A 72,089-nucleotide genomic window follows, 5' to 3' on the forward strand; every position below is an offset into this window, starting at 1 on the left:
GAGGGCTGAGATTGTGGCTCAGTGGTTGAGCGCTTGCCTAGCACATGGGTTTGGTCCTCAGCACCACATAAAAATAAATAAATAAAGGTATTGTGTCTATCTACAACTTAAAACAGTCTATTAGTTTTAAAAGAAGAATATTGACAATATGGTATATTAGCATTTTCTAATATATATGCCAATTTGGCAGACAAAATTTTATATCATCATCATCATTATTATTCTCATCATCATCATCATTGGTACTAGGGATGTAATCCAGGGTTGTTTTTACCACTGTGTTATATTCCCAGTCCTCCCCTTTTTATCATCTGTAAATTTTTAAATTTTGAGACAGGGGCTTGCTAAGTTGCTGAGCCTGGCCTCGAACTTGTGATCCTCCTGTTTCAGCCTTCAAATTTGCCGGGATTATAAACTATTCCTGGCAAATGGTATATTATTTTAATTTGCATTTCTTTGGTTACTGCTGAGACTAGGCTTCTTTTTTCTTCATGTTTATTGACTACTTTGAGTTGGAATTACTAGTTCCTAAAGTTTCTTTATGATAAGAAAAAAACATGAATGGGTGAAGAGATTGAGCTGGTAGAAGGGAGCAGGCCTGTAATCCAGCTACTGAGAAGTTGAGGCAGAAGAATCTCATGTTGGAGAGACCTGTCTCAGAATTTAAAATAAAAAGTGTTGGGGATGTAGCTCAGTAGAAGAGGGATTTCTTAGCATATATGAGGCCCTGGGATTCAACTTAGTGGCCCCAGACCTTTCTTTCTTAAATATTTATTTTTTTAGTGGTAGTTGGACACAATACCTTTATTTTATTTTTAGATGGTGTTAGGATCAAACCCAGGACCTTGCATGTGCTAAGTGATCTCTCTACCACTGAGCCACAACCACAGCCCCCTTTTTTTCTTTCTTGTACTGGGGGAATTGAACCCAGGGCCTTGTACATGCTAGACGAGCCCTCAACCACTGATCTACATCCCCAGCCCTTATTACATTTTATTTTGAGTTATGGTTTCCCTAAGTTGCTGAAGCTGGCCTCAAACATGCTATCCCTCTGCCTCAGCCTTAGGAGTAGCTGGGATTACATATGTGTGCCCGTATGTTTAGCCTGAGGCTTGCTTGTTTTTTTAATTAAAAACATTTTAATGACCTTTTCTTATTGATGTAATATGGTTTTTTAAAAATTCTAAGTGAATATTTTTGACTATCCATAGTCCATGCAGAGTTACAACCCTATCCTTCAATAATACACCGACAATTCCTAAAGGAAAGCACTTTAAAAAAAGGCGTAACCTAGATACTTCCTTATTTGTCCAACTCCATCTAAGTTTAGATGTGTAGAAAGGCCTAGATATATCCAGAGTAACCCCATACAACATATTGCTTGATCATCCCCCCCCCTTTTTTGGTGTTAGAGATTGAACCCAGGGCATTGCACATGCTAAGTATGTCCTCTGCCACTGAGTATAATACCAGCCTGATCCGCTTTCTAAAATAAGGTTTTAGAACAATGCCATTAAGATAAGGGAATAAAGTATGGAGGGATGAAGTTTTAATTACTATACATGCACATATTTTTCACAAGGACTAGGGGGAAACATTTAACAGATGAATTAGAAAGAAAAGGTGGATAAAAATGTTTGTATGAGAATTTTAATACATTCTGGACAGTGTCATCCCGTTGCTGTCATCATTGGTACAAACTCGGTAGCGTACTTGACCATCATCATCAGTATCTGCTTCATTAATGATTTTATCAACCACTTTATCTAATTTCCCTCCAAGATTCATATCACATGGCAAAACTCTGCTGCAGTAATGTAGCCATTGCCATCCTTATCAAACACCTGGAATTCTTCTCCAATTTCTTCTTTATTGTGTCGTTCATTTTTCTTGCCATTATTGTCAGAAATTTAGGAAAGTCAGTTGCGCCATCTCAATCAGCATTTATTTCATTAATCATGTCCTAAAACTGCTTCCGTGGGATTTTGCTCAAGAGATCGGATTACAGGTTACTAATTCTGTTGTTAGAATTCCATTGATATCCTTATCAAATAGTGAAAAAGTGCCTTTGAAGTTTGTGATCTGCTCTGGTCAGTTGGTCAGCCATGTTGCAAGCTCTACCAATTTCTAAGATTCAACCACACAACCACTCAGCTGGCTTGCTCCATTTGGATTCTAAAAATGTATTTTAACCAGGAAAGTCTGCCATTTGCAACAGCATGGATGAACCTAGAGGACATTATACAAAACAAAATAAGGCAGGTACAGGGAAACAAAGACTGTCATGGGGCTGGGTGTGACTCAGTGTTGTAAAGCACTTGTATAGCAAGAGCTGGGTTCAATTCCTAGCACTACCAAAACCAAAACAAAACAACCCCCCACCCCACCCCCATCCCCACAACTCAAACCTGTAGATCTCACTTCTTTATGGACTTTAAAAAAAGAACTCTGAGGTACAAAGTAGAAAATGTTGTTATCAGAAGCTGGGGGAGAGAGAGAGAGAGTGGACAAGAGATAGAATTAATTAGAAGGAATCAGTTCTGGTGTCCCATTGCATGGCGAGGTGATTATAGTTCCTGGCCTGTGTGAGGCACTGGGTTCGATTCTTAGCACCACATGTAAATAAATAAAATATCCATGAACAGGGTATATTTTTCCATACACTGTTCATGGATAGGAAGAACTAACATCATCAAAATGGCGATATTACCCAAAGTTCTCTATAGGTTTAATGCAATGCCAATCAAAATCCCAATGGCATTTCTTGTAGAAATAGATAAAGCAATCATGAAAATCATATGGAAAAACAAAAGACCCAGAATAGCAAAAGCAATTCTAAGCAGGAAGTGTGAATCAGGCAGTATAGCGATACCAGATTTCAAACTATACTACAGAGCAATAGTAACAAAAACAGCATGGTACTGGTACCAAAACAGGCGGGTGGACAAATGGTACAGAATAGAGGACACAGAGACCAATCCACAAAATTACAACTTTCTTATATTTGATAAAGGGGCTAAAAGCATGCAATGGAGGAAGGATAGCATCTTCAACAAATGGTGCTGGGAAAACTGGAAATCCATATGAAACTGAATCCCTTTCTCTCGCCATGCACAAAAGTTAACTCAAAATGGATCAAAGAGCTTGATATCAAATCAGAGACGCTGCGCCTGATAGAAGAAAAAGTTGGCTCCGATCTACATATTGTGGGGTCGGGCTCCAAATTCCTTAATAGGACGCCCATAGCACAAGAGTTAATAACTAGAATCAACAAATGGGACTTACTCAAACTAAAAAGTTTTTTCTCAGCAAGAGAAACAATAAGAGAGGTAAATAGGAAGCCTACATCCTGGGAACAAATTTTTACTCCTCACATTTCAGATAGAGCCCTAATATCCAGAGTATACAAAGAACTCAAAAAAAAAAAAAAAGATAACAAATAACCCAATCAACAAATGGGCCAAAGACCTGAACAGACACTTCTCAGAGGAGGACATACAATCAATCAGCAAGTACATGAAAAAATGCTCACCATCTCTAGCAGTCAGAGAAATGCAAATCAAAACCACCCTAAGATAACATCTCACTCCAGTAAGATTAGCAGCCTTTATGAAGTCAAACAACAACAAGTGCTGGCGAGGATGTGGGGAAAAGGGTACTCTTGTACATTGCTGGTGGGACTGCAAATTGGTGCGGCCAATTTGGAAAGCAGTATTGAGATTCCTGGGAAAGCTGGGAAGGGAATGAAACCACCATTTGACCCAGCTATTGCCCTTCTAGGACTATTCCCTGAAGACCTTAAAAGAGCGTACTACAGGGATACCGCCACATTGATGTTCATAGCAGCACAATTCACAATAGCTAGACTGTGGAACCAACCCAAGAGATGAATGGATAAAAAAAATGTGGCATTTATACACAATGGAGTATTACGCAGCACTAAAAAAATGACAAAATCATGGAATTTGCAGGGAAATGGATGGCATTAGAGCAGATTATGCTAAGTGAAGCTAGCCAATCCCTAAAAAACAAATGCCAAATGTCTTCTTTGATATAATGAGAGCAACTAAGAACAGAGCAGGGAGGAAGAGCAGGAGGAAAAGATTAACATTAAACAGAGACATGAGGTGGGAGGGAAAGGGAGAGAAAAGGGAAATTGCATGGAAATGGAAGGAGATCCTCATTGCTACACAAAATTACATATAAGAGGTTGTGAGGGGAAAGGGAAAAAAAAACAAGGGAGAGAATTAAATTACAGCAGATGGGGTAGAGAGAGAAGATGGGAGGGGAGGGGAGGGGGGATAGTAGAGGATAGGAAAGGTAGCAGAATACAACAGTTACTAATATGGCATTATGTAAAAATGTGGATGTGTAACCGATGTGATTCTGCAATCTGTATTTGGGGTAAAAATGGGAGTTCATAACCCATTTGAATCTAATGTATGAAATATGATATGTCAAGAGCTTTGTAATGTTTTGAATAACCAATAAAAAAAATTTAAAAATAAATAAATAAATAAATAAATAAATAAATTAAGGGTCTATTGACAACTAAAAAATAAAAAAAGAATTTGAGACCAGCCTGGGTAATGTAGTGATACCCTTACTCAAATAAAGTAACAGACAAACAACATGAAGAATGTAAAGAAATGATAAGTACTAAAATTGATAGATAGGCTAATATCCTGATTTGGTCATTCCATAATGTGGACATGTACTGAAAAACACATTGTGCCCCACCAGTATATATAATTATTATTTATCAATTAAAAATCAAAGAAAACTTGCAAATATGTGGCTTTTCATCTTTCTGGTTTTCAGTTTCTTTCCTAATTGCATTGTTATCTGATAATAAAAATCTGCTTTCAAGTTGTCCTTTTGATCTTTTATCTGTGAATAGTTTACCCTGACAAAGTCGTCTTTTTAATTTTTGCTTTGTTTTTGGTCTTCAAATCCATTTTTTGTCTAATCTAGATCTTTTTTCCCCTTTGGCATATGAATAAATGCTCAATATCATTAATTATCAGGGAAATGCAAATCAAAACACAAAGAGGGCTGGGGATGTATCCCCATTCAAGGCCCTTGGATCCATCCCCAGAATAGCAAAAAAAAAAAATAAATAAATAAAAAAATAAAAAAAAAACAAAAAACAACTAACCACAATGAGATGTTGCAATGGCTATTATCAAAAAGATGAAAGAAGACCAGCACTATAGCACATGCCTATACCCAAGGTACTCAGCAGGCTGAAGCAGGAGGATTCCCAAGTTTGAGGCCGGACTGGGCAATGTAGTGAGACTCAAAAGAATTGAAAGCAGGGGCTCAAACAAATCTTTCTACACTCACGTTCATTAGCAGCATTACTTACAACTGCCAAAAGGTGGAGAAGCACCCAAGTTTCCATCAAAAAAAGAAAGGACAAACAAAATGCAATAAATATATACAATAGAATGTTTTTCAGTCTTAAAAGGGAAGGAAGTTCTGGTGTATGCCATGACATGGATGAACCTTGAGGACATTGTGCTAAGTAAAATAAATCTTTAAAAAGGGACTAATACTGTATGATTCTGGAATAGTCAGATTCATGAATAGAAAGAAGAATGCAACAGCCAGGGGCTGGTGGCAAGAGGAAATGGGGAATTATTATTTAATGGGTATAAAGTTTCAGTTTGGAAAAATGTAAGAATTCTGGAGATGGAAGTTGGTGATGGTGACGCAAAAATGATAATATATTTAATACCACTGAACTGTACAATTAAAAACGGTTCCAATAGTAAATTCTATGTTATTGGCATTTTATCACAGTATAAAAAGAGTAAAACTAGAAAAGCAAAGAGGGGGGAAGGGAAGAAGACCCTACCCCACAATGTCCTTTGCATTACTGCCATAGGCCCAATGTGTCACCCAGAGCCCACCACCATAGTGAATTGTCAATAAGTACTTGTGAATGGGTAAGGAAAAGACCAATGGATTAAAGTCACTGTATTTGTTGTGGTTTGGATTTTAAATGTATCCTACAAAGCTCATATGTGGGAGACTTGCTTCCCAGCCATTAAGAGGTGGTGGAAGCTTTAGGAAGTGGTCCTACTTGGAGAAAGTTAGGTCATTGGCAGCATGCCTTGATCCTGCTCCTTCCTCTCTCTATTTCCTGGCCACCTTAAGTGACCAGGCTTTCTCTATCACATGCTCTGCCACCCCCATGAAATTATGCCTTGCTACAAGCCCAAAGGCAACATGGCCAAATGGACGGCAATCTCTGAAAAACATAAGCTGAAATCAATCTTTCCTTCTCATAAGTTGATATCCTCAGAAAGCTAACTAACACAGTTTTAGCATCCCATAGCCTTTCCTAAAGCCTAAAATTACTTAAAAGGAAAAACGTTCATCTTCTTAAAACCTAAACCTAAATTCTACAGTTTGGGACCAAAAAGATAACTTGAAAGACAAAAGGCACTTGTCATTTGTAATTGATATGATGACAGATGTTTGAGAATACTGATTCACTTGTACATGTCCACGCTCAGCATCCCACTGAAAATAGCCAGAAGAGATGTGGCATGGTGGCACGTACCTGTAATCCCAGTGTCTAGGGAGGCTGAGATAGGAGGGTTGCGAGTTCAAAGCCAGTCTCAGCAACATAGTGAGGCCCTAAGCAACTCAGCAAGACCCTGTCTATAAATAAAATATAAAAAAAGGGCTGGGAATGTGGCTCAGCGAATAAGTACCCCAGGTTCAATCCATGGTATCAAAAAAAAAAAAAAAAAAAAAAAAAAAAAGAGGAACATGGGATTTTTTCCCCCTGCCCATTTTATTCCTTTACCCAAGACCTCCTGGATAGGCAAATAGAGATTTTGAAAGCCCCTCCCTCTGGCCTTGGCCCTGCTTGGCATGTCTCCCCCTGAGTCTGGGCACCACCTCCTCTGGCTGTTCTGTATTTAGTTCTGTTCCTGCCTCCCCAGGAAGGTCTCTTTCATTGTTTCACTGGTCACTGGTCCTCTCCGTTCCTCAAATCTGGCTCTGCTTTTATCCTCTGCCAGCCCCATGGCCAGTGTTAGGTGTGTGGGCCGTGATTCTCTTCCTGTGTGCTTTGAGGATCATTTTTATTTATGTTTGAAGGACTTTGTTCTGAGGCAATCTTGAAGCGTTTTGGTCTTGGTTCAGATACACTTTTTCTTTTTCTCTCCTTCCCTTCCAGGAAAAATCCTAACAATTATTTATTCCCTCATGTCTTTAACATTCTTCTTTCTGATTGGCTGACAGAGACTCAGTGTCTTTCTCCAGCAGGACAGGGCAAGCAGCAAGCGTCCTGGGGATGGGGCGGCACCCTTCAGGCTGACTTGTGGGAAAGCCTGGAAACACCTAAAGTGTGGGGAGCAGCTCTGACCCCAGGAGGCCTGCATTCAGCTTCACTTGGGTCCCTGGGTGCTCTTGTGGCAAATGCCATGCTTCCCCTGGGGGAAGGCCAGGAGGCTCAGGATGGCTCAGGATGGCTCAGGCCAGGAGGAGAATCACTTCAAAGGCATCTGTTTGAGGAGAGAAAAATGCTCCCTTTCTGCAGGTACCAGGTTGATCTTGGTGTTCTGAGGTAATGATCCAGCCCCATCTGAGACCACAAGTCATCTTGGAAGTCTGACCTGGCATTCTGTGATCACAGAACTCGTTCATAATCCACTTATGGACGTATGTATGTAACACACGTAAAGCGCTTCTGCTGGGAGAAGCTTGATTACTCATGAAGGGTGCTGACAGAGTTAGCACTTTCCACACCACCAATGGCTCAGTCTTCAAAGGGATTCTGTGCAGCTTTGTTACTACCTCATCTAAAGGCCTCTTCTTGTTAAAGGTTGTAATGAGGGGTTATTTCTGCTCGTGATTACAGGGTGAAAGAACACTCTCCCTCTCTCTCCTTTCTCACATATTTTGTTTTCTTTTTTCTTTCTTCCTTTTTCTTTCTTTCTTGTTGCAGTACCAGGGATTGAACCCAGAGACACTCTACTACTGAACTACATCCTCAGATCTTTTTTTTTTTTTTATTTGAGAGAGGACCCTGCTAAGTTGCTGAGGCTAGCTTCAAACTCGTGATCCTTCTGACTCGGTCTCCTGAGTCCCCAAGAGTATAGGCAATGTGCCACCAAGCCTGGTTTCTCTCACACATCTTCTGCAGTACATTTGCCAAATCTCCAAGTTTAAATGCTTGGAGCTGCTCCCCGTTTCTTCTTCAGAGCATCATTCAAATGCATTTCCCAGCATTGGGCTGCTTTCTCTGAGATTATTTATCCCTAAATACTGATGGCCCTGATGTACCAGGGGCTGTTGTATGTTCCACAGATTGATGAGGCTTTAAGTTTTGTCAGAAACTGGTCTGGGAGAGGCATCGCCACTGCCGCTGCCCTCCCTGCCTGAGGGCTGTCCAGATTCCCAGCTGCCCAGAGTCAAGTGCAGAATCCCAGGCTGCCTCCTACAACCTTGGTCATTCAACCCAAAACACCCCTTCACTTACCCTGCTCCTCATCCTTCACTTATTTTCCTCTTCCTTTGTTTCTGTGTCCCTTCTTTGGGGCCCAGTTGCCATCCCTACTCCAGGAAGCCTTCTCTGATCCTTCCAAAGTTCAGTCCCTTGATTTCTCTGGAATCCCCCAGGACACTGAGCTCTTGTTAACTGCAATTACCCAGATTCATGTGTTTCCCCATCCAGAGCTGTGAGCTCCAAGGGGGCCAGACTTCATCCAGCTCTTTCAGTGCCTTTTGTACAGGAGAATAATACCTACTGAAAAAATGCATGCTAACGAATGAATAATTATTAGCTCATTTGAATAAAATAAATTTAACAAGCTCAATGATAATACATATTATTTTCAAGGCAATTTCTTTTTCTTTCTGGGCATATTTGGGGGTAGAAACTCAGAGATGACTTTCTATCTTTCATTCTGAAATTAGGTATTGACAGAATAGAGAGTTAGGTGGGATAGTCAGGACCACCAGCTACACATTGCTGCTTACTGCACAGAATACCAGAAGCTGAAGGCATCTGGGCAGTCAGCTCATCCACCCTCCCCTAACCCAGATGAAGAAACTGAGGCACCAGGTCCCACAACTCTGTTAAAACATTGGAGCTGGAACTTGGAGCTCTCTAGGTTCAAGCCTATCACATTTGTACCATTCTACTGATTCTAGGAGTCTCTTCATTTTATGTCCTATACTTGTTTGATGGGAGAAAGGCACCAGACCTTAGTGACAATCATCTCACCTTAATAACAGCTTATTGGCTGGGGTTGTGGCTCAGTGGTAGAGCACTTGCCTAGTATGTGTGAGGCCCTGGGTTTGATTCTCAGTACCACATAAAAATAAATAAAGACTTGTAACAGACATCAGGTATTTTGGTAGATGATCTAGATGAGTGATTCTCATATTGGAGTCCGCATTAGAATCTCGGGACTTAGTGAAACATGGATCGCTGGACCTCATGCCCAGAGTTTCTGATTCAGGAGGTCCAAGGTAGCCCATGCATTTGTTAGATGATGCTGATGCTTTAGGGGCAGGTACTGTACTTGAGAATGAATTATCTAGGTCATATAAACCAATTGACGGGAGTCAAATAAAGGAGATGAAGACGTGTCTTTTGTTCTGAAATTTATTTTCTGTTTGTTTTTACCTTAAGCTGCAAAATCGGCTCTATATACCCATGAGTTCTGCATCTGTGGATTCAGCCAACCATGGTAAAATAAAATTGCATTTGTTTTGAATAAATAAATAAATAAATAAATAAATGTCCAATAACAACTAAAAAAATTTAGAAAATCCCAGCATATTGATGGTACCTGTTATGTGTTGGTATTAGGGATTGAAATCAGGGGCACTTTACCACTGAACTATATCCTTAGCCCTTTTTATTTTTTGAGACAGGTCTCTCTCTAAGTTGCTTAGGGTCTCACTAAATTGCTGAGGCTGGCTTTGAATTTGTGATTAGCCTGCCTCAACCTCTTGAGTGGCTGAGATTACAGGTGTGCACCACCATACCTGGAGAGAGATGTGTGTGTGTGTGTGTGTGTGTGTGTGTGTATTTTGTACCAAGGGATTGAACTCAGGAGCACTCAACCACTGAGCCACATCTCCAGACCTATTTTATATTTTATTTAGAGACAGCATCTCACTTGCTCAGGGCCTCACTGTTGTTGAGGCTGGCTTTGAGCTTGTGGTCCTCCTGCCTCAGCCTCCCAATCTGCTGGAATCACAGGTGTGCACCACCATGCCTGCCCTGGATACATATTTTTTAAATAAAGAAAACAATTTTATTTTGGCTCAGGGGGTCATGATACATTTAAATAAATTTAGAAAGGTGGTCTAGTAGTGACACCAAGCTTGCTGCTTCTAGATGTACTCTGGATGGGGGCAGGTTCTGTTTTTACAGCTGGTCCTGGAAGCCCTGTCTATGCCTTCTACTGATTACATTGTGGGGACAGTGGTGGGAGGAGGAAGCAGGGTCTGGGTATGGTCAGTGTCATGGTCAGTGTCAACATGCACAATTTTGGAATGTCAAGACATACTCAGTTAGAATATCAGCTTTGACTAATTTCCTGAGACCCTGTGGATAAGGTCTTCCAGTCATCTGTTTCATCCACTATAAACTGGAGACAATTATAGCAAGCTCCTGTAAATACGTCCATCTGTCACGAACAGCAATTACATTCCAGCTGTTGGAAATGGGGAGGGCCAGAGGGCTGCACTTCTTACTTTATGTATTTCTCAGTTTGTTAATTTTGGTGATGAACCCATGTGACTTCCATAATCAAGATCTTTATGAAATGAAACCATAAAGATTTCGTTTTGAAAGCCAGATCCAAGGGCCCGGGTTAGAACGTGCTGCCTATAAAGCTGTGACTCGTGCTGGGGGTGGCAATGCTCCTCTGCTCGCTGTCCTGGGTCAAAGGGTTAAAGGCCAGCATGTGACAGATTTCTCCTTGGCTGTGTGACAGGCTTCTCCTCAGTCCCTGACTTCTCAATTGAGATTCTTTCTTTTGATGAAACAGGAGCTCCTTTTACAGCCTGTCATGATGTTAGCAAAATTTGGCTTCTCTGACTGCCAATATTTGTCTTCCGAGCCTGTCAAATTTTTCTCGCTGTGGGTCACTACCTGCCCTCAATCACAGAGCCCAAACACAGATAACTTTTCTCCTTTTTAATTTTCAGAGACTTCCAGGCCGCCTCTTCAGCTTTAGGGAGCACTAACACTTAATTGGAATTGCGGTCTTTTTGACACAGAGGGCAGTCTCCCAGCCTTGTAGTCCATCTGGGCCCTTCACACAGCTGTCTCAGGAACACACATCAAACCTTCACTGTTAATACCCCAGGTTGGCCGCCTGCCTGTCAACCCAAGAAAATAAATAAACAGAACCAAACCCACAGCACTTTAAAAACACTAACAGACACAGCATATCCCTAAGTTGCTGAGGCTGGCCTCAAACTTGAGATCTGATTGCCTCAGCCTCCTGAGGTGCTGGGATTACTGAGTGCTACCATGCCTGGCTTAGCATGTTTGACCAAGGGCCAGTGGCTTTGGAAAATTCCCTTCTGTACCACACCTTGTGCTTACTTGCTCATAGCCCCAATTGCACATCAGCTTTCTTTCCCTCCAGGGTAAGAAGATGTCAAATCTTCTTCCTTCACTAATCACTTATTTATTTGCTTTCTTTTCTTTAATCCTGGTAGAGCCTAGAAATTTTAGCCACAGCTTTAATTCTGATAAATTAAAAGGTCTATGCTGATTTTGATACTCAACACAAAAACAGACTAACTTCCCACTAGGAGTTCCTTTCAGATGCATCAGCTTGTACCTCCCATCATCCACAGTGAAGCTGCCTTCTACTCAGCTCTGTTAAAGATTTGGGCACTACATCCTGGGAACAAATCTTTACTCCTCACACTTCAGATAGAGCCCTAATATCCAGAGTATACAAAGAACTCAAAAAATTAGACAATAAGAGAACAAACAACCCAATCAACAAATGGGCCAAGGACCTGAACAGACACTTCTCAGAGGAGGACATACAATCAATCAACAAGTACATGAAAAAATGCTCACCATCTCTAGCAGTCAGAGAAATGCAAATCAAAACCACCCTAAGATACCATCTCACTCCAGTTAGATTGGCAGCCATTATGAAGTCAAACAACAACAAGTGCTGGCGAGGATGTGGGGAAAAGGGTACACTTGTACACTGCTGGTGGGACTGCAAATTGGTGCAGCCAATTTGGAAAGCAGTATGGAGATTTCTTGGAAAGCTGGGAATGGAGCCACCATTTGACCCAGCTATTCCCCTTCTCGGTCTATTCCCTAAAGACCTAAAAAGAGCATGCTACAGGGACACTGCTACATCGATGTTCATAGCAGCACAATTCACAATAGCAAGACTGTGGAACCAACCTAGATGCCCTTCAATAGATGAATGGATAAAAAAAATGTGGCATTTATACACAATGGAGTATTACTCTGCATTAAAAAATGACAAAATCATAGAATTTACAGGGAAATGGATGGCACTAGAGCAGATTATGCTAAGTGAAGCTAGCCAATCCCTAAAAAACAAATGCCAAATGTCTTCTTTGATATAAGGAGAGTAACTAAGAACAGAGTAGGATCGAAGAGCATGAGAAGAAGATTAACATTAAACAGGGATGAGAGGTGGGAGGGAAAGGGAGAGAGAAGGGAAATTGCATGGAAATGGAAGGTCCCTCAGAGTTATACAAAAGTACATACAAGAGGAAGTGAGGGGAAAGGGAAAAATAATACAAGGGGGACAAATGAATGTCAGTAGAGGGGGCAGAGAGAGAAGAGGGGAGGGGAGGGGAGGGGAGGGGGGATAGTAGAGGATAGGAAAGGCAGCAGAACACAACAGACACTAGTATGGCAATATGTAAATCAATGGATGTGTAACTGATGTAATTCTGCAATCTGTATATGGGGTAAAAATGGGAGCTCATAACCCATTTGAATCAAAGTGTGAAATATGATATATCAAGAACTATGTAATGTTTTGAACAGCCAACAATAAAAAAAAAATAAAAAAAAAAGATTTGGGCACATCCAGACTCTCTAGTACACTAGATATAGAATTCTTCTATCTCAGTTCCCCAATCCTGCAATACATATAGATAAATATCTAATTCTTTCTTCCTTCCTTTTTTTTGGCGGGGGGGGGGGTAACCAGGGATTGAACTCAGGGGCATTTAACCACTGAGCCACGTCCTCAGTCCTTTTTTGTATTTTATTTAGAGATGGGGTCTTGATGAGTTGCTTAGGGCCTTGCTAAGTTGCTGAAGCTGGCTTTGAACCTCACAATCCTCCTGCCTCAGCCTCCTGAGCCGTTGGGATTACAGGCATGTGCCACCATGCCTGACTATACACCTTTCTTGAAAGTGCCTATCATGAAATTCTGGAAAAACAAAACATCACAAACTTCTTTGGACTATGTCCAATGGAATTAAAATATTCTAAGTCTACCTTGTAAGTATTTGCTAATTTGGTCAGCTTTTTTATGGGTTTTAGGTTATTTGTACAGAAGGCAGAAATAAGACTTTAAAAAATATCTCTGTGTGCCTGGCGCTACTGCACATACCTGTAATACCAGTGGCTTGGGAGGCTGAGGCAGGAGGAGCACAAGTTCAATTGAGCCTCAGTAATTTAGCGAAAACATAAGCAACTTGGAGAGACTCTGTAAATAAAAAATAGAGCATCTGGGAATGTGGCTTAGTGCTTAAGTGCTCCTGGGTTCAAACCCTAGTACCAAAAACAAAACAAAACAAAAAGTTCTCTGAATTAAGTTGTTAAAAGCTGACTCAATGATCTGCCTTATGTCATCTGAAATATAAGATGTTGCTGTGATTTGTACAGGATTTTGTGTTAGTCAGCTTTCTGTCACTGGGTTAAAATGCCTGAGAAAATCAATTTAAAGGGATATAGACTTGGTTTTTTTTTTTTTTTTGGTTCTGGGGATTGAACTCAGGGACACTCAACTACTGAGCCACATTCCCCAGCACTATTTTGTATTTTATTTGGAGACTGGGTTTCACTGAGATGCTTAGTGCTTCACTCTTGCTGAGGCTGGCTTTGAACCTGGGATTCTCCTGCTTCAGCCTCCCCAGCTGCTGGGATTACTGGAGTGCACCACCACTCCCAGCTTTGTCTCACAGTCTTAAAGTTTCCAGGACATAGTCACTTGGCCTTATCGCTGTGGGTTTGTGGTGAGGCAGGGACATCATGGCAGGGAGTGCATGGTGGAGCACCTCACCAGCCCATTTCATGGCAACCAGCAAGGAGAGAGGGAGCTGCCAGGGGAAGGAAGGGAGAAGGGGCGCTGGAGACAAAATAAACTTTTCAAAGACATGACCATGACCCCTCCATGGCCTTCTGCCTCCAGCTAGGCTCTACCTCCCAATATTTCTTACACCTACCAAAACACCATCAGTTGGGGACCACACCTGTAGCACATGTCCTTTGGGGGACATTTACAATTCAAACCATGCAAGTTTGAATGTGTCCTCCAAAGGTTTATGTGTTAAAAAGTTTGGTTTCCAGTGAGGTGGTATTTAGAGGTTATAGAACCTTTAAGAGGTGAGTCCTGGGGTTGGCGATATAGCTCAGTTGGTAGAGTGCTTGCTGTGCATGCACAAGGTCCTGGGCTCAATCTCAGAACCACCAAAAAAAAAAAAATTAAAAAGTAAATGTACAGGAAAGGATATTAACACAGTTATAAAATAAATTACCAAAAAATGATAAGTGATGTAATAGGAATTGAATACATAGCACTAAGGAGAAATAAAGATGTGGGAGGCATTTGGGGGGTGATTAGGAAAGCCTCTTGTAAAAAGAATATTTAAATCTTTATTTTTTAACAAGGTTGGTTTTATCTTTCTTACCTTAATGTGAATGAAGGGAAAGAATATTTCACCTTATTAATTTTCTGTTGCTGCTAAAACAAATTACCATTACCTTCATGGCTTAAAGCACAAATTTAGCTTTTAGTTCTGAAAGTCAAAAGCCTGAAGTGGGTCTCTCTGGACTGAAATCCAGGTGTCAGCAGGGCTGTGCTCCTTCCAGAATCTCCAGGGGAGTATTCACTACCTGGCTCTCTCCAGCATCAGGAGGCTGCCTACACTGCTTGACCTGTGTCCTCCTCCCTCCATCTTCAAAGCCAGCAGTGGACGATTGGGTCCTTCTAGAACATTCCTCTAGTTTTGCTTCCATCTTCATATCTCCTCCTGTGACCTCTTCTGTTTTCCTCTTCCCTCAGGACTCTTGTGATGGCTCACTTGGATAGTCCAGCCTACTCTTAGTATTTGGAGATCACCTGTTTAGCAATTTTCCTTCCATGTGCAGTCTGAATTCTCCTTTGCCATGTAACCTAATACATTCACAGGTGCTGGGAAATAGGACCTAGAGATCTTTGGGTGGGGAGCATTATTCTTTCTACCACAATATCTACTGTCACTATGGACTTCATGAAAAACACGGAGTAGTTTATAATCTCGCTAGAGAGAAGAGCAAATACGTACAAAAACCCTAAAGAAAATCAAATAACGATTGAAGGCAACAGTGGCAGAGGTGTTATAAGCTGTACTTGATTCATTGCCAGATCTTTCCATCAAGTCAGATAGAGTTGCTATGACATTAGGGGGAGTCTTAACTCCCACAGGTTGGCTGCTGAGGAGAGGGAGACTTGCTCTGCACCTGGGAGAGTTGCTGAGGGGGAAGAGGCCAATGCAGGAAGTAGCAGCTGAGTAAAGGGGCAGGTGTGTGTGTAAGCCTGTTGAGGGAAGAGGGAAGGCATGAAAGAGGAAGTGGGAAAGACAGGTTAGGATTGTGCCAGGCTCAGGAGATTAGTTTTGATCCTGAATTCTCCCACTGTGTTTACATTTTTAAAAAATGTATCACCCCAAGTTCAAGACCTTTTCTTCTACTCCTGCAAATGTTCCATCTTTTACATTTGACTCTTTAAGACATGTATCTTAGCTGGGGGTAGTGGTGCAGGCCTGTAATCCCACTGGCTCTGGAGGCTGAGACAGGAGGATCCTGAGTTCAAAGACAGCCTCAGCCACTCAGTGAGAGGCGCTAGGCAACTCAGTGAGAACCTGTCTCTAATAAAATACAAAATAGGGCTAGGAATGTGGCTCAGTGGTTGAGTGCCCCTGAGTTCAATCTCCTGTAATTAAAAAAAAATATCTAGAGACTGGGAATGTAGCTCCATAGTAGAGTGCTTGCCTAGCATGTTGGAGACTCCTATCTTCAGCACCGCACACACACACACACACACACACACACACACACATACACGTGTCTCAGAACTAGGAATGGTAGCTCATAACTATAATGCCAGGAGAATCACAAGTTTGAGGCTAGCCTTGGTAATTTAACTGAGATGCTGTCTCAAAAATAAAAAATAAAAGAGTCTGGAAATGTAGCTTAGTGGTAAAGTACCCCTGGGTTCAATCCTCAGTACTCCCCCCAACACACACACACACACACACACACACACACACACACATCTCAGGTTGGATAGAATGATTATAAAGAGTGTTTACAGTTTTAAAATAGTAATAGAAATTGGAGATTTGTAATAATATCATGTTTCCCTCTCCATGAACAAAGTATGTCTCCATTGATTAAATCTTCTCTAATGACTGTTTCCTACAAAGTGATAAAATTTTCAAAGGAAATTTTTATTCTATTTATTTGGTACCCGGGATTGAACCCAGGGGCACTTTACCACTGAGCTACATCCCCAGTCCTTTTCATTTTTTATTTTGAGACAGGGTCTCCCTAAGTTGCCAGACATGAACTTGTGATCCTCCTGTCTTAGTCTCCTGAGTAGCTGGGATTACAGGCATGTGCCACCATGCCTGGAAATTTTCAAACTTGATAAATTTGTTCTCTAGTACCTGATTGTTGCTGTTGAAAATGTAAATTGTTCTTTTCTATTTTTGAATTATTGAATTATTTGTATATAAGCGTGCAGTTAAGTTTTGGATATGCAGTTAGCATTTCATTTTATGTCTAATTCATGACATCATTAAACCTCATTAGTAAGTCTATTTATTGGGTTTGTATGTCTACAAGAAAATTATCTGTGAATTAAGACAATTTGTTTCTTCCTTTCCATTTCTATACCTTCTTATTGTGCTCTTCCTATTCAGTATTGAATAAAAGTGGTGATATCAGGTGTCATGGTTTTAATCTTAATCTTGGAGAGCTTTTAAAGTTATCTATCTATCTATATGTATATACATATAGATAGATAGATATTGATGGACCATTATTTTATTCATTTATTTATATGCGGTGCTGATAATTGAGCCCAGTACCTTACACATGCTAGGCAAGTGCTCTACCACTGAACCACAGCCCCAGCCTCTTTTAAAGTTTTACCGTGAAAGCTTTGATGCTTTAATGATCTGTTTGTTGTAGTTCTTTTGTTTTGTTTTTGTACTGGGATTTAATATGGGGCTTTCTAAGCAAGTACTCTATCACCGAGCTCCACCCCCAGCCCTTTAAAAAAAATCTTTTAAAGACAGAGTCTCACAGTGTTGTCCAGGTTGGTCTTAAATTTCTGGGCTCAGTGATCCTTCTGCCTCAGCCTCTCCAGTATGTATGATTGCCCACCACCCAGCTGGCTGTTGTAGAATTTTTAAAAATACTCTTTATCAAAGTAAGAAAATTTCCTCCTTTCTTACTTGTCAAATCTTTTATTGGAAAGATCCTTAATATCTGAACTATTTTAGTTCCAGCAGAAGAAAAATCTATTAATTTCACAATGAGTTATGTAGGGGCTGGAGTTTCAACAATTCTTGTTTTATTTTTTTGACATTTGTAAGGACTCCACAATCTTGTGTGTGTGTGTGCGCGTGCGCACGCGCGTGTATGTATTGCTGGGGTAAGCATACATTAGGTTAGTGGTGTGGAGTTATATTCCCAGATTCCTACTTCTCTTTCTTATAAATATTATTTGGGGACAGGGTCTAGCTAGGTTGCCAAGGGTGGCACAGAACTGGAAATCCTCAGTTTTCTGAGTCTCTGGGATTACAGGTGAGCACCCAAATGCCTGATTCACAAACTCGTTTTGCATCTGGGGCTGTGGGACTCAGAATCCTTTAAGATTCCTGCCCTCATGAAAAATCAGACTTATCTCTCATTGAGCCAATCAAATGTTAGTTGAAGCACTGCCTAAAAGGGATTTGGCAGATGTAATCAAAGCCCAAAATGTGTAAGTCACTCAACAGGAGCAAGTCCTGGGTGGGCCTGACTTGCCTCATCAGGTTGTTAAGATGCCAGTTCTTCCTTGGGGAGGCAGTGAGGAGATACTAAGATATGCTCCTGTAGGAAAAGCAGGAGGCTGCTGTGACCGAGCAGAACTACCTGCTGGACTTTGACTGAACCAAGACCTAGATCCTCAAATGCAAACTCCCCAGAGATGAGTAGTCCAGCTGTCTTGGTGTGGGGGATGGCCCTTTTCAATATAAAGTGCAAGAGATGTGGAGGCCGCATCAACAAGAGCAAAAAGTTCAATGTACTCAGAAAGTGCATATGAGATCTTTGTGGGCCCACCTTGAGGGAGATATCAAAGGGCCTAGGCAACTAGGGCAAGATGGCGAGGGAGGAAGTCAGGGGCAGGGCCAGAACAAAGGAGCATGGAGGGGTCTTCTAATGAGGACAACTTCCTGCTTGGAAAGTGCTCAGAGACACAAGTGGGGGACTCAATCAGACAGGTACTTCCATACTTTTGTTCCTAAGCCGGGAATCCAACAGAAAAACAGGGGGGACCAATCATTGATAGTGAAGATAACGTGGACAGGGGAGGAGATAAGGAAAGGAGGAAATTCCAGAAAACCACAAAAAGAACAAGCCAAAACTTCCCCACCAGATTTCTAGTTCTGGGGCTCCTTCTCTTCGGAGAAGTCTATCTCTGTCACTTTTGGGATTAACTTGCTGTTTGCTTGCTATCTCTGCATCCTGTTCTTCAAGTCTTTGCTGAACAGAGACAATGAGCTCAGCATCCCTAGATGGTAACAGCCTACCTTCTGCTTCTATATCAAGTGCTCCTGCTGCCTAGGAGGGTCACCAACAAGACCAACCCCCATGACACATTCTATACCCTGGGAAAACCTGTAACTGCTGGGCCCAGAAGCTGCAAGAGGAGAAGGAGAAAGAGGAAAGGATGGTGAAGAAGCAGGAGACAGAGGAGTAGAACAACAGGAAAGGTGAGGGAGAACCAAGTCAGAGACTCCAGGTTACAGATAGAAGTTCTGGCGCCCCTGCAGGTACTCCAGGACAGGAGCCATTGGCACCTCTCCTGGATGCTGAGCAGCCTCGAAGCTGCTGCTGGATGCTGTTGGAGGAGGTCAGGTGGAGGGAACAGGAGGAGGACAAGAGCTGGTGGCCTGGCTAGAGGAAACCAGGAAACTGTGCTGCTCCCACCCAGCCCAGCCCTACCACCACCCTGTACCAGGGCCTAAGGGTTAAGAGGAAGGTCCAGCACTGGGAGGGGTTGTGGGTTCCCTTGGCAGCAGGTCCTGGCTGTGGGGCCTGGTTAGGGTGAAGAAGAACCCAGATGACAGTATCCTGCAAGTCCAGGCAGCCATTGACCCAGGTGCCCAAAGACCAGAAAAGTGGTGACCCTGCACTTCTGTACACTAGGGTCTCTTCTCTCATGAATCTGGTTCCATTTTTGGACAGCAGTGACAACAAGAAAGTAGACAGAGTGAGATTCCTGTGCTTGTCAGAGAAAGCTATTTCCAGAAAGCCTTTGCCTCAACAGGCTGTGAGTCTCAGAAAAGGGATTCACATCCTTGTCCACCCAAATTCCATTGCCTATATAAAAATATTTGCTCTTCAGTGACCCCGCTAATCTTTCCCAACTCCTATTTTTTTATAGCTATGTACAAGAAAAAGTAATATACATATTATTTTAGGTCCTTTGTAGCTTTGTGATAAAACCAAAGTATCACAAGTTTTCAAAAAACCATGAGATTGGGGAACAGTGCTCATCTGATGGTTCTCAACTTATTTGATAGTTCTCAGACTTTCGTGTACATCAGAATCATCTGGAGGGCTTAACAAAACTCAGGTTGATGCGCCTCTGTGCAGAGTTTCTCAGTCACTAGGTGTGAGGTGGAGTTCAAGAATGTGCATTTTGGGATCTGGGTGCAGTGACAACACACCTGTAATCCCAGCAGCTCAGAGGCTGAGACTGGAGGATCAAGAGTTCAAAGCCAGCCTCAGCAATGGAGAGGTGCTAAGCAACTCAGTGAGACCCTGTCTCTAAATAAAATACAAAATAGGGCTGAGGATGTGGCTCAGTGGTTGAGTTTAATCCCTGGTACCCCCCAAAATGTGCATTTTGAATCGATTCCCCAGCAATGCTGCTGCTGCTGTCCAGGATCACACTCTTGAGAAAACCACTGCTACAGACCAACTTTCTTTACCAGTCTGTCTACTGTGGCCCTTCAGCTGCTTCTGTTCTGGATGTTGTTGGCAAATGCGCAGAATGGCCTCAGGAGGCTGAGTGACTCATCTGTGACTGTGACCTGCGTTATCTGCAGCTGGTGGCCAATTGCAAAGTGGAGCAATTCAGAATTAAGGCATTAAATCACAGGAAATTAACATGAGGCACCACTGGGTATAAAACCCATAAAATGGTTAGCATTCCTCTGTTTTTGTTATACATGTGCATCCTGCTTTGCTCTGTTATTCTATCCAACATAAGACCACACCCAGAGCAAACAAAAGACTGCCACCAGAGAGTACTCAGGGTCACAGGCAGGCAGGAGAATGGACATAAATTCAATGAAAAAAGGTTCAGATGCTAACGATAAAGAAAAATGACATTATATTAATTTCATAAATATCTGCACTGTTTGTAACCATGGAAGAGTAGGAATCTGAATTTCTTCTTGTTTTTGAGGTACATGATTAATTTTTAAAATTTTTTTTAAAATTTGAGCTTTATACTTATACATAATAGTTGAGCTCATTCTGACAAACTCATGAATGCATGGGATTTGATTTCATTTCACAAAGGAATCTAAATTTCTGTTTCCTCTGAAGAGTGGTAGCTCCTTTATACCAATATAATTTCTCTCTGAATGTTTTCTGAGTTAACTCTTCACGTGACTTTCATATGGATTCATTTATGACTCGGATGATGTGGCTTCTTAGAATAAAAAGCTGAAGCATACTGTGAGGTAAATTTGAATTTGAAAAGGCTGATGAGGGAAAATAGATGAATCTTGGCATTTTTTCTTATATATACCCCTTTCTAAGTTGATTAGCACCAAGTAAAATGAACTGATACACAAAGTCTAGGAATTCTGGTTGAATTGATTTGACAAATATTAGTTTGAAGTCTTTCTTCCTATTATGTCCCTTCTGTAAAGTGACGAAGTTCTTTCTCATATCTTAGACTTCCTCAGATGATTTCATTTTCCCCTGGTGATTCCTCTAATTAGAACAAGATGACAGTTCCTTTTTTATTCATCTTTCTTATCTCTGAGTATTTTTCTGAATAGGCTCCATCGACTATTCAATATGATTGCATTGATGCACATAATTTAAAATGGAATTGATTTAAATAAAATTTATTTAAATTTAAATTTAGATTACTACTTAGGAAGATGGAAGGTAATAAGTTTGACTGCAGCTACCTATCTCTTATTTGATCTAACCATAATGTGGTTCTCCACTCATAAATGTAGATTCATTTTCAGAAGGCTTATAGGATACATTTCTAATGGTGATTTGTTTTGATAATTTCTCAAATTATTTTTGCTGTTGAATCAGGAAACAAAGCACTTGAAACAAATTGTGAATTCATGAAGAGATTTAATGACCTCTGAATCAACAGCTTTGTCATGATTTTATTTGGCATATCCTACAATTATGTAAATAATAATATCAACCAAAAACCAAAAATACATAAAATGTTTTATTTGATACACATAAAAAAACAAAGTACATAAAATATTTTATTTGATTAAAAGAAAACATTCTAAAAATTTTTTTTAAGAACACACAAAAATGTTGCCATTGATTTACCTTGGAGAACAGATTATTGCCTCCATCCAGACTCTTTGCCAGCTAGACACAGAACAGGAAGTTAGTAGGTCCTCATGTTAGCAATCAATCCTTTGCAGAAATTAAGACAGGAGATGAGAGATGTCTTGCTTCAGAATCTAACCTTACTTAAAGAAAAGAGAAAAAAAAAATTAAAAGGACTATAACTTCAAATTTTCTGGCTTGATGTGTGAACAGACAACAAGCTGGGTAAGTTTAGAAGCTTGCAAATAGCTCAACAAACAGAGGTCAGTGACAGTAATGTGACATACCATCTCCACAGTGGAGTGGAATCTCTGTTGATCCTCTTATATTTGGAGGGCTATTGTGTTCACCTAACATGTCTTCTTCAAGCATACTACCTTTTGAGATTATTGTTTATCTTTAGAAGGTATCTCTGTCTGTGTGTATCATTTATTACACATCACAAGACGCCCTAGAAGAGTTAGAAGACAGCTTCAATTATTCTGAAATGAAGAGAAACCCAGGTTTTGGATCACTGAAGCTCAGAATAGACTGTCCTGGGTTATCTCAGACAGATTCCCACACAATGAGTGAAGTGATTGGACTTGAGAGACTTTCCTCAGCAAGACATTTCTCAGGGTGGATTAATTTTGCAGAGTGAATGTTACCTATTATTTAATAACTAATATTAAATGCTTGGTATGTTTTAACTCACACAGGTTCTTACAATGACTCCATGAGGCTTAGAATCTTGATTTTTCAGAGGCAGAAACTGAGATACAGAAAAAGTAAGAAGCTTTCCTAGAGTCCACCATAGATAAGTGGTGAAGCTGGATGAGATCCTTCTCAGACTGTTTCAAAATCCTGTACTCTATGGGGAGTGTATGTGTATGTGTTAGTCAGCTTTTGATTCACTGTGACCAAAATATCTGACAAGAACAATGTAGAGAAGAAGAAAAAGTTTATTTTGGCTCATGGTTTCATAGATCCGACTCCATAGACAGCCAACTACATTGCTCTGGACCCAAGTGAGGCAGAACATCAAGGTAAAGGTCTTGGCCGAGGAAAGCAGCTCAGTGCATAACAGAAAACAGAGAGCTCCTCTCACCAGAGACAGAATATATACCCCAAAGGCACACTTCCAGTGGCCTATCTCTTCTAGTCCTACCTGCCTACAGTTACCACCCAGTTAATCCTTATCAGAATTAATTAATCTACTGATTGTTATAACTCTTATGATTGAATTATTTCACCTCTGAAAATTCTTGCATTGTCTCACACATGAGTTTTTCTTTTTTTGGTGGGGCGGGGGGAACCACCTCTTATTTAAGCCATAACTGTATGTAAACTTTGAAAAAAGTTTAACTGTATCATATCATAACTGTATCATAACTTTGAAAAAAGAAAAGTTCATTAGAGTTGGGACAAATTCTGCTCAGGGTGACATCTAATCTCATTCTTCAGGATGAATGGTTTTATGGTTCTTTTGAAAAAAATGGGAGTTCATAACCCACTTGAATCTAATGTATGAAATATGATATGTCAAGAGCTTTGTAATGTTTTGAACAACCAATAAAAAAAAAAAAAGAAAAGTGGATAGACTCTTAGGAAGGACTGTAGGCCTTTGTCTGGGGCCCCTGCTGATGGAGGCACTCAGTCAGAGTATGTTCTGGGTACCTATCTCAGGAAAGCCAGACCACCTACAGAAGAGCAACAGAATGGGTGAGAACATAAAACCGCTTCTGTATACAACAAGAATAAGAAATTCAAGATGCTGTCCCTTCAGATCCCAATCCCCACCCACAATGGGCAGCAAAAGATGGAAGAACTCCTGTTAAAGAAATTGGGAGGTTTAGGTTCTTCCTGGCTATTCCTTTAACTAGCTACATGGATGTGGGCAAATCTCTCAATATTTCTGGACCTTGTATTCTTTACCTCTGAGATAGATTCTGAGTTTCCGGGACGTGGTTTCTCTATCAAGGGCATGTAGGGTAGAATTTAAGAGCTGTTTTGGGGCTGGGGATGTGGCTCAAGTGGTAGCGCGCTTGCCTGGCATGCATGTGGCCCGGGTTCGATCCTCAGGACCACATACAAACAAAGATGTTGTGTTCGCCGAAAACTGAAAAATAAATATTAAAATTCTCTCTCTCTCTCTCTTTAAAAAAAAAAAAAAAGAGCTGTTTTGACTCTGGAATCAGATCATGTGGGTTTGTACCCCAGTTAACTCTACTTACTTGAACTTTGAGCAAAATTATTCAACTTCTCAGTGTATAGGTTCTTCTTCTATGTAGTTATTAGTTCCTATTTCACATGGTTGTTGGGAAAATAAAATGGGTTAGTACTCTGGAATAGTGCCCAGCACTTAGTAAGTGCTTAACATATGTTGGCTTTCACATTCTGCACATCTGCTACTGTTTCAGGGTCAAACTTTTCATGACTGAGTATATTTAGGGATGTTAATACCCTGGGTCCTTCTTCTTTGTGGGTTTTTTTATTTTTTTGGTACAGAGGATTGAACCCAGGGGTGCTTAACAACTGAACCACATCCTCAGCCCCCTTTTTTATTGTTTATTTACAGACAGGGTCTTGCTAAGTTGCTTAGGGCCTCACCAAGTTGCTGAGGCTGGCTTTGAATTTATGATCCTCCTGCTTCAGCCTCCTGAACCTCTGGGATTATAATCCCACAGTCTTCACATTTGTTGTTTGTTTTTTTTTTTTTTTTGGAAACAATGTCTCACTGCATTGCTGAGGGTCTCACTTAGGTGCCCAAACTGGCTTTGAACTTGAGATCTTCCTGCCTCAACCTCCAGAGTCAATGGGATGATAGGCTTGTGCCCTTGTGCCTGGTAGGAACTCCCAAACTTTAGGCTTTTGCCAAGGCAGGGATTCAAGCAGGTAGAGGCAACGTTGGAGCAAGAGAAGAAGAAAAAGGGATAGTACACCCAGAAGGCCTGCGTGGGTTAGGACAAATCGGACATGTCAGCAACCACTTACATATTAGTATGTATGAGCTTTATCCCTTATGCAAAGTCAATGCTAATAATGAGCTTGGGTAGCTGGGAATGTCACCCTATCAGGTAGGACCCACCCTTTTCCCTGTTACCACCTGCCTTACTCCTACCTTCTGGCATTCCACCACTCTCCATGCAGCAACACTGTCCATTGACACCACCTACAGGTCATGATGTTGGGGGAGGTGTCCTGATGCCACCACCCATCTCTGCCCAGCCTCAAGAAAGGAGCCACATGAGTCCTAGGCATTGCCTGAATAAGAATCATCCTTCTGAAAAGGGTGGGGGAAATGAGATCATTTTAAAGCTGAAATTTCATCAAAGTCCAAATGTTTTAAAGTCTTCTATAAAATAAAAACTCTTGGGGCTCCCTTTAAGTTATAGTCAAGCTCAAATATATCATTATAGACTAAGAATTATAATCTAAATTGTGACATACTCCTCAGTTTAGAAAATATACTTCTTAGAGCTGGGGAATTTGGGGAATGAAAGGGACTTTTGAGAGCCTTCAGTTCCATGTCAGCATTTTTTTTAGATGAGGGGACTGAGAGGTGATGAGGCGAAGACATTTGTCCTTGTTCACGGGGATAATTAGCAGAGCCGAGACAAGAGCAGGATTCTGTCAAGAGTTATTTTCGTTACATCACAGAGAACCTCTCCTCCAAAGTAATTATTGTCATTATATCGTAAAGGATTCCAGAATATGAGGAGAAGTGGAACAGCATCAACAGCTCATGCAGAATGGTAGTTAAGGGTACAGAGCCTGGGGCCACCAGTAGGGCTGGAACCCAGTTTTCTTAGCTGGCTAGCTTGTGATCTTGGGCATGTTGTTCCATCTTTCTGCAAATGTTGTCATATTTTTGTGCTAGAGTGTTGTGCTAGATTAGGGATAGAATCGGTATTGCATTCATGTAAATTAGGAAGCATTGTCACATTTGAGTGCTTAAGAATTGTCAACTGTTCCTTCTGAAAGGCACACTATAGGGATCTAATAGAGTTACAGGTTTTGGCTTTGCTAAGGAGAATATCTAAGGATGTCCACATCCTGGATTCTTTTCTAGGTTATTCCCAGATTTGGAACTGTGGGAAATAAGAATTATCTTCCTAATTCCATCTGTCAACTCCTCACCCCAAGGAGGCATAATCCCAACTCTATAATTCTGAGACTAGGGAGTTGGGCGGAGGTTGTTTTTAGCAACATCCTCAGCATTCAGCCCAATGCCTAAATAGTGAAAGATGAATTCAATGGTATCTCAAGAAATTTGATATAGAAATGGCTGAGAGATGATTGTCTGGTTGGACTTGGAGAGTAGGGGGCTTGAATTGAAACTGTATTCGTTATGGAAAATGATGCTGATGAGATTGGTGCCATTAATGTCCCTTCAAGCCAATAATAGAAATCTGCCTCAGCAGACACCACTACTCAGATGAAACTTCCAAGCAATCCTGGCATGGTGGTACATGCCTGTAATCCCAGAAGCTCTGGAGGCTGAGACAGGAGGATTGCAAGTTCAAAGCCAGCCTCAGCAACTTAGTGAGGCCTTAAGCAACTCAGCGAGATTCTGTCTCTAAATAAAATATTAAAAGGGCTGGGGATATGGTTCAGTGGTTAAGCATCCCTAGGTTCAATCCCCAGTACCAAAAATAAAAACAACACAATCCCTCAGATACCAGGGAGGGAAGACTCTCACAATGGGATCTCAGATGAACTTGGTCTAGATGAATTTAATATGAATGCATCAATTTTACCTGCTGACACCTTGAGACTAGAGAAGTAAGTCTACATTATAATGATTATGTAAGAGACAAATTCTGTGCTCTTAATGGAAGCCAACTTGAAAATGGCCTTTGACCTAAGAGCTTGTGACCCATAGTTTAGAAGACAATGTTCTAGAGTGTATATACTTCTCTGAGGAAACTTTCATCACTTTTTCCAATTTTCTTTTCACCAAGCATAATCTACCCAAATGGTAATTCAGTCTTCATCCAAGGAAACACTTAGTTGGCAATTTTAGAACTGTGTTGGGCTTTTAAATTAATTAATTAATTAATTTAACCTCCTGTTTTTCACAGTCACATGAGAGTAATGAGGTACTGTCTCTGAACCATTTTACATCTCGATGTGAAACTCATCTGTATGAGATATTAATGTATTTATAATCCAGAGTGATCTGCTGACATAGTATATTTAGATACCTAAGTGATAATAGAGAGTTTGTGTTGTTTTAATTCATGTGATGGATCGAAGTTTTCAATTAGAGTTTTTAATGGAACAATAAATTTTAAATTCACATGGGACCAAGAATTTTCCATCTTCTCCTTGTTGACAAATTCTACCTTCTCCATGTGATGCCAAATTTGTTTGCATTTATTTTTATTTCTACTCAGAAACTTGTCTAACTGGTCTTTGCTTTGAAGACAGCAGGCTAGAGAAACGTCTTTTGAGTTCCCTGCTTGATGACAGCACTCATGACTAATTGAGTTTGAGGCACATTCTTGTTAGATAACTATGTTACATAGTTCCGGAGAATCACCAGTACATGTGGGTCATTAAAATGTTTTTCTTTTAATATGACCTCAGTGTTTATTAAAATAGCCAATTGCTTTATTCTCTTTTCTTTGTAGAATTACAGTTTGTCTTCTTTGGTCTTCCTGGCTAGACTTCCTTTGGAAGACTGAAAATAATTTTTCTCTTGTTATTGAGGTATTTTCTATCTGACAAACACTGCCTTTTCAATAATATCCTGGATTAATTTTTCTTTGTTGTTTCTGAGTTTATCACCGATGTAATTAATATTATTAACTGTTCTTGGAACAGAGCTTAATTCCTCGGCTTTTGTTTCTGATGTTAAGATGATTAGCTCTGGAGAGGGGGAAAAAATGCATGCCAGGATAATAGCAGTTCCTAACCTTCCTGCTTCTGCCCACGTTTGTTTACATGCGCATCTGTCTGTGAAGCCACAGAATTCAGGACTGTTCTTCTAGTCTAGAGGAAATTGAGAGGCCTTTTCTCTGAACCTTTACAAATGAATATCTTTTGACAAAAGGACCAAAGGAACCACTCAGTGGCAAAAATTCCATTTTTTGAGAAAAAATAGTCACTGGTTTTAACAAGGCACTGTTTTAACCCTCTTAGTCGGAATATTTGAATGAAATATTCCGCTTTTAAAATCTTGAGAGCTGGGAGTGTGACTCAAGTGGTAGAGTACTTACCTAGCATGAGGGAGGCCCTTGGTTCAATCCCCAGCACCACAAAAAAATAAACAAAAATGAAAATCTTGTGTTCTTTAATAGAAATGAATTTCAGCAGTGCTTATTTCCTTCATATGTTTGTCCCTTTTCTTTGTAATCCTATGATTGCTCCGTCACCCAGTGGATTTCCAAGTCTCTTAGCAAAAATATTCCCACCATCTGGTATGCTGGTGAACTAAGAAGACCTAAAGTGTTAAACATCCTGTCTGAACTTGCAGGTTCCACTGATGGCAAATTGTGTAATAAACAGTATAAGAGTGAGCTACTGGTTTTTCTGCCAGCGAAGGCATTTCTGTCCTCTATGAGAGAAACTAATTTTAACTTGCTATGGAAATAGTTCAATCCATAAAGGCTATTCTTTTAATTATTTCTTTCCCAATTATTTCTACATTTTATTTATTTCATTATTCTTTCCTGGTACAAAAGGTACCTCTTAGCTGGACGTGGCGGTACCTGTAATCATAGTGACTGTGGAGGAGGCCGAGGCAGGAGAATCACAGGCTTGAGGCCAGCCTCAACAATTTAGCAAAACCCTCAGCAACTTAGTGAGACGCTATCTTAAAATAAAAAAATAAAAAGGACTAGGGATGTAGCTCAGTGGTAAAGCACCCCTGGGTTCAATATCTAGTCCCCCCCAATCCCCATTTTTTTTTTTTTTGCTTCATCTTTGCCTTAGACCTTCTCCAAACTTCCCCTGTCTGTATCTAAAGAAAACTTGGAGATAATAATAAGTGCAAAGACAGAAGCTGATGGCAAAGTGTCCAAGGTAAGAAGCAGAGGAGAGAGGCTGAGAGGGCCAGTAGTTGCTGAGTGGGTAGGATGTACCTGTCCTCAATACTTCTGGGCTCCTTCCTTCTCTGGTTAACCAAGGGCCAGCGCTTGGCTGTTAAATTTCCTTTGGCTTCTGCTCAAGGTTTCAAGACCATCTTCAGGGCAGACTGCCTCAGAAGCAGTGGGTTATCTTCTGAGTTTGTCCACAGGGTGATCCTGCCACCGTAACTGCTGGCCTGGCATCATGGAAATTTGACAAGTGGGCCTGGTGGAGATGTGACAGATCGGCTTCTCTTTCTTCTTTTCTTCATTACAGTCAGAGAGAGGCCCAGAGGAGAGAAGCCATGAGCGTCAAAGTCTTCCTAGACAAGGGAGCACTTGTGAAATTCACCCCTCATGGAAAACAATACTGTGGGGGTGTTGTTTTCTGTTGTGCTGTAGCTGGCCGGACAGTTTAAACAGTACTGCTGCCCTGATCCGTTTGGGCTTGGTTTCCACTCTTGCATAATGCACATGGCAGGTTCTTTCTGGTGTGGATAGCAGAGATCTCACAGATATCTGGGCTTGGAGAGTTGTAGGGTTCTCTCATTTTACTTAGATAGAGACTTCAAGACATAGTGTTTAAATCTTTTAAAAATTTTTATTACTAAACCAACATATCAATAATAAAGGCCAGCTTTAATTATCTTTACATCATTCTTTTCTTCCTTCCTTCCTCTCTCCCTCTCTTCTTGATTGGTGGGGGTGGGGTGCGGGAGTTGTCTCACTATGTTGCTCACAGTGGTCTGGAACTGCCGGCCTCAAATGATCTTCCTATCTCCAAAGTAGCTGGACTATGGGCACTGTGCCATGACACTCAGTGTTCTTATCTATTTTAGATATACCAAAAAATACACTAGCTCTCCACTCTGACTGTTCATGAGAATCAACTGAGGAATTTTGCAGAGTACTGATGCTCAGGTTCTAGTCTAGATCAAATGAATCTGAATCCATAGTGGTGGGAGGCAACCACCTGTATTTTTAATAACCTCCTCAGGTATGCTGAGAATCACTAGTAGGATATAATTTAAAATAGCCACTATGGGTTGGGATTGCAGTTCAGTGGAAGAGCACTTGCCTAGCAGGTGTAGGGCCCGTGGTTTAATCCCCAATACCACCTCTCAAAAATTTTTGGAAAAAAAAAAAAGCCACTTTACTATCCAGTGAATTTAAGAAGTAATTTCTCCCTGGTGACGTTGCCCTCCTAGACACAGAGGTAATTACTAGATTCATTTGGTGTTTGTCACTCTCATCCAAATGTATATTTATTTATTTATTTATTTAGTGCTGAGAATCAAGCCCAGGGCCTTGCACATGCTATACCCCTAGCCCTCATCTAAATATTTAAACCATAGTCACATTTATATGTTATATTTGTGACCAAAACAAGTGAAATGTAGTTTGTGGTTTTAAAATTTATATAAATGGAGATATGTAGTATCTCCATACTATATATATATATATATATATATATATATATACATATATATATAGTATATATACACTATATATACATAATATCTTTCTGAAACTTGCTTTTTTCCTCAATATTTATTCATATTGATACATAAAGTTTGAGTTCATTTTAATTACTATATAGTATTCTACTATATAAATGTTAAAATATATTTTTTGATGTGAGCCAATGATATGATGTTTTAACAAAACTTTCTATTTGGGTAGAGTTTCTCCAAGTTTTCCTTCCAAGCTCTTAAAAAGATGAATTGGGAAGCTATTAGGGTGAAGTGGCTCTGGAGTTTTGAGTTCCTTTAGAAAGCAAACCAGTAAATAATCCTGGCCAAGAGAAATGTAACTTAAGCTTAATCTATCAGAAGCTACTAACTAAAAACCTTTACTAATTGGAACCTACCAACTAGCTTCTAAATATGGACTTTCCCCTTTAGTCAATCAAATATTTTCTGTGTCTTTCTTCTCCAAAAGTCTTGTCAAAAGTTTTCCCTCTCTCTTTCTTGGTGGAGGCCTGAATTCTTGGGATCTTGTGCTGTGTGGTTCATAAATGCTTAAATAAACTATTTTTAAAATTTATTTATTGGTACTGGGGATTGAACTCAGGGGCACTTAACCACTAAGCCACATTCCAAGTCCTTTTAATTTTTTAAATTTAGAGACAGGGTCTCACTAAGTTGCTTAGGGCCTTGCTAAGTTGCTGGGGCTAGCTTTGAACTCTCAATTCTCCTGATGCAGCTCCTGAGCTGCTGGGATTACAGGTGTGCACCACTAGCCTTGTCTTAAATAAACCATTTTAATGTATCTAAGTGTTTGCTTTAGCCTGCATGAAGCCCTGCGTTCCATCTCTAGCACTGAAAAAAGCAAAACAAAAATAAAAACAGAATAACATGAAGTTTTTATTATATGCTAAAAATAATTTTTTTTGGATACTGAGAATTGAACCCAGGGGTGCTTAACCACTAAGTCACGTCTCCAACCTCTCTTTATTTTAAGACAGGTCTCACTAAGTTGCTTAGGGCCTCCATAAGTTCTTGGGGCTGACTCTAAACGTGTGATCTTCCTGCGTCAGCCTCCTGAGCCGCTGGGATTACAGTTATGCCTCTTCACACCCAGCTATATGATGGTGTTTAATCTTCACACTCTATGAGGTAGGTGTTACTATTATGGACAGTTGAGAAACTGAAGCACAGAGAGGGTAAATGACTTGTCCAAAGTTTACAACTAATAAATGGCAGAATTGGAGTTCTAATTCAGACATTGTGGTTCCAGATTTTATGCTCAAAATCAATCAGAGCATAAATAAAATAGCTCATCTAAAACACCTAGTTCAATGTCTAACATATAGAAAGAACTCAATAGATGTTGTTGTTATTATTATTATTATTATTACATATTTTAAACAGCCAACTGATCTAGTATAGGGAGGGGAAGAACTTATTTAAAAGCTGTAGAGGACAGCAGACTCAATGTGTGGAAATTTCAGCAAAGCAAATATTGACTCAGTTGTGATGGTGTGCGTTTGGGCACTGGACACGAGCCAGGAGAGGTTGAATGGACACTTGTCAAGAACAAGTAGGGCCTCTGTAAGTTCTTGGGGCTGACTCTAAACGTGTGATCAAGAACAAGGTAGAAAAAATTTCTGTATCAGGTGGGTGGCTGAACTAGATGATCTCTAAGGCACTTTCCAACTATAGGATTCCATGATTCTAGGCCACAATCTTTTTTTTTTTCCTACAAAGGAAAGTTCATTTGTCTTCTTTCATATTAGGTTCAGTTTACAAACTTTGTTTTTATTTTAATTATCTGAATCATTTGCCATTGAGAACATACATGACTGTAGTTTGCGTAAGTCTTTGGCAATCTCTCGTGTTGTAATATTTGATGTGTTATAACACCTGGACATTATAATGATGGGTGCTGGGGAAACTGGCATATAAACATGTAAGTTACTGTGCTGTTGTGGTCAGTCCTCCCAGAGAGGGATCCGTAGGCTTACTGTTCCTTGGTTAAATATCATTGTAGAGTCTGTCATCTTTAACTATCTAGAAGACATGCAGGCCCATAAAATCATCATATGGGACTGAAAGTTCACATTGAAAATTTATGGGATTATGATTGGGGATGTGAGTTGATGTCACATCTATAACAACAGCATTTGCAAATGACTCAGGGGAGTTCCAGTGAGTTTCCTGCTGGGTAAGGGAATTATTCCCTTGGTGGAAGTAATAATTTTGCTCCTTTTGGGGAAGCTCTGCCTGATCTCTTTCTTTGCCTTCCCTTTGGACTTAAGTCTAAGCAATTATTTGTTTTTACCATTATATCTTGAGCAGTCCTTCAGGATGATCCACAATTTGACACATCTACTTCATGGCATTTCTACAGAAAGAGTGATTGAAAGGGCACCATCAATTAATTCCATTACAAAGAGGCTGAGGATGGAATCAGTATCAAATATACCAGGCTAGCTCAAATATACTAGGCTAATTTCCTAGGAAATAATTTCTTCCTACCTATATGTTTTTGTCTTTGGTCTAATGTTTTACAGTGTTCAGAATGTAGTTACTATGGAGATAGATGAAAACAGGCATCGGATTTTGGGTATCAAATTGTCAACAAATTCACTATATAAAAATAGTACATAGAGTCAGAAGAGAGGCAAAGATGGTCAAAACCATATTAGAAGATTTAATCTACAATGTGGTAAATGAGAAGGCCAGAGAGCACATAGAACTTTAATCATCATATTCCCCCAAATCTTAAGGAATTTGAAAGGATCATTTATGACTCACCATTGCTGAAGCACACAATTTGCCTTACAAGGGAAATAATCTTTTTATTTGGTGGGATTCAAGTATTTTCAACATTAGTAGCAATTCTCCTATAACAAAAGTTGCTACTTGTTGACTTGTATTCATGATGGTGCTATGATGCAAATGGCTTATGTATCTATGTACACATTCTGTGTTTAGCTTAGAGGTATTGTAACTCAAATTTAAAATGTGAAAAAAAAATGCCATCTTATTTTGAGCAAACTAAGATGTGCCTTGCAAACTGACCAACGAATAAACAATTATGAGCATGTGTTTGAAGCATTTGGCTTTTGAGAACTTCCAAAAGGGTGGCAAGCTGTCTGTCAGTTAATTATAAGCGTCATTCTCCTTGTGTTATTCTTAATGAATCCAGTGGACTCCCAGGAGGCTTGAACTACAACCCTCTAGACACCAATGACAACAGTGGATGATCAGCCCCTGCTTATTCAGAGTGTAGATAGCATTACCAGAAGGAACCTGTGTTATTTACATACTCAAAATAAATATTGAGAGATTGGCTTAGGCTAAAAATATTCAAGATAAGCCTATAGGCCTGGATACTAAAAGGATGAGCTCATATTGTGGACTTTCAACACAGAAAAATCATTATTTTTTTCATTTGTCCTAAGGTTAAAGTCAATTTTGGACTCAACTAACACCAATACTATTCAGAAAGGAGTTGATGAAAAGTTTGTTCAAGAAATGACAAATGTTTATTATAGCCAAGTACACATCTCGATTTACAGTATTAGTCTTAACCAGATTATATTTTGCTACATTTTTAGAGATGGTGTAGTGATAGGTATTAAATTTGAAAATTAGTTTGACATATTCTATTTGGTGTAAAATTAAAAAAATATATATCCTGGACCAAGACTGCAGATTTATCATCTGTAAAACAAGGCAAAGAAATTAAATTTATAATCTTTTTCTGGATGAGTAGTTGAACAAACAAAACTTTTCTGTAGACCAAGAAGTGGACATTGGTCTTCCTGCCCAAGGTACATCCTTCTATAGGGACAAGGTGCCTCATGTGGAAAGGTTAAAAAAGAAGTTTTTTTGTTTGTTTCTCCTCTCTGCTAGAGAAGGAAGCAGAAAGTGATTGAGGAAGCTTGAACTTATGCCTCCTATTTGTAAAAGTCCTTCTAGTATAGACATCTCCTTTGTGGAATAACCCTGCTAGAAGTTTCCTTGAGAGAATACTTTTTTGTTTAAATGCATGGAGGGTTGCTCTGTAAACCTAAGGGTCTTGGATTTCTCCAGTTGAATCATGTAGGTCAGTGCTATAGGAGGGGCCGGTGAGGCCAGAGCCTGCATGCTGAGGAGGCTGCAGGAGGAGGGGAAATCTGGGCAGTGCAGGCTGGGCCAACACTTATCCAGTCAGCTTCCACCTGGAGGCTACTAATGCCCCTGTGACGAAAGGGTAGGTTTATCCTCTGCTCCCTTTAGTAAGGTGACATGGAATCCCTCCCATGAATGCACCCTTACCAGGAGGAGGGAACCTCTTTGCTAAATACTCACACAACTGACAAACCACCCAGGTGACTTACTACTCTAATCCGTTGGCAGGAATTCAGGCCTGAATCAGAGGATTCAGAACTGGAAGGGCCTTTAAGGACTTAAACGTAAGAACCTTGTCATTTTCTATGTGAAGAACTGAGATCCTGTGAGAGCCACAGTGTTAATTAGTGTCAAGAGAAATGGGACAGGCACCAGAATTGTCTTGATCAGGATTCTTACAAATGAAAGAGCAAATATTTATCTCAAGAGAGCTGAGGGAGATACCCCCAGGCCTATGCTCATTTCTCTGTGTAGTTTCAATTTTGGTAGGAAACATAATTTTAGATGGGGTGATTTGGGGATTTATATTTAAAGAAATGAATTGTTGTGAGTCTGTCATACCCATACAGTGCCAAACAATTCTCTTCACACCGCTTTATAAAACAATCATACGCCTCACAGCTCTTCCTTATTGGGATGTGTCCTTAAGTGAACTCATGCAGAATAGACACTTTATCTTCTATTCCTTTGATTCTCATTCACACACAGAGGAAACTAAACTTGAAGTCCTGAATTCTCTGACCTGTATTTAGAGATAATTCCCTTTCTAGAAAACAGTCTTTATCTGAACCTTAAGACTAGACAGCTGGGCATCTATTTAATGGGGAGACCTATACTTTGTCCCTTCAAAGCATCCTACCCAACTTGCAAAGTGGAAATCCTTGCAACTTTTTCCTTCATTTGGCCTGATGTCTTGTGTGGTCACAGTAAATTTACACAAAGCAAAGAATGTTTAGGAAGCAGAAACAGACAAAAAGCAACAGTTCATTATTAGCATCCTGGAAGCAAATTACATTGCTTTGGTTTTGCTCTCCATAAACAGAGGAACAGCTTGCATATATTGGCCCTCTGAAAGTTATAAAGGTGATGACTTTTGCAAAATTGTGCATCTACTGTGTGCCAGGCATTTTTTCATATGTTCTTTTATTCAAGAAAATACTTTATCTTCCTGGAATCTGTCACCGAAACTTGTTCTTGGTAAAGAATTTAATGTTTCTTATTTGCATTTTATGTATGCTTTTATTCACCTTGTAAATATTTCTCAAGCAACTACTATATAGCAGACACTGTGCTAGGTTTTTGGATACAATGAGGAACATAAATCAGACATAATCTATGCTTTTATGGCTTAGACTAGTGAGTGAGACAATATAATAACACAAATATATGTCAAATCCCAAGTGAATGAGCATAAGAAGGAGACATACAAGGTGTAGGAGACAGGGGAATTTGACCTTGTCTAAAAGCCAAGGAAAGTTTCTCAGGAAACCAATGCTTGATCAGAAATGTCAAAAAGTTGGAATTATTACAGAGGAAAGAGCATTTAAAGTTTGGAAAACAGCCCGTGCAAAAGATCTATGATAGTGGAGGGTCAGGAGTGGGATGCAAGCTGCATTTTTTTCTTTCTTTTTTTTGCTTCTGCTCTAATATGGTACATGAGTTGGAGTAAGGTTAGGAGGGATCTAGGTAGACCACTTAAGAGCTTATTAGAATAGACAACTTTGACTAAAGGAGGTGGAGAACGGAGGAGAAGGCAGAGTTTCAACAGAATGGCATGGTGGTGAGGGAGAAAGAGTTGTCATAGATGACATCTGAGTTTCAAGCTTGTTCAAGAGACGACTTTGAGACAGGTGACCAGAGAAAGACACCAGCTGAGGAGTATTGGTGGTTGTAGGGGGAAGAAAAGCATGAATTTATGTGAAGCTTGGGCATCTTTTTTGGGGGGTGGGTGAGTTTCAGGGATTGGATTCAGGGGCACTCAAACAGTGAGCCACATCCCCAGCCCTATTTTGTATTTTATTTAGAGACAGGGTCTCGATGAGTTGCTTAGCATCTCGTTTTTGCTGAGGCTGGTTTTGAACTCACAATCCTCCTGCCTTGGCCTCCTGAGCTGCTGAGATTACAAGCATGTGCCACCACACCCAGCCAGCCTCCTGAGAACCCCAGGAGGACAAGAAAAATTTCCAGCTGTACAATCAGGTTTGAAACATGAGGAGACAATGTCCTGGGCTGCAGATGTAAATTTGTGAGTCATCTCTGAGTACATGGTAATGAAGATGAGGAACAGAGAGGAGAGTACCTGGAAAGAGAATATTTTAGGATACGTTTAATTACTGTAAGTGCTTTATTTCCCTCCTGGTGCTGGGGGTTGAACTCAGGGTCTTGCAACCTGAGGCATAGGATTTGCCATGGAGCTATGTCCCCTGTGAATGCTTTTGCTATCTTCTGGGGATGTGCCTTCTAAGCCTTGTCCCAAAGCACAGAATAAATCACTTTGATTCCCAATCAAGGTCATTCAGATTTTAGAGCAGGTAGACAAATGAATGAATTTGAGCAGAAACATCCCAGAAAGTCTGCCTTACAGGTGTGTCCTGCTAGCTTGTTAAAAAGTCAACTAGAAAGACACGAAACAGTTTTCTTAAAAAGTCTTTAGGAAACATCAACTTTAAACTATCTCCTTTGGAGGCAGATGGTGTACACAGAGTGATCCATAGACAAAATACAAAGGCCTATTAAATTAAACCCCAAATTAGCAAATAAACTGAGTTAGATAATCGAAATGTTCTTTCTTTTCTTTCTTTCTTTTTTGTTCCAAATCTGATTTATTATACAACAGGGAAATAACAGGTTTAGATTATACTACAAAAAAAGCTGGAACTGCTCATAAACAGCAACTGAGCTTACTTGGGGGAAGATGGGAGGAATTCTTCACACTACTGCGTAAGAGCACAGACTCCTCATCCTAAACAAACTACTAAAAAGTAAACAGGCAAATTTCTTGTAAGAAAAACAAACAAACAAACAAACAAATTCACATACTAAATAACATGTCCACAATGACTCTAACACATCCCTTAGGGGATAAGCATGTATTTGTAGGAAGCAAACAAAGCTTGCCATAGAGAAACCATTTTCACAAGATGATTAGGTGGACTTGGGTTTTGTTTCTGCATCTGTCACTTGGCGAATGAAGATACCATCTTCAGGATGTTCCGTGTCATCCATTTCATACATATATGATGATGCTATTGCAAGTGTAGTCCCATCATTGCTGAAGGCGAAATGTTCTTTCAATGTAAAGTAGTTTGAAGGTGTTTCTTGTGTGAAGACTGGATTAATCCAAAACATCCTTACTGACTTTTAGTGAGTTGAAAAATGTTTGCTTCATTCTGTATCTGGTGTTCCATTCCTTCCAGTGAAATCTGTCACAGCCATCACCGGCAGGGGTGCTGGTTCCCAGTTGCCTAATGATCTTGCTCTTGCCTTATCTACTAATGAGTGATTATTTTCTCCCTCATTTGTTAACTTTGAGTTGACAATTTATCCTCTCAGGTGTAACAAGCATTTATTAACTATCTACAGTATGGCAGGCATCATTTCACTTTTGTTATCTCATTTAAGAGCAAATGAGGGGCTGGGGTTGTGGCTCAGCGGTAAAGCTCTCACCTAACATGTGCGAGGCACTGGGTTTGATCCTCAGCATCACATTAAAATAATAATAATAATAAGGTAAAGGTATTGTGTCCAACTACAACTAAAAAAAATATTAAAAGAAGAAGAAGAAAGGAGTATAAGGCACTATAAAGAATCCAAGAGTTTTACCCTTGGGGTGCTTATGGTCTGATTGAAATGAAGAGACAGGAAACCAGGAAAGAATTAACATATGCCTAAGTATAACGTGAGCTAGAATAACCCCAGCAGGGTGCCTAGAATTGGGTTGAGCTTTGAAGGTTGAAAGGGGTTTAGAAAGGCACAATAGGGAACATTTCAAGAGGAAGAATGGTCTAAGAAGGCACCAAGCTTGGTTAAACTCAGGAAAGAGATGAGCCCAACTGCCTGTTACCATCAAAAATGCCTCTTCCTTAATGATCCAGTGTCTCCTCCAATGCCAAGGATTGAATCTAGGGCTTTCTGTGTGCTAGGTGAGAGCTTCACCACGGAGCTAATTCGCTAACCTCACCTTAGTGATCTTGATGCTGAATCTGATATTTCATGCATGGAACTTTAAAAATCAATTATATAGAAAAAACTGACTTAAAATTTCTCTTTAATATTGAAGAAATACAATATATTTTGTAGAATATTTGGGAAATACAAGTAAGCAAGAATAAAAACTTGAATTATTTATAATCCCACTACTTAGAGATACTGCTAGCCCCTGGTGACCACAGTTTCCACATCCGTAGATCCAATTAAACACAGATAAAAAATGTCTTTTAAAAATTGTGTCTCTTGGGGCCCAGGTTGTAGCTCAGTGGCAGAGTGCTTGCCTAGCATATATGAGGCATTGGGTTTGATTCTCAGCATCTCAGCATATAAATGAATAAAACAAAGGTCCATTGAAAACTAAAAAAGAAAAAATTAAAAGAAACATTGTGTTTATTGCTGTGGTGGCACACACCTGAAATCCCAGCAACTTGGGAGGCTTAGGCAGGAGGATTGAGAGTTCAAAGCCAGCCTCAGCGATTACCGAGGCATTTACAACTCAGCAAGACCCTGTCTCTAAATAAAATATAAAAAGGGCTGGGGACGTGGCTCAGTGGTTAAGCACTCCTGGGTTCAATTCCCAGTACCAAAAACATACATTAAAAAAAAATATATATATATATCTTTTACATTGCACTAGGTATTATCAGTAATCTAAAGATGATTTGAGAATATAGGAGAGTTGGGCATGGTGATGCATGACTAATCCCAGCAACTCGGGAGACAGGAGAATCTCATTTGAATCCAGACTCAGAAACTTAGTGAAACTTCATCTCAAAAAAAAAAAAAGGCTCTGGATATAGTCAGTGGTAAAGTACCCCTGGGTTCAACCACCAGTACCAAAGGAGATTAAAAAAAAAAAAAGTAAATGGGAGAGTTTGCATAGGTTATACGCAAATATTATTATGTCATATACAAGGGAATTTAACATCCATGGATTTTGGTATCTGTGGGTCTGTGTGTGGGGGGGTTCTGGAACCATCCTCCGCAGATACCAAGGGATTGTGTATATTCTTCTGGAGAATCGCGCGCGCTTGTGTGTGTGTGTGTGTGTGTGTGTGTGTGTGTATATATATATATATATAGAGAGAGAGAGAGAGAGAGAGAGATTTATTTGTTTATATATATTATCTGCCTGCCAAACAGAGATGAAAGTTGATTTTCAACCCACAGGGGGAGTGCCTCCATACAGAAATGATTCTTTTACAGTGACCTGGAGGCAACTTTGAAAGTTACTTTCTAATCCGGATGCCCTGGCACACACCTGTAATCCTATCAGCTTGGAAGCCTAAGGCAGGAGGATTGTGAGTTCAAAGCCTGCCTTAGTAACTTAGTGGGGTCCTAAGCAACTATGTGAGACCATGTTTCAATAGAATACAAAAAAGGGCTCAGTGGTTAAGTGTCCCTGGGTTCAACCTTCAGTACCAAAAAAATAAAAAAAAGAAAAAGAAAAAAAGAAAGTTGGTTCCTAAAGACTCTCCTAGTTTAGGTGAGATACATTAGGTTAGCAGATCATTTTGAACGTGGACTTTTTAATCAATACTGCAATAGCTCAGGCTGTTTGGCTCTTGGGGATGGAATGAATTTTTTTTTAAATTTTTTTTCAGTTGTTGATAGACCTTTATTTTATTTATTTATATGTGGTGCTAAGAATTGAATCCAGAGCCTCATATGTGCTGGGCAAGTGCCCTACTGCTGAGGCCCAGCTCCAGCCCCTGGAATGAATCCTTTTTGAGTTGTGAAATGGACATGAACCCTTGGAGCGAGGGATGGAATACTGGGATTTGGTGTGGTTTGAGTATTTTCCTAGGGTCTGTTGAGATTGGAGGCTTGGTCCCCAGGTTAGTGGTATTGAGAAGTGGTAGAACCTTTAAGTGAAAAGGCCTAGTAGAAGAGCCTAAGGAATTGTGGGTTCTCTCTTTCTCTCTCAGTCTCTCTCTAATTCCTGGATCAGGATGTGACTACTTGCTCTGACATATGCTCTCACTATTGCCATCTGCCATTTGCCATGAGGTCCTTGTCAGAACTGAGCCCAGGCAGGCATCAGGCCCTTAAACCTCCATAACTGTGAGCCAAATAAACCTTTTCAACTACAGTTACTACTCAGGTATTTGTTTGTAGTAATGCAAATCTGACTAATAACTGTAGCAAGAAAGAATTCAGGATATAACTCAAATTGCAAATAAATAACAAAATCTCAAAAAAAATAATAAGCAAACCTGGAATCTAATAACAAGTACACGATAGTTTATTTTTTCTCTTGTCTCTTCAATTTTATCAAAGGTAATCATAGTAAGCTTAATTTATTTATAAAATGAGATTTTGGTCTCACTAAACTTGGCCTGATTATTTGCATCAAGTGCAGCAAGAAGTAATTGACCATATAAGCCCTTTTAAAATGTGCTTTGATGGAATTTTTAATAAGGAATCTCAGATTAGGCATTTTTAAAAAACCTCTTGGACTTGGGTAGAGCTCAGTGGTAGAGCTCATGCTTATCACACACATGGTCCTGGATTCAATCTTCTGCACCAGAAAAAAAGAAGAAAAAAGAAAAAAAGAAATGAAAAATAAAAATAATAACTATAAATTCAAAAGCCCATTAAAAATTGGAAATTAAGTCAAGGACTCATCATCAGGTTTTACCTATAGTACTCAGGTGAATTCCTCTCCTCTTGAGGTTTCCAAGGTATTTTGAGGTTCCTGGGTCTGTCAGAAAGTGACATTTTTTTTTTAAAGGAGAAAGGTGTACAATTTATTAACATGCAAAAGGGGGAAATCACAGCCAGGGGGTGATTACCCCATAAAGTCTTATTCCATATTTACCTGCAAGGCCAGGAAGCCTGGAAGGGAACTATGCACTTGAAGTACCAAGTCCATTTTCCGGGGGACTCCTGTTGTCTCCACACAGTTCCTTAAAGCAGTCTTGTTATATCTGAAGATATAACATTCCAGACAAAATATTTGTAACATAACCAGGAATTACAATTGAGGCCTGTTATAAGAAGAAAGGATTCTTATTGAATTTATGCAAATAACTCTATTGCCTTAAAAATAGGAATAGTCATACACCGTTTCCAAATTCCGAGAGGTTAGTTAGTGAGGAAGGTAAATGTTTAAATTCTGTTTACGAAAAGTACCCTTTACCAAATTGCTGTGAGCTATAATTAGCCAAGAAGAAAAAAGTATCCTTAAACTGCGAAAACAAAACCAAAAAACCCAGCAATATTTTAAATAAAAAGACATAATTCTCATCATCTCAGTTCCATGTAGTTAATTCTTGTTCTATTTAATGTTGGGTTAACAGTTTTAGGAGGCTAGTTCTAAAAAGTTCTGAAATTCTCAGTCCAGTGATATGGTCTTAAAATTCTAGTCAGAGTTCTTTTTCTCCCTTTCCATGAACTTCTTGAAGATACAACACTTTTGGATTACAGATACTTGAGAAGACCTTTCAGAAGATGCATCAGACTAAAGCATTTTAACTGGTGATATCAAAACTTAAAATGGTTAAAGATTTGATAAGAGTTCAATAATGAATGAGGATATTTGGTTATTTCTATGCCATATAGCAATTTAACTATAACCAGAATTATGACTGCTTATGTGTACTAAGACATAAGATTTCCAGGAATCCCATAAAATTTTGGAACACATATGTGTTAATTTATTATTTATTATGTATTAATAATAAATTTGTACAAATAGAGCTCAAAGAAGGTTAAACATCATTTCTTTTTTATTTTCATTATTTATTAATTTTGTCCAAAACTGGGGATTGAACCTAGGGATGCTTTACTATTGAGCTACAGGCCCAGCCCTTTATTGATTGATTGACAGAGTTTACTAAGTTATTCAAGTTAGCCACAAACTTTCATTTATCAGTTTTAACAGTTTTGGAGGAAAGTCTTTAGATTCTTTTATACATAAAATTATGTCATCTGCAAAAAGGGGTAATTCGAACTTCTCCTTTTCTATTTGAACACCTTTTGTTTATTTCTCTTACCTTTTTGCTCTAAGATTTCCAGTATTTTGAAAGTGGTAAAAGTGGATATCTTTATGTTGTTCCTGATTGTTGAGGAAATGGTTTCAGCTTTTCCCCCATTTAGTATGATGTTGGCTATGGGTTTGTCATCTGTAGGCTTTATCATGTTGAAGTACTTTCCTACCATCCCTAATTTTTCTTTTTCTTTTTTTCTCTTGGTACTGGTGATTGAGCCCAGGGGGCATTAATCACTGAGCCACATCTCCAGCTCCCCCCACCCTTTTTTCCTAATTTTGAGGCAGGGTCTTGCTATGTTGCTGAGGCTGGCTTTGAAATTGTGATCCTCCTGCTTCAGCCTCCAGAATTGCTGGAATTATAGGTATGCACCACCATACCTGGCTCCCATTGGTTTTCATAAGCTGTGTTTACATTTTCATTTGTTTCAAGGGATTTTAAAATTTCTCTCTTGACTTCTTCATTTTGATCCATTGGTTGTTCATGAGAACAGTGTTAAATTTCCATGTATTTGTACAATGACTACTGTTCTGCTTATTATCATTTCCCAGTTTTATTCCATTGCGGTGGGAGAAGATACATGTTATGATTTCAGTTTGTTTGAATTTGTTGAGACTCATTTTGTGGCCTAACATATGGCCTATCTTGGCAAAGGTCCCATGTGCTGATGAGAAGTGTGTTTATTGTGCAGCTGGTGGATGAAATGTTTTGTTGAATGTGTTTGAGGTCCATTTGGTGTATAGCACAGTTTAGCTCCAGTGTCTCTTTGTTAATTTTTTTTGTCTGGATGATCTGTCCATTGATGGAAGTGGGACATTGAAACCCCCAGCTCTTATTGTGTTAGAGCCTTGCTCTCCCTGTAAATAGAATAATGTTTGCTTTGTATAACTGGGTGCTTCTACAGAGTATATATATATTCATAATCATCTTTTCTTCTTGTTGAGTTGATCCCTTTATAGTGACCTCTTTGTCTCTTTTTACAGTTTTTTTTTTTTTAATTTGAATTCTGTCTTATCTGATACAAGTATAGTTACTCCTGTCCACTTTGGTTTTTGGTAGCGTGGTACTTCTTTGTACATTTTATAAATCAGAAAAATTTTCAACTTCTGAAACAGTTGTTAAATATTCTTCAAATGAGACAAAGTTACTTTCTCGTCAACAAAAATGCATCTCCATGTTTACCTCAGAACTTTTTTTTCTAGAACATACCCTGGTGTTCTTGTATGCTTTGTGTATTGAATTTGTCTTTTTTATTTCTAACAGTTTTAACTTTATATATTAACTAGGATTTTAATTCCTAGCAATCATTAATCAGCATTTGGTAGACTAACAGCCCTTTAATAATCTCTAGAGATATATTTTAATGTGGAACAGGACATATTTATTAACAAACCAAATATGTTTAGTCTTTCTATAACATTTAAGAAGCCAAAAGTAAACATACTTGATTCTATGTTTAGCAATTAATGTTTTAGTATTTTATCTTATTTGGAAATGACCTAGATATTTAATAAATATCCATCATTTAATTTCACTTAATAAAACTCTATGGATTAGAGAAATTTGTAAAGTAAATATGTTATAAAACACAATTGTTGTTTAAAATACTTTATAAGTTTTTATCCCATTTATATCTGTTTGGTTTGCTTGTTCTTAGGTCAAACTCACTGTGTGTGTGTGTGTGTGTGTGTGTGTGTATGTGTATGTGTGTAGTGTTGGGGATGGAACCTAAGGCCTTGTGCATGTTAGACAAATGTACCATTGAGCTATACATCCAGCCCCCAAACTCACATTTTTATGATCTTGAATACTTAATAGAGATCAAAGTTGTGAGTCTGTATTAAATCTAATGTCAGCAGTCATGTCTGTTTTAATTAGATCAACAATGTTTTTGTTTATCAATGATTACTAAAGACACATGAACTTGAAATACATTTGGGTTAATTATATTTAATTTGCAAGTATTTTTTTTTTAAAAGTCAACTTAGTACTATGTAGACAATATCTAAACCCATGGGGTAGATAAACGTATATGTTGATACAACTTACCACAAACATATGTAAATGTAAATACATAAAATATATACAAAGATCTTATAGTTTTTCACTTAAAATTTTTAGCCAAGAGTCAAATAGAATGTTTGATAATGGGCTTAGGAGAAAATTCAGATACCTGTTCAAAATAGGCGATTCTTTAATTTATTTCTGTTTCTTAGCTGCCTTATTAGCAAGAAACTTAATCAAAAGAGAGCAGAGCTTCAGACCTGAGAGGAATCCACCCACAGTTCTTGGGGCTCCAAGAGGAAGGCAGAAGACCCCACAAAGATGGCTAGTGTCACCTCTTCTGTGTTCATCAAGGACCTTAAGGTCACAGAAGGAAGCAGGGGTGTGGAAGAAAATGGAAAGGTCAGGTCTTAGAGAAATCAATTGGAAAGATCTTGACTTTTTCAAAGATGAACATATAGTTAGCAGAGGTTTAAGAAAAGGGGGTGTCAGCTGACAGAGAAGTTTTGATGAGGGAGCTCGACTCCAATAGAGAGAATAGATATGCCTTAAAAATTACAACCTGAACATCAGCTTCCACTTAAGCTGATTTCTTACTATAGAGCTCTTATAAATCCATGGTAGAAAAAAATATCACACATTTACAATACATATACATGTATAAATACATAGCAACAGATTTTACAGTTTTTAAATCTTGTAAGCTGTGGACTAAATGTTGAGCAAAGGCATTTTCATAGCAGTTTGGTCTGTGTAAAACAAACAAAAAGTCTCTTTGCTCATTCTCTTTTTTCTCTTGAGAAATACTGTAAGTTTTCACCAAGGAGGTGCAAGAAGTTTGGGGAGACATAATTGCCTATTAGTGGTCTATAATCCCTACTTAGAGTTTTCTTTCTTTTTTTTTAAGGATGTGAAAGTCCCATTTCCAGTGTCCTGATTTTTTATAGTATCTGTAAGCATTCTGAAAATAGATGGGCTTTAAACTGTGTTTAGAGGTTTCTTTCTTTCTTTTTCTTTTATTCTTTTTTTTTTTTTTTTTTTTTTTGTGCTGGGAATTGAACCCAGAGCACAACAATCACCTTTAATTCCCCTGAGAATTATACTGCAGCCTGAACAACTAAAAATTGACCTGTCCATTCCACACATTTAATTTATTATTTTATATTAAAGAGCAGATTTCTAAGATGGAAATCAAAAGATTTTTCTGTTCTAAAGCTATTTATCTTTTAAATCTGTACTAAACTGATTTCTTTCTATGTTTCCATTTTAATTCAGGAGAGAAAAAGTAAAACAAATAACTACAAAAAGTTCCTAGCACACTCTAAACCACAGGTATCGCATGACATGTGGCATAAAGGCACAGTGCAATTCAAAATAATAATAATTATTTTGAATTAAGAAAAAATAATTCTTTTTTTCTTTTTTAGAGTGTTATAGTTACACATAATAATTGGATTCATTTTGACAAAATCATATATGCATGGAATTTGGTTTACTCCCATTTCATTCCCTAGTCTCCCCTCCCCAACTACTTTCCTCTCTCCCCCTATTCTTCTTCCCCTACTCTACTGGTCTTCCTTTCACTCTTTATTTATTTATCTAATATTTTAATTGTTTTTTTCCATAGTTGTGTAGGGATAGCATCCCTTTATTTTATTTATTTTTATACAGTGCTGAGGATCGAACCCAGTGCCTCTCACATGCTAGGAAAGTGCTCTGCCACTGAGCTACAGCCCCAGCCCTCTATTTATTTATTTTTGATTGATGTTTTATAGATATTCATAAAGGTAGAATTCACTGTGGTATATTTATACATGCACATAACATGATTTGATTCAATTCCTCTCTCCTGTTCTGTCTTTATATTGATCTCCTTCTACTCCACTGATCTTCCTATATTTTGTGATATCCAATCTCCTCCTTACCTTTTTTTCCCCCTTATTTTACTGTAGCTTCTATGAGAGAAGCATTTGACTCTTGATTTTCTTAGTCTGGCTTATTTCACTTAGCATGATGTTCTCCATTTCCATCCATTTATCAGAAAATGCCATAATTTCATTCTTTTTTTATGACTGAGTAAAATTTTATTTTACTCAGAAGTGACATTTTCTTTATCCATTCATCTATTGATGGGCATCTGGACTAATTCCATTATTTTGGCTATTGTGAATTGTGCTGCTATAAACATTGATGTGGCTGTGTCCCTACTGTATGATGGTTTTAGTTCTTTCGGATAAATACCATGGAGTGGGATAACTGGGTCATATGGTGGTTTCATTTCCAATTTTGAGAAATCTCCACACTGCTTTCCAGAGTGGTTGCACTAATTTGCAGTCCCATCAACAATGTTTGGATGTACCCTTTCCCCCACATCCTTGCCAACATTTATAACTCTTTATATTCTTGATAATTGCCCTTCTGACTAGAGATGAAATCTTAGTGTAGTTTTATTCTGCATTTCCCTGATTGCTAGCGATGTTGAACATTTTTTTTTCATATATTTGTTGGCCATTTGTGTTCTTTCTTTTGAGAAGTGTTTGTTTATGTCTAATTCTTTTGCCCATTTACAAAATAATTCATACTCAAGACCAACACTAGTAAATGAATATAATTAGATCCAGATCACACCTTAAAACAGCAGAAAGAAAGAAAAGATTTGCTACCCAGAAAATAATTCTGCATTTCTGTCCGGACATATTTCTAGGGGTTTCCAATCATCAATTGTCCATCTTCACCTGAAGATCCTTCAACCTGTGTGCCCCCAGTAGCTGGATAATAGGAAACAAAAGCTGTTTAACCATACCCCAAAAGCCAAGAGTCACATAGATATAAATTCAAAACAAGTAATTAAAACTAATTAGCTGGGAATGGTGGTGCATGCCTGTAATCCCAGCAATTTGGGAGGCTAAGGCAAGAGTATTTCAAGTACAAAGCCAGCCTTAGCAACTTAGCCAGGCTCTAAACAACTCAGCGAGAACCTGTCTCAAAATAAAATATAAAAAATATAAAAAATAACCACTGGGAATGTGCCTCAGTGGTTAAACACTCCTAGGTTCAATGCCTGGTTCCAAACAAACAAAAAAAGAATAACTAATTTTTATAAATGTTTTCCTTTTGAGTCAAAGGAATTTACTTGAGGAAATGGAGCTAAATTTAGAAGAGGAACATTTGAAATTGGGGGCCTAAGGATTTAAACTTTGTTCTAAATATGATTTCTGCTTTTTAATCTTGTCAAAGGAGGTTTCTAAAGCTAGTCTAAAATATGTAGATTTTTTTGTGTGTTTGTACTATATATGGTATATCATGTATGTGTATGTATATATATACACATACATGATATACATGTGTATATCATGTATGTGTATATACACACACATGGTGGTTGTTTTTCCTTTATATCTTTTTATAGGTACCAGTAAGAGAGCTATTTAAGACCAGAATGTTCTCAAACATTTTTTTTTTAAATGTGATGATCCATTTTCTAGCTATAGGCAGATCCACAAAGGTGGATTTATTCCAATAGTCATGAAATCTAATGACTCTCTTTATGAAAAGACCAGGAATAAATTTTATGATGAGAGTAGGAAGCATTTCTGAAGAGGGCACAAAAGAAGCAGCCCTAGGATCAAAAAAATTCACTCTCAAAAACAGACTTAAGAAAGCCAAGATTGCGCAGGTGTTAAGGATGATGTTTAACACACATGTTATCTCTAGTATCCTCAGGGATGTGTGGGCACATGGACATCTGGGGGTGCTTGTTACTCTGTGAAGGTCCTCCAGGGATTGGATTTTCCCTGCACTAACTAGACAACAAAAGTTGAGATGATAAAAGCCTTTTATGAATGGGACTTATTAAGACCACAATCCCTAAGAGTTTGGCATACTTGGACAGTAAGCTGCTTGAAATCCTACGTATGTGTCTTAGCCAAGCATGGCGACACACATCTATAAACCCAGCTACTCTGAAATCTGAGACAGGAGAATCTCAAGTTCAAGACCAGCCTGGGTAATTTAGTGAGAACTATCTCAAAATAAAAAATAAAAAAGGACTGGGGATATAGCTTAGTGGTAGAGTACTTGCTTGACCTCCATGAAGCCCAGGGTTCAATCCCCAGCCTCCCAGCAACTTGGGATGCTGAGACAGGAGGACTGTGAGTTCAAAGCCAGCCTCAGTAATGGTGAGGTGCTAAGCAACTCAGTGAGACCCTGTCTCTAGATAAAATACAAAATAAGACTGGTTTTGAACTTACAATCCTCCTGCCTCTGCCTCCTGAGCAGTGGGATTACAGGCGTGTGCTTGGCAAGCCTATTTTTATCTATTGCACTGTCAGCAAAATTTTGTCTGAATAGATACTGTAAAACAGTGTGAAGGAATGGCTTGAACAACCGGTTTGTAAAGTCTTTATGCCGCAGTCTGGCTGGGCACAATCAGGAGCCACTTGTCAAAAGAAACTAACTTTATTTTTAGAACCACACACGCCAAACAAAACAGCCTCTCAGGAAAAACCCTCAGAGCCTCAACTGCCACCACCGGCTTTCCACAAGCCTCTCTCTCCCCCACCAGCTTCTTTCTACCTCCCCCAATCCTCCTGCTCTTGAGGCCGATTGGCTGGGTCACGTGGGCGGAGCCAAAAAAGTCCCCCAATGAGCAGCTCCGTGGTCTGAAAGGGCAGGGAAACAGTCCAATGAGCATCACCGCAGAGGAGCCAATCAGCTAGATGTTGCTGGGGCCGAGGAGCCAATCAGCTAGATGTTGCTGGGGCCACTGTGAGCCAATCATCAGCCGGCAGCTGGAAGTTTGCTGGCAGCTGGAAGTTTGCTGGGGCCCCTTCGGCTGTGGCTCTCAACATCTCCCCCTCTCTGTTTAAACAACAAGCATGTGGCTTAGGGACCGTGTCTGTTAGGCAGTCCAATTCAACATATGGTCCTTACCCGTCATCGGATGAACTGACCTCTAGGCGTCAGCCTCCTGTCTTAGGTTGGTACCACTGCAATTGGATCATACCCGTCACTGACTACCGGTCCAGCATACAGCTATACTTGTGGATAGGCCTTTGCACCAGTGGGGGGGTGAGGTTCTTTGCCTCACCTCTGTTGGCCCCCAAATTTTAGACCATCACTAGTAGAGGAGGATGCAAAATGCCATGACATTAAGCCAATTGAGGGCTCCTTTGAAAAATTGTACCACCGGTGACATCATCAGCAAAAATACCCCAACACTACCACAAGTCGCTGCACCAACAGATAGTTCACAATGCATACAGGTGAGCTCACAATGTGTCCAGGCAAGTTCTGCAAGCAGTTCAGTGATGGCTATTGTAGAAGCTGTAGACTGGTTTTATCTTTGACTTCACCAGCACTGGGATGAAGATAGGAATTCTGGCAATAATGGCTAAAGAAAAAATTATGTAACATTACAGAAGGCACTAAAAGAAAACAATTTTCTTAACAATTTACATTATCTTTAAGAGAATTATTAAATATAATGAAAAGGAAAGGTGAAAGTAAACAAACAGATCTGTTAACCTTCTTTTTTGTTTACATATTAAAACAATCCTCAACAGTTGTTTACCCAATTTAAATTAAACCATATAAATCACGTGAAAAAAAAAATTTTGATCCATTTTATCATGAGCACTCATCATATATGATATATGGACATACATACATTCAAACATATAACACAAAACACAAGTGTGCACACATAATATAATACATACAACACATAACATTATAGTAAAGGCCTTATAACTTTTTACAGGTGAAATCTCCATTGCAATGTTTAAAAACTCTATAGTCAAAAAATAGAACTGATCAGCAAAACATTAACCTAGGTCTGTATGAGCTCAAAAAACAAAATAGAACTTCATGATATGGCAAAGGGCAATAATAAAATAGATATTGAAAAAAGCATCCTGGTTCTGTTGCAGATGTAAGAATAGCCAAACTGGAGTTTTGGATATCAGTTGTTATGGATTTGAGCCAAATCATCTTCTTTTTGATCTGTAGAAATCGCTTTAGTTAATCTTTCTGGAATCCAAATCGGCTGCTGTTCTCCCTGTGGAAACACATAAACAGACCCCCGACTCCAGACAATCACTGGGTCAGGACCTTGGTTAATCTCTCTGGAATCCAAATCGGCTGCTGTTCTCCCTGTGGAAACACACAAACAGACCCCCGACTCCAGACAATTACTGGGTCAGGACCTTACCATTGTCCTGTTAGAATATCCTTCCAAAGTACCTTGGGCTTATGTACATTTTTTGGACACATATGCCTTTCCGCAGCACTAAGTCCTGATGAATCCAAATTTAAAAAGTTTAGAGTAAAAAGGGTTATTTTAAGTTTATCTTTGGGGAATATATACCCCTTCCCAATTCCTTCTTTTTGCTTTAATAAGTACATTTTAATAGTTTGATGAGCTCTTTCAACTATGCCTTGTCCCTGTGGATTGTATGGAATTCCTGTTATATGAGTAATGCCAAATGTTGAGCAAAATTGTTTAAAAGAGGTAGAAGTATAACCAGGGGCATTATCTGTTTTTAACTGTTTTGGAACACCCACAGTGGCAAAATTTTGTAAGCAATGAGCTATAACATCTTTAGTTTTTTCTCCGGCATGAAGGGAGCCCATCAAAAATCCAGAAGAAGTATCAACTGTAACATGCAAATATTTTAATTTTCCAAATTCTGGCAAGTGTGTGACGTCCATCTGCCAAATATGGTTAGGTATCAATCCTCTAGGATTGACTCCAAGATTAACTTGTGGTAAAAAGGTCACACAATTTTGACATTGTTTTATTATTTGTCTAGCTTGTTCCTTAGTTATTTTAAAACGCTTTTGTAAAGTATTAGCATTGACATGGAACTTTTTATGAAAATTTATTGCTTCTTCTAGTGTAGAGAAAATATGTATGTCATGTGTAGTTTTATCTGCTAAATCATTGCCCAAACTAAGGGCTCCAGGCAATCCTGTATGTGCCCTGATATGTCCTATAAAGAATGGATCTTTTCTGTCCCAGATTAGACTTTGTATAGTGGAAAGCAAAGAGAAAACAGTAGAAGAAGGGGAAATCCTACCAGCATCTTCAAGAGATACTATAGCATTAACTACATACTGACTATCAGAAAATAAATTAAATACAGAATCTTTAAACATCACAAAAGCTTGTAAAACTGCATTAAGCTCTACCTTTTGAGCTGATTGTTTGGGTACTAAAAATGTAAAAGTTTGATCAGGGGTAACTACTGCTGCTGTACCATTATTTGACCCATCAGTGAATATATTTGGAGCATTCATGATAGGTGTTTTTCTTGTCATTTTTGGAAAAATTACAGGATGCAATGACCAAAAAGACAATAAAGGATTAGATGGTAAGTGGTTATCAAATGAAACATTAGATTTGCACATGATTATTGCCCAAGTATTTAACTCATTAGCTAACTCATCAATTTGATTCATAGTATATGGAGTAATAATTTTATTGGGAGAAATTCCAAACACTCCCTTTGCTGCTTTTATTCCTTTGAGTATTAATTGTCCTACAGCCTCAGGATACCTAGTAAGAATAGTGTTAGGAGAATAAGATAAATGTATCCATAATAATGGACCTTCTTGCCAAAATACTCCTGTAGGAATATTTTTTGTTGGTAGTACAATAAATAATAAAGGCAAACTTATATCAATTCTATCCAAATGCATATTTTCCATATATGTTTCAATGATTTTTAATGCCTTTCTTGCTTCAGGCGTTAACATTCGGGGTGAATTTGGATCTGATGGACGTTTTAGGATATCAAATAAAGGTCCCAACTCTCCTGTTGGTATACCTAAATAAGGCCTTATCCAATTTATGTCTCCTAATAACTTTTGAAAGTCATTAAGTGATTTGAGTTGATCTACTCGTATTTGAATTTTTGGTGGACGGACCATGGTTGAGGATAATAGAACTCCTAAATAATTAATTGGAAAATTTAATTGTACTTTATTGCTATCTCTAGATTATAATTTTTTAATAAGTTTGTAAGTGTGGCATAACAGTCTAGCAATGTGTTTTTATCTTTGTGTGCTAATAATACATCATCATATAGTGAAATATTTGTAGTTCAGGATTTTGATTTCTAAGTGGCTGGATTGCTTTGTTAACATAAATTTGACACATAGTTGGGCTGTTAGCCATCCCTTGAGGGAGTACTTTCCATTCATATCTCTGATCAGGACCTTCATGATTCAGTGCAGGGATAGTAAATGCAAAACATGGACTATCCTCAGGATGAATTGGAATTGAAAAAAAAAAACAATCTTTAATATCTATAACTAAAACATACCAGGTTTTTGGCAAAGCAGACAACTGAGGAATCCCTGATTGAGCAGGTCCCATAATAACCATCTCATTATTAATGGCTCTTAAATCTTGCAATAATCTCCATTTACCAGATTTCTTTTTGATGACAAAAATGGGAGTATTATGGGGAGATACAGAAGGTTGTATATGTCCTTCCGCTAATTGTTGTTTGACCAGGTCATGGGCTGCTTGTATCTTTTCTTTAGTCAGGGGCCACTGAGGAACCCATACTGGTCTTTCTGATTTCCAAGTAATTTTTATTGTCTCAGTGGCCCTTTCTGAAAATCCAACCCATGTCTGTCTGTTCCTTGATCTATTTGTATTGGTGCTGCTATACCTTGTTCTTGTTTTTCTAATCTTTTTCCTTTCCTAAAACCTTGTCTAGTCATAATAGTGGGTGCATTTTGGTTGATGTTATTTGTTAATGTCAAACCTAATTGATCTAGGACATCTCGTCCCCATAAATTTACGGGAAGATGATCCAATACATATGGCTGTATAGTTCCTTCACATCCTTCAGGATCCTTGCAATCTAATACCATTGCACTTCTATGGGGATTAGTTGCCACTCCTAGGCCTCGAAGCGTTTGAGTGGCTTGTTGTAATGGCCAGTGTTTTGGCCATTCTTGACGAGAGATGATGCTAAGGTCTGCACCTGTATCCAGTAGTCCATTAAATTCATGTCCTTGAATATTTAGTTTTAACATTGGGCGAGAATCTAAATTTAAAGAAAGCATAGCCCAGTCTACACCTGTGGAGCCTAAACCCTTGGAACCTCTTTCTACAGTACAACTGGAAAATTTATCATGTAGGCTGGATATTATTAGTAACTGTGCTATTCTATCTCCTGGTGAAATTACTGATATACCCTTTGGAGAACTGGCTATAATTTTTATTTCACCTTCATAATCGGGATCAATTACCCCAGGACTTATCATAAGTCCTTTTAGAGTAGAAGAGCTGCGTCCCAATAATAAGCCTGCTGTTCCTTTGGGAAGAGGTCCTTTCACCCCTGTGGGAATGATTTGAACTCCCATCTCTGGAGTTAGTACTGCTCTGGCGGAGGCGCAGATGTCCAACCCTGCGCTCCCTCTGGTTTGTCTGATGAGGGATCTGATGGACAATGTGTCCTGGGCACAACCCTGATGGGGTTGCTGGGTTCCTCCAGTGCTCCGGATATTTGTGGTTTTGGGCCCCGGAGCATTGGGCCCCCCTGTCCATTTTTTGGCAATGGAGCCCAATGCCTTTCTCCACGATATCGTGGATAAACACCTGGTCCTTGTTCGTTTTTTGATAATGGAGTACCCTCTATGGTGGTTTGAGAACAGCATTCATTAGCCCAATGTCTCCCTCTACGGCATTGTGGGCAAATACCTGGTATTCTACTCCTTTGATACCTAGTTTTGTTAAACCCTCCTCCAATGGGGCAATTCCTTTTAAAATGTCCTGTTTGTTCACAATTGTAGCATGTTCTTGGCCTGGCATCTAAAGCCTGTTTTACTGCAGCTGCCACAATTTGCCCTTGTTCATTAATGTCTCTGGCATCTAAAGCCTGTTTTACTGCAGCTGCCACGACTTGCTCTTGTTCATTAATGTCTCTACATAATTTAATATATGTGTTTAAATCTTCATGTTTCCATGGTCTAATGATATCTCTGCACCAACGATTCGCTTGCTCATAAGCCAGGTGTTTTAGTAATGGCATTGCTTGTTCTGTATTCCCAAAAACTCTGGTAGCTGTTTGAATAAGCCTATCTACAAATTCAGCATAAGGTTCATTAGCTCCTTGTATTACCTTAGATAATTGACCTTGTAAACCTCCATGTCCTTGTAAAGTCTTCCATGCCTTAATTGCATCTGCAGCAATTTGTGCGTATACGCCAGGATCATATGCAATTTGTTGCTGCTGATCCTCATAAGGTCCCTTTCCTAACAACATATCTAGATTTCTCTGAGGATAACCAGCTGCTGCATTTCGCCTAGCCGTCTCCTTGCAAAATTCCTCATTGGCAACCTTCCATAACAGGTATTGTCCTCCATTTAGCACAGCTTTACACATATTAGCCCAATCTGCTGGCGTCATGTTCAAGTTGTTAATGGATTCGACCATGCTTACAGTGAAGGGTGCTTGAGGACCATAGGTTGTTACAGCCTCTTTTAGCTGCTTCACTGTTTTGAAATTTAAAACTTGGTAAAATCGCTGCCCTCCTGCCTCAAATACAGGGCATGTTAATATTTGAGATCTTGTCTCAGGATCCCAACTATCAACTGCGGGGGTTGGGGACCTCCCAGCATATGGAGGTGGCCTTGTTAGTTGGACACTTACGTCCTCTGGTGATAGAAAGGTGTTAGTAGCAGTCTCCTGTTGTAACTTTCCCCCTGATGGCTTTTTCTGTTTTACACTTTCTTTCTCTGTCTGACTAGCTTGAGAGGCCTTCTCTTTTACTTGAATCTTTTCCTCTGTCTGACTAACTTGAGAGGCCTTCTCTTTTACTTGAATCTTTTCCTCTGTCTGACTAGCTTGAGAGGCCTTCTCTTTTACTTGAATCTTTTCCTCTGTCTGACTAACTTGAGAGGCCTTCTCTTTTACTTGAATCTTTTCCTCTGTCTGACTAGCTTGAGAGGCCTTCTCTTTTACTTGAATCATTATGTCTTCTCCTTCCTCTACCATAATCTGAACTGAAGGCTTTGGACTAAGCAAACAAGATACCAATGCCCACAATGGCAATGTGCCAACTGGCAGAGTCCCTGGGCTTTTCTTTTCTATTCTTTTTAAATCTTCACCATGATGGTTCCATTGTGATATATTTAACAACTCCTCCTTAAAAAGCCATGGGCTACATTTTTGTATTGTATCAACGTATGCCCTGATTGTTCTTGATTTTACTGAGATGCCTCCTTCCTCTAACAATTTACTTAACACTCTTTCAGTTTGTTTTTTACTAATTTCTGATCCCGTATTTCTACTATAATACAACCCAACAAGATAACGCCTAACAAAACTGAAACTGAGTGAAACAAAATTGAAACAACACAAAATCATTATAATAGCCTCCTGAAATGTCCATCCGTCCTTTCTCCCTATCTGTTCCTCAGATGTGAGCGGTTTTTCTTCCATCTTACACATCTCCAGGGACAGGCAACTTAAAACAAAAGTGAAACAAAATAACAAAAGAGGAATCTTAAAATGGCTACCCAACCTCTCGCCCTGCCCTCAGGGGCGAGCAGTTCACTTACCCTCAGTTGCTCCCCGTGCGAGCCACCAAATGCCGCAGTCTGGCTGGGCACAATCAGGAGCCACTTGTCAAAAGAAACTAACTTTATTTTTAGAATCACACACGCCAAACAAAACAGCCTCTCAGGAAAAAACCCTCAGAGCCTCAACTGCCACCACCGGCTTTCCACAAGCCTCTCTCTCCCACACAAGCTTCTTTCCACCTCCCCCAATCCTCCTGCTCTTGAGGCCGATTGGCTGGGTCACGTGGGCGGAGCCAAAAAAGTCCCCCAATGAGCAGCTCCGTGGTCTGAAAGGGCAGGGAAACAGTCCAATGAGCATCACCGCAGAGGAGCCAATCAGCTAGATGTTGCTGGGGCCGCTGTGAGCCAATCATCAGCCGGCAGCTGGAAGTTTGCTGGCAGCTGGAAGTTTGCTGGGGCCCCTTCGGCTGTGGCTCTCAAAAGCTTTAGGCCTGTGTTCTACTCTACAAACCCCTCCTCATGACAAAAGACACAGAAAAACAGAGGACAAGGGAAAACAGACTATTTCTGGGAGGAAGGGCATCCGACAATGAGTACTTAGAGCAAGATATACCAGAATTGCTGCATGTTTGGTTTGGATCTGAAGTGTTTCCCCAAAGCTAAAGGCTTGGTTGCCAGTCTATGGCACTATTGGGAGATGTTGCAATCTATATGAGGTGGGGCCTAGGGTTAGAAGAGGGATCACTGGGATGTGCCCTTGAAGGGGGTTTTGGGACCCTGACCCCTCCATTCTCTCTCTCTCTGTTTCTTAGCCTCTTTGATGTGACCAGTTTTGATCTACCACTTGCTCTCTACCATGTTTGGCCTCATCATAGGCCCAAAGTAACAGAACCAAGTAACCATAGACTGAAACCATGAGCCAAAAGAAATCTTTCCTTCTTGTAAGTTGTTTATCTCAGGTATATTTGTTACAGTGATGGAAAGCTAATTGGTATGCTAATCTAAGGGGTAGTCCATACAAATCAAGTGCTTTCTGCCTATTAATTTAAATTTGGAAAAGCAAGAGAGACAAATAGAGATTTAACCATTTGCTTAACTAAATTCCACAGAGACCAAGAAGTGTGACTGGTGAGAAATATTTACCTTGTGCTGGCTCTGGGTTGTCCAGCTCTGAGTTCCCTTGACTGTAGCTTCCAGAAGAGCACAGTGGCTTTGATGTATCTGAGCCATGGCACCAAATTTGTAGGGAAAAAGGGCAATTTCTCCTTTACCCTCTGAATATTCACTAAAATAAGATGGCAAAGCAGATTAAATAGGAAAAAAATACAACTTTATGACATACATGGAGGAAAACTCATAGTGTAATTACCCCTACAAACCATTGTTAAGCTACAATTTATTGGCATTATTTTAATTTCTTTCTTTCTTTTTAACCAGGAATTGAACCCAAGGACACTTATCGCGGAGCCACAGTCCCAGCCCTTTTAATTTTTTTATTTTGAAACAGGGACTTGCTAAATTACTTAGGGTCTCACTAAATTGCCAAGGCTGGCTTTGAACGGGCTGTGATCCTCCGCCTCAGCCTTGCAAGTCACTGGGATTGTGGCATATGCCATTACACCTGACCATTATTTTATTTTTTAAACGATATATAATATATCAATAGGAATATTCCTATTAAAAATTATGAATTGAACATTTTCTTATTAATTTTTCTTCAAAATAATTTTGTAGACTCCATGATACATCATCATATGAACACATAATAATTCAACCATTTGTTCCAAATCTTCATTATCCTACAAGGACACACAGACACACACACACACACACACACACATTTTTAAAGCATAGTTTCCTAGAATAGAACTAATATTTCAAAGGAAATAAAAATGTTTGAGGCTCTTGCCAAGTTATTGTTCAAGGAAGACAGTTATGATTTCTTATTACTACTAACATTATATAAAAATATAGGTCTTGTTATCCTTAAAACACTTTAAAATACCTTTTCAAAGTTAATAGGATAAATAGTATTTCATTGTCACTTGTATTTGCATACTTTTTATTATTAATAATATTCAAGATGTATGATTATTATTCATTTATTTTTATTTGAATAATTTAGTTCTTAACTGTTACCAATTTTTAATTTTTATAGTACCTTGAAGATTAATGGATTTTATTTTATTTTTTTTGGAACCAAGGATTGAACCCAAGGGCATTTAACCACTGAGCCACATCCCTAGCCCTTTTTAAATATTTTATTTAGAGACAGGGTCTCGTTGAATTGCTTGGGGCTGGCTTTGAACTTGTAATCCTCCTACCTCAGCCTCCTGAGCCACTGGTATTATAAACATTTGCCACTATTACCAACCAGACTTAATTTTTTGAAATAGTTTAGGTTTCCAGAAAAAAATTAGTTGGAAAATAGATATTTCCTATATTCCTGCCTACCCTCTTAGCAGCTCCCCTACTCCTTCCCACCAATTTCCCCATTATTAACATCTTGCATTAATGTAGTATATTTGTTATCATTAATGAGCCAATGTTATTCCATTATTATTAGCTGAGATCTATAGTTTACATGGAGTTGACTCTGTGTTGTAGCAACAGTTGTCTTTCAGTAACTTAGGAGATTGATTCCAAATCCCTCCCCTAGGATGCCAAAATTCACGATGCTCAAGTCCCTTATGTAAAATCATATAGTATTTGTATGTAACCTGTGTAAATTTTCCCTTGTGCCTAAAATCATCTCTATACTTAATATAAATACTAGTTAAATAGTTTTACAATGGCATTGTTCGGAGAATGATGACAAGAAAAAACAGTATGTACATGTTCAGTACAGGGGCAGTCATCACAGGCCTAAGACCACATTGTATCCCATCTGAGGCTGGTTGAATCCAGGATGCAGAACCCACAGATACAGACCAACTGTACATTCAATGGGTTTTGACAAATGTATAATGGTACGTAACTACTATTATAGCATCATAGAGATGAGTTTCACTGTCCTAAGAATCCTCTGTCCTCTGCCTATTTGTCCTCTCTATCCTCTTAACCCATGGTAACCACTGATCTTCATATTGTTTCCATAGTTTGGTTCTTTCTATTGTGTCTTGTAGTTGGAATCATAGAGTATGTGGTCTTTTCAGACTGGCTTCTTTGTCTCAGCAATATGTATTTAAGATTCCTCCATGTCTTTTTGTGTCTTGATAGCTCAGTTTTTATTGCTGAATGTTTTATTTTATGGATGGCTTATTCACTCACTGATGGAAGGACAACTTGGTTGTTTCAAGTTTTGGCAATTATGACTAGACCTGCTGTAAACATTCATGTGCAGGTTTTTGTGAGGATATAACTTTCAACTCCTTTGGGTAAATATCCAAGAGGATAATTATTAGATTCTATGGTAAGAGTACATTCAATTTTGTAAGAAGATGCCACACTGTTTTCCAAAGTGGCCGCGCTCTTTCTTGTTGTACCACCAATGAGTGAGAGTTCTTGTTGTTTATAATACTTCTTAAAAATCAATGTATCAGCTATTTGTCCGGGAGGAAAACCCATTTGTCACATGTGGAGTAGAGCTTTTTTCCCTCAGCTTATTGATTATATTTTAATCTTTTTCAATCGTTGAAGTTTTACTGTGAAAGATCTGCTTAGGATAAATCCCTCCAAAATTCTATTGTTCATACTGGATGCTTTGAATTCTTAATTTTAATAGTAATTAAAAATTATTTTCTCAGCTGGGCAGGGTGGTGGTGTGCCTATAGTCCCAGCTACTTAGGAGGTTGAAGCGAGGATCATTTGAGCCCAGGGGTTCAAGACCAGCCTGGGCAATATTATCAGGAGCCCATCTATAAAAACTACTTTTGAGGGTGCAGGGGGGCAGGAAAGATGGTGGAATGAGATGGACATCATTATCCTAGGTGCATGTATGACTGCACATATGGTGTGACACTACATCGTGTACAACCATAGAAATGTAAAGTTGTGCTGCAATTGTGTACACTGACTGCATTCTGCTGTCATAATTAAAATAAATAAATAAAATTTAAAAATTACTTTCTAAATTTTAATAAACTCACATGCTGCTCTCATGGAGCCCACATAGTATGCAACCCACATTTTGCCCTATTTGTTCCACATTGAAATCTCTCACCAGCCAATTTTATCTGCAGATATAATTCACTTTAGTGAATATGCTTCAAAGACCTTGAGTGTATTCAGCTGAGGTATTTTTTAGATTCAGGAAAATTATTTTGTTGAAATAACTTTCAGATTACTTAAATATCCAAAGAAAGACTGCGAGACCTTTAATGAAGTCAGTGCAAGGCTCACCCATCCCCTCCTCACTGTGGAAGGACCCAGGTTACACTGAGAAGTGAATTAATTTGATTATAGACTCATGAGCTAGAGAGGAGACTTCTAAGGTGCAAGTTCAACTGTAAGTCTGACCCAATTTAAGTCATATCCAACATAGGATGTTTGTTCATATCTTCCAGAATTCCAGATATTCTATGCTTATTAAAACAGAAAAGTCACTAAATTTTTCTTTTTTGGATGTATTTTTCCTTAGCAGAACTAAACTTCTTTCTGTGGAGTTAGAAAAAATCATTCCAGGCCTGGAGATGTAGGTGGTAGTGGAGTACTTATCTAGCATGCTCAAGGATTTATTTCCCAGCACCACAAAAACAAAACAAAGCAAACAAACAAACACACAAAAAACTGTACTTTTGTTTGGAAAACACCCATGATCATAATCTTTTGTACACGTAAAGATGTTACTTTCTTCTCTTGCTTCTGTGTCAATATCCTTAAATGTATCTTTGTGTTTCTAAATTTTATTATTCTTAAGTCTCCATATTTGTATCTTTCTAGATAATTAATTACCACTTACTGAGCACCTACTATGTGCTGAACATTGGGCTAAGATCTGGGAACTATCAAAGACAAGGGCTGGACAACTTTTTGGGTAAAGGACTAGGCATTTTAGACTTTGGGAGCTATGCAGCTTCTGCCACAACACTCAACTCTGCAGTTGTGGTGTGAAACCAGCGATAGACAACACATAAAGGAAAAGGTGTGGCTGTGTTCCATGAGGCTTTCTTTACAAAAGTGGGTGGCAGAAGCCTCATGGAGGAGATTACTGAGATTTGTCAAACAATGTAGATTAGAATATACTGAAAGTCCTTCTTGCTAGGCACGATGGTACATGCCTGTAATCCCAGTGGCTCGGGAGGCTGAGGCAGGAAGATCTGAGTTCAAAGCCAGCCTCAGCAACAATGAGGCACTAAAGCAACTCAGTGAGACCCTGTTTCTAAATAAAATACAAAATGGGGCTTGGATGTGACTCAGTGGTTGAGTGCCCTTGAGTTCAATCCCTGGTACCAAAAAAAAAAAAAAAAAAAAATAGAGTGACCTTCTCTAGTGGCGTGTGACAAGTGAACTATATTTGCAGTGTGAACAACTTGTTACTAGAATATAATAGTGAATAGCCAATTTTTCCAGGGGAGCTGAGCAAATTGTCTTTTAGGAGGTGACTTTTAGGACTTAAAAATTTTGAGTAGGGCCAGGTGTGGTGGTGTACACCAGTGATCCTGGACACTTGAGAGTCTGAGGCAGGAGATCACAAATTTGAGGATAGCCTCTGCAACCTAACAAGACCTTGTCTTAGAATAAAAATAAATAAATAAATAAAAAGGGCTGGGGATATAGCTTAGAGGTAGAGCACTCCTAAATTCAATCCCCAGCACCAGGAAAAAAAAATCCAGAAGGAAGAAGGAATTTCCTAAAGAGAATTTCAAGTGGGTGAGCACAGGGTGTGGGCATGAAAGAACATGTCATGTTTGGGTAGTCTTGAGTACCCTTTGTGGCTAAAACACTGTATTTATAGGAAGATGTGAGGGAAAGTTATGCTGGAGCCAGACTGTGAAAGGCCCAGAGGAACTGGATTTTAGCTGTGGGCAGATTAGGACCCAGTTAGCTCTGATAAAAGTGAATCCTGGAGGTCTACACCTTGGGCAGGGTAATTTTAAATGGAGCAGAGCAGAAAGGTGGGGAAACAAGTCATAAACTCATTTCTCTTGTCCAGGGAGGGGCTTGAGCTGAGACTGTGGCTATGGAATAGAGAAGAGGTCCATTGGGAGGGTGAACTGACAGAATGGCCAAATCATTATTTCCAGAATTCTGGGAGGGCCAACTGGTTGGCTGTCAAGCCAGTTACTCAGATTTGCTCCCAGACAGACCCATTCCTTATTTTTCCTTCCTCTCCATTTTGGGGAGCCAATCTCTGCAAGCCTCACTGCCCAGCTTCCTTGCCAGTGGGTTTTTAGTTGGGCACAGTCACAAGGGAGGTGGGAGAAGAGAAGCCAGAGCACTTCTTTGTGTTAGCTTTCTGTTGCTGGGATAAAATATCTGACAAAATCAACTCATAGGAGGGAAGATTTATTTTGGCTCATGGTTTTAGAGGTTTCAGTCTATGATCACTGGGTTTCATTGTCGCTGGACCTGTGGTGAGGCAGAGTGTCATGGCAGGGAGCCCAGGGTGGAGCTAGGCTGCTCACCTCATGGCATCCAGGGAGGGTAGGGGTGGGTGTGGCTGGAGAGAAGGAATTTAACATTGGCCACTGGGGTTGCAAAGGTGTGAGGAAAACTGAAGGAGGAAACAGAGGAAGGTGGAACATCCCAAAGATTAGCAATGGGAGAGAGAACATAGCCAGGGATAAGATACAGCTTTCAAGAGCTATGTCCCCAAGAACCTACTTCCTCCAACCAGGACCCATCTCCTTGGTTTCTACCACTTCCCAATGGCACATTAAATTATGAATCCATCAATGGGTTCATTCATTCATGAGGTTGGAGCCCTTATGATCCAATCACCTTCCAAAAGCCCCACTTCAAAATACTGCTGTGCTGGGGACCAGTGATGAGCCCTTGGGGGACATTTCTTATCCAAACCCTAACACTTCCCACCTCCCTACTCCAGTAGCATCACCAGCAGCAGCTGAGTCTCCTTCATCAACCTCCTGTGTCCCAAGGTTCCAGCTCTCACTGGGTGGCCTTGGATCTTTGGAGCCATAACACCAACACCTCATGTTGCTTGAGGCTTCACGGGAGTAGCAGCTTCCTGCCATTGCTCGTCTTTGGGATGTCCCCTCTTCCTCTGTGTTCTCTCAGTTTTTCTTACACCTTTGTAACCAATCCCCCATGTTCAATTCCTTCTATTCAACTGCCTAGTGTAGCTTCTATTTTTCTGATCTGACCTTGACTGACAGAGATATAATGACCTTAAAAGAGTTGGGCAGTGCAGCAGATGAAGGTAGGAGGGGAAGATAATTCAGTTTTGAGATTCCTATTGATACAATTTGCTTCCTCTGCCTAGAATGCCCTCTAGTCCATTCTTCATAAAGCTATTCAGAATAATTGTTTTTAACACCTCGGATTAAACCCTTTTAGTGACTTTCCATTGCACCTTACTTAGGCAAATTGATCTTTACCTGTTCCTACTTATCTTTCCTCCCTCATTCACCTTGCCCAGCCATGCTGATGCACTTGCTGTTCCTCAAACTCACCAAAGTAACATCTATCCCAAGGCGTCTGCACTTGCTGCTCCTTCTGAGAATGATTCTCCATGCTTTATCTTCATGCAGGTCTCTGCTCTTGTGCCACTTGAGACACCACCACCACCCATTTCCTTATTCCTATTTATGTTCTTCATTGCATGTATTACTCTTTGAAATTATACCCTCTGTTTCCTTCTATCTCCAAGTGTGAGGACAGAGACTTGGGCCATGTCTATCTTTCTATTCTTTGAATTCCTCTGCACCTACTGCAGAGTCTGGCATAATTAAGGACTATATAACTATTGGTTGATGAATAAATGAGTAACTAATTTTACCTTTCAAAAGTGTTATATAGTAGAGGACTTTGCATATTTATTTTATTTTACTTTTTATTATCTTAACTTCCATAATTTCTTCTACTGAAATGTCTTGTCCTATCCTCACTATTCACCTTTCACAATGATTGACATCCTTTCTTCTGTGAAACTTCTCTCTTTTTTTAAATTGATTTTATTATTTTTTAAAAATACACAACAACAGTGGAATGCATTACAATGAAATTTCTCTTTTTGTGGCCAGAAAATTGGAAGGCTTTCTCCTTTGGGTTCCACTATACTCTATTAAGACTCACATTTCATTTCACTTATTAAATCTTTGTCCCCTTTTCTTAGATGGAAGTAGAGATCATAAAGTTGACACCCCTATAGCTTTAGTATCTAGATTAGTGTCTGATACATAGTTGCATTTGGTAAATATTCACTGAATGAATGGATGAAGATCAGATACAGAGGTTTTAACTCTGCACTTCTATTTATTTCTCAACATATGAGTTGCTGGAAAAGAAAGATGGCTCCCTATCTCCAAAATGGTAATGACAGTACCAACCTCATAGCATTTGTGGAGAAAACAGAGGGAATGAAAGCTCCTAGGAAATATGATACAAATATAACCTCTTGTTTCCATATTTGGGGAAAATGCTTGCACTGACAAAGCTGGATCTTGGTGGCAATATCAGTTTTACCCACAACTTGTCTACAAACAGCCTTAAGATTTCTAGAATTTTTATGACAACTTGGGGAAGATGTCCTTCTGAAAACAGGGTTAAGAAAGACTTCACAAAAGATGGGGAAGATGTTCTCAGGAGCTTATGTTCAGGTTGATGTAGAGATTTGGCCAATCCTCTGAGCAAGATTGTACGCTGAATTCACTAGGAAGGATATCTCAAAGCCACAGGTATGAGAAGGGCACATCTGACCCACAGCTAGATTGAGGAGCTAGTCCAAGGTGCACAGGTTCACTGTATAGCACCCAGTTGCCCCTCCCTTCTCCCGTGTGAACCCAGGCCCCAGCCTGCACCATGTCCTGGCCTATCAGAGAAAGATGCCTGGCTTCAGGCTGGTCACTGAAGGACTTACTTTCACCTGAGATTTGGAGTCCTTCAGACTCTTGCTCTGCTCAAACCAACTCATTCTATATGGAACTTCAAGAAGCAAAGGGCAGGTAGAATTATATGACTCTCACATTTTTCCACCCACCATTTCAGCCCTTTGCTATTCCACCAAGCCATTTGGAAAGTTAGAGGTTGTTTTGCCTCCAATCTGATTTTGCACTAAGTACCACTAAGTGCAAACTCATTATAGCCATGCACCACATAGCCATGTTTCAATCAGGGATGGATCACATACACAATAGTGGTCACTTAAGATTGGAGCATTGCTGAAAAAAATCCCTCTCTCGTCACATTGTAGCCATCAAAACTGCAGTGTAACACACTCTCAGGTTCTTGTGGTGATGCTGGTGGAAACAACCTACTGGGATACCAGTCGCATAAAAGGCAGATTACAATATAATGAACAGTACCTAATATATGATAATAATAACAAATGATTGTTATGTATTTATGATATGACTATGGCTTATGTGTTTACTATATTTTTTTATGGTTATTTTAGAATGTACTCCTTCTACACGTGTAAAAAAAAAAGTTGACTGTAAAACAGGGTGATGTGTTACATGGGCAGTGACCTCTCCTGTTCACCATATCTTGATTGCATCACTTTCTATTAGGTTTGGTTTGATTTTAGGCTATTTGTTCATTGTGGCCCTGGGAGCAATAAGCTGTGATACACACACACACACACATACACACACACACACACACACACACTCCACATAGGGAGTGGTCAGCTATCTCACCTAGGCTTGTAAAAGCACGTGCTATGATGTTCCACTAAAGATGAAATTGCCTAATCACACTTTTCTCATAATGCATCCCCTTTGTGAAGCGACACCCAACTATATTAATAAGAGACCAGAAGGGAAAAACAGGTGTTAAAATGTTTAGAATACTCAGTGCCAAAGTGTTTTGCCTAAGGATGTAACTCATGATAAGATGTAAAGTGTTTCACTCAAGAGTTCCTTGAAGACAAAAAAAAGATCCATTAGAGTGTAACTTGAGGGCCATGTGGGTGGGGGACATTGGGTTGAATTAGGGTCTTTATGTAAAATTAATTGTGGTTCCAGAATTTAAGATGAAATCATGTGTCTAGGTACCTTCTCCCTTTGTGTCTCCCTTACTGCCCTTTCAGATATAATCTCACTATCATTTCTCTCTCTTTTCTTTTTTCTTTTTTTGTACCAGGGATTGAACTCATGGGCACTTAATCACTGAGCAACATCCCTACCTTTTAAATTTTTTTATTTTGAGGCAGAGTCTTGCTAAGTTGATGAGGGCCTTGTTGCTGAAGTTGGATTTGAATTTGCAATTCTCCTGCCCCAGTCTTCTCAGTCTCTGGGATTACAGCCATGAGCCACCACGCCTGGCTTCTTACCATCATTTCTGATGTATTTTTAGTTAAAGCACCTTTTTACAAATCTCAATTCTATTAAAGCATCTATGGATATTTTTACTAATCCACAGAGCCAAGTTTTAAAGGACACCCAAGTAGATCTTCAAAAAAATTAAAAAGCATTCATTGTCTGCTTTCCCTAACTCTCTGCCTTTTAAAAATTAGGTATTTTAGGAAAAAATATATATGAATGTCTGGTACATGAGTGCTCTTCTCCATGCTTCCCCCACTTCTAAATAGCATATCGCATCCATCTCCCTCGTTAGACCTCAGATGATCTGGGGCAGATAAGGTCTCACACATCTTAGATTCATCAGTGCCTATGAGTGTGCCTAGTGCAGAGTTATTTTTCAAAATCTATTTGTTGAATGAAGAAGTAATTTTTAGCTCTAGGATTTTGCTTGGCTCTCAGCCTAATTAGGTAATTTTTAATTCCTAACAAGCACTAGCTCTTAATCAGATCAAAGCTGCTCCGACTCACTTTTTAAAAAAGAAGTACAATTTAAAACTCTATTGAGAGACACATTTTTCACCTGTCACATCCTTACTGGTAGTTGTGTAAACTAATACCACTTCAAGAGAAGGGATTTTGGCAATGTCTACCAAAATTCCAAGTGAACATACTCTTTGATCCAGCAATTGTGCCTCTAGGAATTTCTTTGACAGACATTCTCCCACATGTGCCTTTCATATCTGTGAGGACATTTACTATGATGTTGCACGGTAGCAAAAGGCTGGGAATGCCTTAATGTCCACTATAGGGGATTAATTAAATAAATATCTTTACAATAGGCAATCTAGTCCAGAGGAAAAAAGAATGAGGCAACTTTGTTGTGTATTAATATGAGACAATTGCTAAAATCTATTATTAAGAAAAAAAGATTCAAGACTGTATACAGAATACCACCATATTTTAATACAAGATGAAAAGGTAGACACACTTGCATGTCATGCATAACTATCCCAGAGTGGATTTACAAAACTCTAGTGACAATTGGCTTCTATTAGTGCAGGGAACTGGGTAGATAGCTAATAGGATGCTGTGGCTTCTGTCACTCACAACACAAAAAGAACTATTCAACCTCCTATGGTATGCTTATAGGGGGTACTAGGGATAGACTCCAGGGCTTTACACATTCTAGGTAAATGATCTACCACTGAGCTTCATCCCCAAGGCCCCTAAGATGCTCAGACTGGTCTTGAAATTTATGATCCTCCTGCCTCAGCCTCCAAAGTAGCTCATCTGGCTAATTTCCTAATGGTCTGCAGGACTTCAACTTTGAGGCCATGTCATCAGGGTGACCTTTCCTAATTTTCCAGACTAGGATTTTCTCATATAGATGCTCCCCTGTACCCTGAGCTTCTCTTTCAGTAGCAAACAACAAAATTGCAATCGGTAAATTACTTACTTGATGTCTGCATTCCTTTGTAAGCTGCAAGCTAGTGTCTGTTTTGGTTGCCTCTGTACCTGTGCCTAGCACAGAGCAGACCCTTAATAAACATTTGTAGGGGAAAGGAAGAAAGGTTAAAAAAAAAAAAGTAGGGTGGAAAGTCTGAATGTGGGAGGCAGGAAGTGCGGAGAGCAGGCTGTGCCCTGTTTAGTTACTCCATGTCCTATTGAACAGTGGTGCCTGACCCTCGGTGACTCCTTTTTATAAAGCCATGAGCTACTCCATTTTGAGTACAAATGACTTGGCATTTGTTTGGTCAAGTAAGTAACAACCAAATGTTGGACATACAGAACTCATCGAAAAGAATAACACCCAGTTGCAAAGCGTAATCATTAGACACAAATTGATAAATTAATTGTGCTAATAAAAAATGATCACCTGTGAACTTATCCAATTAAATCAGAAGCACATGGAGGGATGCATGGGCATATTAAGCCCATATCAAAGAAACCAGGCCCTTGAGCTTTTCAATCTCACCAGGCATAACCCACTGACGGAAACACAAAAGGAGAGGCACCTCAGACAATGGCACACTGACCTGTCATCAGACCAGATGGCGAACACATAATATTGGGTGAACTAGTTATAAGGTGATGAACTCCAACTGTCCCTGGAGCTTCAGCTCAGCTAGATCAACCTGTTCAGCATGGCTCACTTCAAAACTGTCTGCAGTCCAGACCCTGGCCTAGAATAAGCCCCAGTTCCTGATTCTCTGCTCTCTGAGTAATTTTATCTGACCCCCTCAATGACTGCATTTGCATCTGCTTTCTGCCGGCATCTTGGTAGACCTCTTGAAACTCTGTGGCTGCCTTAAGGCCTTCTTGGCCTTCCTGTAATCTACATATCATTCTGCAAAGTGTGATGTGTGCCTCACGTCCTATAGATATGAGTAGGGAAGGTTGGAATGGAATAAAAGAACTTGTGATTGCCTGGGTCATGATACCAAGTGAAACGTTAGTATTTTCAGGGGATTAAGCTGATGAGAGTAAAGTAGCTTGTCAAGTTATTGTTATTTCATAAATCTTGATATTGTGGAAAAATGGGATCATTTCCAGCCTATGTTAATGGCATAGCTCACTCACCACAGGGAGGAGGCAGGGAAGGTAACTGGGGGGAATCCAGAACACCAGAGAGAGCAACCACCAGGACCTCAAAGCCCACTGTAAAGAGATCCCTGTGTATGTGTAGTCTTCATTAGCAATCAGCTGTGGGCTTAGCATTCTCAGATTTACTTGAAATTTACCTTGTTAACTCTGTGGGCTTACAATTGTTACTTTACAAACATTGAGTATTTTGGTTTGTGTAGTGAAAAAATTTATCAAGGCCAATGAACTTTTGTTTTACTTTTGTTGAGAACCATTATTATTGGGGATCTTTCTTTCTTCTCTTTTTGTTACCTCTAGGTTTTCACACAGAAGGCAATGATTTCAATCTCTTATGAGTAGGATGACGTTAGGATTTTAGATGGTCATGAGGTTATGTTTAGAATGAGACCCAAACTTTGTGCTCAGGCTCCAAGGCCCTGAGGGAGCTGCCTGAGGCCCTTCACTTCTCTGCTCCAACCACAAGGGCTGAACTACATTCCAGCCTATATATGTATACACACACACACACACACACACACACACATATATATATATATATATATATATACATACATATACAAGTTATATATATAGTTTTTAGTTATAGATGAACACAATATCTTTATTTTGTTTATTTATTTTTATGTGGTGCTGAGGATCAAACCCAGTGCCTCACATGTGCTAGGCAGGCACTCTGCCACTGAGCCACAACCCCCACCTCCCAGTCTTTTTATCTATTTATTTTATTCTAAGACAGGGTCTCACTAAGTTGCTGAGGCTGGCCTTGGATTTGTAATCCTTCTGCCCCGGCCTTGTGATTTTTTTCCCCCATATAACAGCTCTAAGACTGTAGGGTGTTTCAAAGCATTTTGTTTTAGTGGTGTGTGTGTATGTGTGTGTGTGTGTGTGTGTGTGTGTGTGTGTTTATAGGGGTGTACATGGTAGGTTGTATCTTATCTGTGTGGCGTGTGTATACTATGAACGTAGCCAAAATCGTGGTTAAAAAAGTACATGTCATAGCTGGGGTTGTGGCCCAGCGGTAGAGCGCTTGCCTCTCATGTGTGAGACCCTGGGTTCAATCCTCAGCACCACATAAAAATTTTTTTTAAGTGAAATGAAGGTATTGTGTCCAACTGCAACTAAAAAAAAGTATTAAATAAAAGTACATGTCAGTTAATTAATATATGTTGCTTGTCTAGCTTTTTACCCCAGAGAGCTGGTGTCCCACCCAGGGCTTTGGGAGGGGCCTACGCACAAATTCAAGCTTCATTGGCTTCCCAGTAAGCCCCAGTTTGTCTTCACTCCAACCACTTGTGATCACTTCATCTGTTTTCATTTTCCTCAACACTTAGTCCAGACTGAGATTATTTTAGTTATGCGCTTGCCTGTTTACAAACTGCCTTCCCCTGTGGCAGCCAGAGCTCACAAGGAACGGGGCCCTGGTTCCCTGGCCTTCTGGGGCCTCCCACAGAAGCAGGCCTAGGCAAGGGGCTTGATAATTTGTTGAATCGGTGAGTGAATGTTAAATGGGATTTAATGTCAATCTCTGGTATTTATGCTTGGAATTTATGAAAGTTGATTTTTCATTAAAGCCATTTTAATTAAACTTGATTGCATATACTGGAGTGTTGTAAGACTTAATTGTGCTAATAGGATAATTTTCTGACACAGTAGTTTGTTCCTGATAGCACAATGTGTTCATATCTGGCTGGAAGTAAATCTAGAGATTCTTCAGAGTGTGTGTGGCCCTCAGATCTTTGCTACAGCAACTTTCAAATGTCCTTACCACGCCTCCCGCCCAAATAACTTAAAAATAATTGGCACCCTCACACCTTTTCAAGTCATCAGCTTTTGAAGTCATACATTTAAATGTTTGCAAAGGATATAATTTCTAACCTAATATAAATTGACACTTCAAAAAGCCAAGTATATTAATTAGAAGTAAAATACAAAATCAATCTGATTCCTGACTTAATTCTTTAAAAAAATACATTAATGATCTGGGCATGGTGGTACACACCTGTAATCCCAATGACTAGAGAGGCTGAGGCAGGAGGATTACAAGTTCGAGGCCAGCCTCAGTAACTTAGAGAAGCCCTGTCTCAATATTAAAAAATTTAAAAAAGGCTAGGGATATGGCTCAGTGATTAAGCTCACCCTGGGTTCAATCCCTGGTACCAAAACGAAAAATAAAATGATCCATAATGTACTAGTCTTTAATTGTTATATAGTTTTAAATATTATACTGTTTTTTTTCTCTCAGATACCTGGATTTTCTTTACGTTCCTCGTCACCCCAACCCTGTAATTTTATATATTTTTGTGTATTCCCCTATGGACAGACCTGCAACCAAAATATGTATGTATACTTAAATTAAAATTTTAAAAGTTATTGTGATCACAAGTCTCAAGTTGTTAAAAATGTCTTCTAGACTGAATTATTATATAATTATTATTAGTACTGATGACCAAAAAATATAAATATGTTACATTTATTTATGTAATTTGTGAAAATATAAAATAAAATTTACATGTCTGAGGTGATAGATATTCCAATTCCCCTGATCTGATCATTACATATTGTATACACATTTTGAAATTCTACACTGTAGCCCATATGCATATATAATTACTGT

General features: G+C 39.3%; 1 pseudogene; it reads right to left on the reverse strand.

Moving 5' to 3' along the window:
• Nucleotides 1-1,670: 1,670 nt before the first annotated feature.
• LOC114086398 (calmodulin-like) lies at nt 1,671-43,109 on the reverse strand (annotated as a pseudogene).
• Nucleotides 43,110-72,089: the final 28,980 nt, after the last annotated feature.

The sequence above is a fragment of the Marmota flaviventris genome, chromosome 5 (assembly GCF_047511675.1).
Source record: "Marmota flaviventris isolate mMarFla1 chromosome 5, mMarFla1.hap1, whole genome shotgun sequence".
Taxonomy (NCBI): Eukaryota; Metazoa; Chordata; class Mammalia; order Rodentia; family Sciuridae; genus Marmota; species Marmota flaviventris.